Source organism: Oncorhynchus gorbuscha, linkage group LG09 (assembly GCF_021184085.1).
Source record: "Oncorhynchus gorbuscha isolate QuinsamMale2020 ecotype Even-year linkage group LG09, OgorEven_v1.0, whole genome shotgun sequence".
Taxonomy (NCBI): Eukaryota; Metazoa; Chordata; class Actinopteri; order Salmoniformes; family Salmonidae; genus Oncorhynchus; species Oncorhynchus gorbuscha.
Genome location: NC_060181.1, coordinates 72,863,539 through 72,935,627, shown reverse-complemented (window position 1 = coordinate 72,935,627; position 72,089 = coordinate 72,863,539). Strand labels below are relative to the sequence as shown.

Below are 72,089 nucleotides of genomic sequence, written 5' to 3'. Positions count from 1 at the left end.
CAACCTTGACTCTCTTTCCCAGCCCTATCCCAACCTTGACCCTGTCTCTCTCAGCCAGCCCTATTCCAACCTTGACTCTCTCTCCCAGCCCTATCCCAACCTGGACTCTCTCTCCAAGCCCTATTCCAACCTTGACCCTGTCTCTCCCAGCCCTATCCCAACCTTGACTCTCTTTCCCAGCCCTATCCCAACCTTGACCCTGTCTCTCTCAGCCAGCCCTATTCCAACCCTGACTCTCTCTCCCAGCCCTATCCCAACCTGGACTCTCTTTCCCAGCCCTATCCCAACCTTGACCCTGTCTCTCCCAGCCATATCCCAACTGTGACCTTGTCTCTCCCAGCCCTATCCCAACCTTGACTCTCTCTCCCAGCCCTATCCCAACCTTGACCCTGTCTCTCCCAGCCCTATCCCAACCTTGACTCTCTCTCCCAGCCCTATCCCAACCTTGACTCTCTCTCCCAGCCCTATCCCAACCTTGACTCTCTCTCCCAGCCCTATCCCCACCTTGACTCTCTCTCCCAGCCCTATCCCAACCTTGACCCTGTCTCTCCCAGCCCTATCCCAACCTTGACTCTCTCTCCCAGCCCTATCCCAACCTTGACTCTCTCTCCCAGCCCTATCCCAACCTTGACCCTGTCTCTCCCAGCCCTATCCCAACCTTGACCCTCTCTCCCAGCCCTATCCCAACCTTGACTCTCTCTCCCAGCCCTATCCCAACCTTGACTCTCTCTCCCAGCACTATCCCAACCTTGACTCTCTCTCCCAGCCCTATCCCAACCTTGACTCTCTCTCCCAGCACTATCCCAACCTTGACCCTGTCTCTCCCAGCCCTATCCCAACCTTGACCCTGTCTCTCCCAGCCCTATCCCAACCTTGACACTGTCTCTCCCAGCCCTATCCCAACCTGGACTTTCTCTCCCAGCCCTATCCCAACCTTGACTCTCTCTCCCAGCACTATCCCAACCTTGACTCTCTCTCCCAGCCCTATCCCAAACTTGAACCTGTCCAACCCAGCCATGTCTCAGTCCTGACTCTCTCTCTCTCCCACATTCTTCAAACGCTGGGCCTGGGCCAAGCAGTAAGCAGCAGAAGTCAGAGTTCATGCCTGGTGACCCATAGCCCTCAGATAGAGAGCCTCCCCACACCAAGCATCAACACCAGAGGCACTTTGAAGGGCTAAAACCAACAGGGGTCATGGTCTGAGAAAACATAAGATCCACACCTTCTCTAGCCAAACACTACAATGGCATCAAATAGCTTTCCCACACAAGAGGCATCGAAAGTCTGAGCTTGCTACACCACAGGCACGATAAAGACCTTATATCAATAGGGTCACAGTGATAGAAAACATGAGAACCACACCTCACTCCATTCACCTTCTCACTCCATATTTATACCCTGTTGCGACAATTTTTTAAAACCTTTATTTAACTAGGCAAGTCAGTTAAGAATAAATTCTTATTTTCAATGATGGCCTAGGAACAAGTGGGTTAACTGCTTGTTCAGGGGCAGAAAGACAGATTTGTACCTTGTCAGTTTGGGGGTTTGAACTTGCAACCTTCCATTTACTAGTCCAACAATCTAACCACTAGGCTACCCTGCCACCCCATTACTGCCTCTCCACACCACATACACTTTCAAAGGCTGAAACCAATAGGGTTCATTGTCTGAGAAAAACCTTCTCTAGTCATTCACCCTCCCCATTGTGACTACTTCTTCTCTCTCCACAGTGTGCTTCCCTTTACCACCTCAGTCAATTAGACACAATGTATTAATGTAACACTACATACAGATGCAGGATCTCAATTTAATCCCCTTGTTGCAAGAGAACATTTCAGCAGGATATTTAAAACCGGTAGTGTTTTTGAGGTTTAATAAGAAGGTGACAGAAGTTTGGAATTTCCACTTTGACATTTCACAATTGCTTTTCCTTTAAGAAAAATGCATCAACCCCTGCAAAAATGTCCATTAATTACAATCCACATAATAATTCATATGTCCTGTTTCTGCAGGCTTATTTTCCTGCTGTAGAAAACGGGTTCAAATTAAGATCCGACATCTGTATGGAATCAGGTGCCATTTGAGATACACACAGTGTAATAACAACAACAGATCTGATGCCCTGAGCCATACTCTCTCCTGGCAGGAGTGTATCAGGGTCCTGGAAACAACAGAGCACCCCCTGGGTTGTCTCAGTCACCGTAAGGGGTACAGTATGCTAATGTTAGCTACTAAAGAAGAGAAGCACTAATGTTTACACAGTCTAAAGCTGTAAAAGTACAACTAGTGAAGTCTCACAACTATTTACAATCGCTTCATAACCGCAATGTAACTGTTGAAGAAACACACCAGTGAAATGTTTAAGGGAGATCAGTGTTAAGTTTTGCAGGGAGATTTTCATTCATTTTCTGCTCTTTAAATAATTTGTCAATCAATGGGCTTTCCAGTTATTTTACAGGACCCCATGTTACCTTGTGTGGTTGACACGCAAGCAAAATCTATGCAAATGTAGCATCTTTTCCAAGAACATCAGAAGTGTAAATCCCTATTTTTATGCAGTGTAAATCAGTGCAACACTTTATAAGTTCCAGATGTCTCTCTGGACGTCTTGCAGAATCACCCGTGTAGTTACCAACATACTTACTTGATTGTCATTCTTAACTGCAGCCAAGGGTCAAGAGGTTCTTATCACGCACTCACTTTGACCGGAGCAAGGTGAAGTGATGTCACATTCTGTGAATTGGATGTGCTTTTATTTATTTCCTTGGTTGTAAAGATATCAGAGTTCCAGTGATGCCTCTCTCTGTTATTGGATGATTGGATGTTTAAGTGCAACTATAAATAACTTCTAGGCATAGTACCTTTAACCTTTCGATTAAATTAAGTGTTCAGTGCTCCCCTTGTGAAAATGGGGTCCGGTCCAGCAGAAACTGGTTGGTTAAGGACTGGTTGTGGGAGACAAGAGACCTGGGTTCAAACACTATTTGAAATCTTTCAAATACTTTGAGCGTGTGTTCTATCCTGCCTGGAGTGACAAATGGATGGAGTTTGCAGTTTTGGGACTATTCTATTGGTCCATGAAGCCGGGCAAGCTTAATCCCGCACAGATAAAGTAATTGAAATGATATGAAATAGTATTTGAACCCAAGAAGCCAATGAGAAAGTTTGTCTTGCTGGAAGGAGACAGTAGGAATGTAACAGGAAGTCAAGGGGCTCAGAGCCTAAATAAAGGTTCCTTCCTTTTAAAAGCCATGTCATAAACATCTACAACCTCTCTTGATGTTTCCCAAATGTCACCCTTTTCCCTATATAGTGCACTGCTTTTGACCCATAGGACTCAAAAGTAGTCAAAGTAGTGCACTATATGGGAATAGAGTGCCATTTGGTGTGCACACTGACTTTACAGGAAACTCATTTGTCACATCATGTCACAATTTTCTTGCTATTCTTTCCACATATTGTAACAGTACTGATGTTAGTTGTGTGAGATTTGAAAGAATGGGCTACTTACTTGGAGTTTTCACTGATTTCCAGGGAGGGCCCCAGGCCCAAAAGTGTCCTGTAATTTACAGCTCTGGGCTCTGTTTCTCAGATAAGAAGGGGAAGACAAAGTATAGTGCTTACATTTGAGTCTCAAATTAAGCTGTCATTGGTGCACACATATTCACAAAAGTGTAGAAGGCCTGTTAAAAATGCCTCACAAGGCAGGCAGAATATGGCCTCCAGATTGAACATCATCCCTGGGAACCTACAGCAAGATTGAGGCAGTGTTGTGTCAATCAATCAATCAAATGTATTTATATAGCCCTTCTTACATCAGCCGATGTCACAAAGGGCTATACAGAAACCCAGCCGAAAACCCCAAACAGCAAGCAATGCAGATATAGCTGCACAGTGGCTAGGAAAAACTCCCTAGAAAGGCAGTAACCTAGGAAGAAATCTAGAGAGGAACCATGCTCTGAGGGGTGGCCAGTCCTCTTCTGGCTGTGCCGGGTGTAGACTATAACAGTACATGGCCAATATGTTCAAAGTTCATAGATGACCAGCAGGATAATAATCACAGTGGTTGTAGAGGGTGCAACAGCACATCCGGTGAACAGGTCAGGGTTCTTAGATGCAGGCAGAACAGTTGAAACTGGAGCAGCAGCATGACCGGTGGACTAGGGATAGCAAGGAATCATCAGGCCAGGTAGTTCTGAGGCATGGCCCAAGGCTCAGGTCCTCAGGGAGGGGAGGGAGAGAGAATTAGAGGGAGTGTACTTAAATTCACACAGGACACCAGATAAGACAGGAGAAATACTCCAGATATAACAGACTGACCCTAGCCCCCGAGACATAAACCATTGTAGCATAAATACTGACGGCTGAGACAGGAGGGGTAGGGAGACACTGTGGCCTCATCCAACGATACCCCCAGACAGGGCCAACCAGGCAGGATATAGCCCCACCCACTTTGCCAAAGCACAACCCCCACACCACTAGAGGGATATCTTCAACCACCAACTTACTACCTTGAGACAAGACTGAGTATAGCCTAGGAACCCTAGCGGGGCGTCAACCTGGAAAGGTAGATCACGTCAGTGACTCAACCCACTCAAGTGACATACCCCTCTTAGGGACGGCATGGAAGAGCACGAGTAAGCCAGTAAGCCAGCCACAGTAATAGGGTTAGCGGCAGAGAATCCCAGTGGAAAGAGGGAACCGGCCAGGCAGAGACAACAAGGGCAGTTCGTCGCACAAGTACCTTTCCGTTCACCTTAACACCCCTGAGCCAGACTACACTCAATCACAGGACATACTGAAGAGATGAGTCTTCAATAAAGACTTAAAGGTTGAGACCAAGTCTGTGTCTCTCACATAGATAGGGAGACCATTCCATAAAAATTGAGCTCTATAGGAGAAAGCCCTGCCTCCGGCTGTTTGCTTAGAAATTCTAGGAACAATAAGGAGTCTTGCGTCTTGTGACCGTAGCGTACGTGTAGGTATGTATGGCAGGACCAAATCGTAGAGATAGGTAGGAGCAAGCCCATTTAATGCTTTGTAGGTTAGCAGTAAAACCTTAAAATCAGCCCTAGCCTTAATAGGAAGCCAGTTCTAGTCAAGATTATTGCAGCCGTGTTAAGCACTAAATTAAGTTTATTTAGTGCTTTATCCAGGTAGCCGGAAAGTAGACTGCATTGCAGTAGTCTAATCTAGAAGTGACAAAGGCATGGATTAGTGTCACGCCCTGACCGTAGAGAGCATTTTATGTCTCTATTTTGGTTTGATCGGGGTGTGATTTGGGTGGGCATTCTATGTCCTTTGTCTATGTTTTGTATTTCTTTGTTTTGGCTGGCTATGGTTCTCAATCAGGAACAGCTGTCTATCGTTGTCTCTGATCGGGAACCATACTTAGGTAGCTTTTTCCCACATGGGTTTTGTGGGTAGTTATTTTCTGTTTAGTGTTTGCACCTTACGGGACTGTTTCGGTTTCATTTATTCTCTTGTTATTTTGTATTAGTGTCAGTTCAATAAAACATGAACACTTACCACGCTGCGCTTTGGTCCAACTACTCTTCCTCATCCGACGACAAAAGCCATTACTATTAGCTTTTCTGCATCACTTTTCTGCATAATTTTTGGACAGAAAGTTTCAGATTTTTGCAATGTTATGTAGATGGAAAAAAGTTATAGTGTTAGGGTGGCAGCGTAGCCTAGTGGTTAGAGTGTTGGACTAGTAACCGAAAGGTTGCGAGTTCAAACCCCTGAGGTACAAATCTGTTGTTCTGCCCCTGAACAGGCAGTTTCAGGCTTCACCATGTTTAGTTGAAATGTACAGATGTGTATTGTCCACATAGTGGTGAAAGTTAATATTATGTTTCTGAATGACATCACCAAGAGGTAAAATATATAGTGAAAACAATAGTGGTCCTATAATGGAACCTTGAGGAACACCAAAACTTACAATTGATTTGTCAGAGGACAATCCGTCCACAGAGACAAACGGATATCTTTCCGACAGAGCTAAACCAGGCTGTGTAGTCCAATGTTGTTTTCAAATTTCTCTCAAATAACACCCTATTTTCTATATGGTGCAGTACTTTTCACCAGAGACCTATGGGCCCTGGTCAAAAGTATTGCACTGCATAGGGAATAGGGTGCAATTTATTACACAACCGGTGTGTTGTAATGTACCAGTTTACGACGTACCATTGTTTTCAGGCGAGGAGAAGAGATACCCCAGGTGTGATTTGTACAGGACCAATTAGTGAAGGGGGATTCGCTCCCCAACAACCGCACATCCCCCTTCCCTCCCTCATCCCTCCTCTTCTCTCCCTCTATCCCTCCACTCATCCTCCCTCCTCCACACACTCATCCCATCCCCACAGTTGATGAATTACATGCTACACAAGTCCTTTTCTCATACAACTGTTTTGAATTAGGCCTCTTCTCTTTATTTTGGATGAAACTAACTTTCTTTTAGCTTACGCATCTATCTCGCACACAGCCACTCATTAATAAGGAGGTAGAAGTGTGCCCTCGACGTGTGCCCTTGTTCAACTAAACAAACTCATTATACCTGTCATCAACCAGCTTGTACTGTATTGTAAGCGGAGAGGAGAGCACCGCTGTGTGTATGACAGTATGAGGGATCTAACGTCTGGGTTCTCGTGTTTGAGTGGAATGATTTATGAGCTTTGGATACAAACCCACACAGGGGTATTACAGATATTACATTTGGATTATTGTTCTGTTAGTGCACTCAACAATGTCGCGAGAGCACCGTGGTTACTGTACGTGCTTGCATTGTTTTGTTCTGTCCCTGCGGCACACATGTATAAAGAACAGACAGGATAATAAAGGGTTGTTGTCAGCGCAGCAGGTTTCTGCATCTTTCTAGCTCATCGTTGAGACCAAGGGGTCAGGTTTTCAGACCTAATTTCTCTATCCTGGGTAGCATTGGCTTTTCCTGCTCCATTATAGCCTTTAAATCCTATTTCTGTATATCTGCAATTATATGCAGTATGGTACCTTCCTCTTATTACTGGCTTGGTTAATGCAACATAATCCACATCTCAGGTAGACTCTAAAAGTGTTTGTTATTCCAGGCTGTGGCTCATTTGAATGGCATCAATGTTAAGTGAATCTGTCCAGCTGGGGTTGCCTATGGTTCCCCATAGAGCAGGATTATACTCCAACCCAGTCATAAATCCTCTCCCTTGGAATAATATAACCAAAAGGTTTCACCTTAAATATGAGTCTACAAAGGAGAGTTGCCTCTGTCATTTGACTATGGGTTGGTGATTCATAATGATCAGGAAACACCCCCCTATCTAGCCTGTATCAATATGTGCAATTAACGGTACGATCAGAAATATTTACATTTAATTGAGCTTGTCTGGGACAATGGAACCAATAGAATAGTCTCAAAACGGAAAAGCAGAATAAAGCAAATGCTCAAAGTATTTGAACGATTTCGAATAGTATTTGAACCCAGATCTGCTGCTATCTACATACTGATCTGATCTACACAGCTTTCAGCTGTCTGTCCTATGCCTTGCTCTTAATAGGGTTTATGAGACACTTACTATTAAATGAACAGGCAAGCATGCCTCAAGTATTCAAGAGTAGGAAGTTGCTAGTTCTCTTGTGAGATCATGTTGGTATAAACAGTGCGGGGGAGAAATACCTTCAAGTCACGAGGCTATATTGTGAAATCTCAAATTGAACTGAGATCCTGCTAAACATCATGTTAAATTCTCGACTTGACAGTATACAATTATTTTCTGAGGAAACTATGCTTTCTTTCAATAGTCATAGTTATGTACCTCAGTCAGAACAAATCAATTGTATTGAGTGTTTCAAAAAAAACTTTACATCTCATAATCAGCATCCTTTTCCAATTTCCACTTTATCTTCTGTTCTGGCGTTTTCTAGATGTTCAGTGATTCACTCGGTGAGTCATACATGCCTATTGACCCCTTCAATAAATCCCAAACACTCCAGACTGATTATAAAACCCGCAATTTAGTTTCTCAACGATTCCCAATAAAAATGCCGATCATGTCAGTGAACAGTGTCACGTTTAGCTAGTTAACAGAAAACACATGTTGATGAAAAGCTGCTCAGTTAGCGTCATGGAAGGAAGGTTATATCCATTATCCAAAGCTGACTAACTGAAGTTTATATCCAAGGCTTACTAACTGCTTGTTCCCATCAGTTGTATGTCTTTGACTTGAGAAGACAAAAGAGCCAGCGTCTCAAATGGCGCCATAGTCCCTATATAGTGCACTGGGAATAGGGTGCCATTTGGGGTACAACCAGACATGACTGAGTATACTGCCTGCTGCCCAAACCACATTGTACTCTTCAGCACACAAGAAGAAGTGGGAAACAGAACAGTCACACATTGTGACCTTATTTGGGCCTGTGGACAAACCCTATTCCTGTGTTTCCCTGTCTGTGTGAATGAATAAGACGTCTCAGAGTTCCAGAGGCACAACCTCTGCTCAGACACACACACACACACACGTGCAAACACACACACGGACCTACATGGACACACACAGACACACACGGAGACACATGCAGGCACGTACGCACACACACACAAACATACATGGACACACACAGACACACACAGAGACACATGCAGGCACGTACTCGCACACACGAACACACACACACACACACACACACACACACACACACACACACACACACACACACACACACACACACACACACACACACACACACACACACACACACACACACACACACACACACACACACACACACACACACACACACACACACACACGAACACACACACAAAACTCAGCTCTGAGCTCACTGTGGGGGCTAATCAGTGTGGTCACAGAGCTGATCTCACTGAGAATGACTATGACAGACAACTCTCGGGTGACTTTTGCCTGGCAGGCAGCTAGACGCGTGGGTAGGGAGGCTTTCCCTCATATCCAGTACTGCTGGATGGGAAGGACAAGGGGTTTGTATTCAGTATTCAGCTGATCAGGAGCTGGAATGTTGTCTGAGAATAGGAGGTGTTCAGTGGGGTAGAAACCTGAGGACCTCGGGAGTAGCTCAGGGCTGCTAAAGCCCAAACCTGGCCATGTAAAAAAGACTTCTTAACTTTTGTCTCTGTTCTTCTTCAAATATGACATTCATGTCCATGTAAAAACCTGTTCTTTGGAACATTAATCCAACTGTTCTATCTAAACTATCAGACAGTTCCTGGGACAACAGGGTTATGTTTGATGGCCTGTGAAACACCTTGGTTTTAAAGACACGTTACAAGACGTTTATAAACATGGCATCTTATGAGATTTCTGACGTCTTCTTCATGTTCCGCCCACGTTCCTAACTTATCTTCTATAAACTGACAGACAGGGATGCTGGATTCACTCAAGCCCCATACGGGAGGGTTGTATGAATCAAACAAGCCTAAAATAGAGTAGGAGTGATCGTAATCATAACTTTTTAAGGGAAAGAATCAGCCCAAGGTGCTGGAGCTGGCTGGAGATACTGACAGACTCCGCAGTGGAGCGGAGCAGATTAGAGGCCAGGTTAGGGGTCTATATGGGGAATAGGGTGCCATTTGGGACGCATACCCACTTTGTTGCGTCATGTAAGACCTTGTGTTTAGGATATCACCATGGAGAATAAACACACAGGCTAGTCCTGTAAACCCAGAACTGGGTTCAATGGAGATGCAGTGTTTTGTTCAATCAAGTCAATCAAGTCAGTACTGAAGCAATATCACCAAGGAGAGTAAACACAGTTTGCATCCCAAATGGCACCCTATTAACTTTGTAGTGCACTACTTCGTTTTGACCAGAGCACTAAAGGGAATATGTGTAAAAAAAACTACAGCACTCAGATGTCCCTGGTTGCAGCTTTGAGTTTGAAGAAGAACTGAAGAGGGGTACACATGGTCTAGTCCTGAGCCCTGTAGCAGGAGCAGACACCCAGAAGTGGTCCTCTTACTGCATGCAATAAAACATACAAACACAGGGATATTTCTGAAGACTAGTCTCTTGTTTTGAATTCTAAAATAATCACGAGAGTCTCCATCTGCTGACTAGTACACAACAACCATCCCCCACTTTACTGTGTGTGTGTGTGTGTGTGTGTGTGTGTGTGTGTGTGTGTGTGTGTGTGTGTGTGTGTGTGTGTGTGTGTGTGTGTGTGTGTGTGTGTGTGTGTGTGTGTGTGTGTGTGTGTGTGTGTGTGTGTGTGTGTGTGTGTGTGTGTGTGTGTGTGTGTGTGTGTGTGTGTGTGTGTGTGAAGATCAGATGAGACATTTCAAATTCTCTGACTACTTACAAGGAGTCATTGTTTGAGTTACCCCTCAAATCCACTATAACTAATACAAAACATACACTTGTCGACATGGAATACAGGAGGCTTGAACCACACATAGTTTATTTAACATAGTCACTGTATTGTCTTTCACATGCACCTCTGTGCTGGCTGAGACTGCCGTCAGCTGTACTTGTCATTTTTGTTCAAACAGGATAGACAGATTTGCAGGTGGGCTGTTTGTGTGTGTATTCTTTGATTAGCACCCCACCCATTTCCTCCTCTCACAGGGTTACAGTGTGAATGTAATCTGAAAGTACCGTAACTTTCCTTTCTGTAGCACTGACTGTGGCACTATTGACACCCAAACATATAGAACACTTCATGTAAATATCCCAAGCTGTATACAGGAAATGGTGGAAGAGGATGTCGTCAAGATCAAAACTGACCAAGGATAAAAATCCTAAAAATCTTAATCCAGACAGGTTCATAGTACTCTGGGTTGCTGCAGTTCACTCAAATGATCTAAATTCAACCCATTTAACCTCATCTAAAATCACCCAAAATAGGTCAGTCATCATAGCCTATCAGAGCCCTTGCTGATAAGCTGAATGCCCATACAGCTTCTTGAATCTTGAGCAGCACCAAGAGGTGAAAATGAAGAAACGGTGGACCTCAAAAAGAGGAACTACGTAACGTACTCTCCCCTCTTCTCCACAGTGACATGGTAAGGGGACAATGATCCAGGCGGCAGCAGTAGCAGCAGCAGCAGCTGTGGTTTGTGAGAGGAGAGCATCTCATGTTGGAGACTGATTGGCTGGCTGGCTAGTTGGCTGACTGCTAAGCTGCAATCACAACAGAATCCCAGAGGACATACTTAGCCACTCTTCTCAGATCCACCATGAAGACAAAGCAACTTCAATCTCTGTGTCGCTAGCTGGATGCAGCACAGCCAGAAATTAAAGTGTGGCTACAGCACCATCTGTTGGTCACATACACTAGCACGCATACAGTACTATGCCCTGAGTTGAATACTAGAGGTGAAAGTAAAAACTTCCATTTGGAGATTAGGTTTGCTAGATTGAATTTAATGGAGATAGAGATTCTTCCAAGGAATAGTGGCTGAGTGAATGTGATACGATATAGTACGTGCTTGGAAAGTGTGTCCTTGAGTGATAACTTCGACACTACATTCTTTACAAAGAAGAAAAAGACATCTCAAAAAGAGGACCCATGCAATTTTCCATCAAATTAAAATTGGATTCGTTTTTGTGATTTCATTATGACCATGCCGGCCGAGTGAAAAGTGTTTCAGCTGAAAGGAGAGGTTAAACTGCCTGCCATTGAAAACACATCTCAACCATCTACACCACCCGATGTCACAGGAAGGCCATAAAGATCATCAAGGACAACAACCACCCGAGCCACTGCCTGTTCACCCCGCTATCATCCAGAAGGTGAGGTCAGTAGAGGTGCATCAAAGCTGGGACCGAGAGACTGAAAAACATCTTCTATCTCAAGGCCATCAACTGTTAAACAGCCACCACTAACATTGAGTGGCTGCTGCCAACACACTGACTCAACTCCAGCCACTTTAATAATGGGAATTGATGGGAAATGATGTAAAATATATCACTAGCCACTGTAAACAATGCTACCTAATATGTTTACATACCCTACATTATTCATCTCATATGTATACGTATATACTGTACTCTATATCATCTACTCCATCCTTATGTAATACATGTATCAGTAGCCACTTTAACTATGCCACTTTGTTTACATACTCATCTCATATGTATATACTGCACTCAATACCATCTGCTGTATCTTGCCTATGCCACTCTGTACCATCACTCATTCATATATCTTTATGTACATATTCTTTATCCCCTTACACTTGTGTCTATAAGGTAGTAGTTTTGGAATTGTTTGCTAGATTACTGCATTGTCGGAACTAGAAGCACAAGCATTTCGCTACACTCGCACTAACATCTGCTAAGGCCCGTTCCTGTAGGTTCATGCTCTACAACATCCGCAGAGTACGACCCTGCCTCACACAGGAAGCGGCGCAGGTCCTAATCCAGGCACTTGTCATCTCCCGTCTGGATTACTGCAACTCGCTGTTGGCTGGGCTCCCTGCCTGTGCCATTAAACCCCTTCAACTCATCCAGAACGCCGCAGCCCGTCTGGTGTTCAACCTTCCCAAGTTCTCTCACGTCACCCCGCTCCTCCGTTCTCTCCACTGGCTTCCAGTTGAAGCTCGCATCCGCTACAAGAACATGGTGCTTGCCTACGGAGCTGTGAGGGGAACGGCACCTCAGTACCTCCAGGCTCTGATCAGGCCCTACACCCAAACAAGGGCACTGCGTTCATCCACCTCTGGCCTGCTCGCCTCCCTACCACTGAGGAAGTACAGCTCCCGCTCAGCCCAGTCAAAACTGTTCGCTGCCCTGGCCCCCCAATGGTGGAACAAACTCCCTCACGACGCCAGGACAGCGGAGTCAATCACCACCTTCCGGAGACACCTGAAACCCCACCTCTTTAAGGAATACCTAGGATAGGTTAAGTAATCCCTCTCACCCCACCCCCCTAAGTTTTAGATGCACTATTGTTAAGTGACTGTCCCACTGGATGTCATAAGGTGAATGCACCAATTTGTAAGTCGCTCTGGATAAGAGCGTCTGCTAAATGACTTAAATGTAAATGTAAATGTGTATGTGACAAATTAAATTTGATTTGATTTGACATAGTCCTTGAGAAACAACCGAGAAGGCTTGAGCACACACACACACACACACCATCAGAGGGCTTCTATTGTGGCTTAGGCTTATGGCATTTAGGAGAGCTGTGATCGCAGCACAGAGAGCACAGCAGACCACGGATCACAATTAACTCATTGTGTCTGCCACATGTAATGGCTCTAAACCCACGGGAGAGGAGAGTGGGGTCAGGTGTGATCATGCTGACAGAGTGGGGCCGGGTGTGATCCTGCTGACAGAGAGGGGTCGGGTGTATTCATGCTGACAGAGAGGGGTCGGGTGTATTCATGCTGACAGAGTGGGGTCAGGTGTGATCCTGCTGACAGAGTGGGGTCGGGTGTGATCCTGCTGACAGAGAGGTGTCGGGTGTGATCATGCTGACAGAGAGGGGTCGGGTGTATTCATGCTGACAGAGTGGGGTCGGGTGTGAACATGCTGGCAGAGAGGTGTCGGGTGTGATCATGCTGGCAGAGAGGGGTCGGGTGTGATCCTGCTGACAGAGAGGTGTCGGGTGTGATCATGCTGGCAGAGAGGGGTCGGGTGTATTCATGCTGACAGAGTGGGGTCGGGTGTATTCATGCTGACAGAGAGGGGTCGGTGTGATTATGCTGACAGAGAGGGGTCGGGTGTGATCATGCTGACAGAGAGGGGTCGGGTGTATTCATGCTGACAGAGAGGGGCCGGGTGTGATCATGCTGACAGAGAGGTGTCGGGTGTGATCTTGCTGACAGAGAGGGGTCGGGTGTATTCATGCTGACAGAGAGGGGTCGGGTGTGATCATGCTGACAGAGAGGGGTCGGGTGTGATCATGCTGACAGAGAGGGGTCGGGTGTGATCATGCTGACAGAGAGGGGTCGGGTGTGATCATGCTGACAGAGAGGGGTCGGGTGTGATCATGCTGACAGAGAGGGGTCGGGTGTGATCTTGCTGACAGAGAGGGGTCGGGTGTATTCATGCTGACAGAGAGGGGTCGGGTGTGATCATGCTGACAGAGAGGGGTCGGGTGTGATCATGCTGACAGAAAGGGGTCGGGTGTGATCATGCTGACAGAAAGGGGTCGGGGGTGATCTTGCTGACAGAGAGGTGTCGGGTGTATTCATGCTGACAGAGAGGTGTCGGGTGTGATCATGCTGACAGAGAGGGGTCGGGTGTGATCATGCTGACAGAGAGGGGTCGAGTGTGATCATGATGACAGAGAGGGGTCGGGTGTGATCATGCTGATAGAGAGGGGTTGGGTGTGATCATGCTGACAGAGAGGGGTCGGGTGTGATCATGCTGACAGAGAGGGGTCGGGTGTGATCATGCTGACAGAGAGGGGTCGGGTGTGATCTTGCTGACAGAGAGGTGTCGGGTGTATTCATGCTGACAGAGAGGTGTCGGGTGTGATCATGCTGACAGAGAGGGGTCGGGTGTGATCATGCTGACAGAGAGGGGTCGGGTGTGATCATGCTGATAGAGAGGGGTCGGGTGTGATCATGCTGACAGAGAGGGGTCGGGTGTGATCATGCTGACAGAGAGGTGTCTGCTCTACTGTATCCCTTCCCACTGGGCTCCATCACCACAAGAAAGGAGGGAAGGTGCCCCTGCCCACTGGAGTCAATTCTCAACACACCTATATCTATCTAAATATGCTCCATTTAATGTAAATTATCATTTGAAATGGTTCTAATGTGTCAATTAATCGAATAAATACCGCACAAAACATGAAACTTATCTCTAATATTAATGCCTTAACACATAAAACAACTAGGTGAGATGTCCATCATGATCCCTTACGGATACAGTCAGTAATACAATTGTCTGGATTTCAGCACTAGATTGGAACAGTTTGTCCAGCTCTCATATATCACGCTGACAGACCATCCAGTATTTCCCACGTCTACATTAATCACTGTTCTGCCTATTAGCTCTGAAGGGTATAAAAGGCCTAAAAGGCAAAAGGCCTCCCTCACTCTCCGCTGAATACATACAGACATGCACGCTCGCTTGTAGGCATGCACACACACAAAGAGAGAAACACACACACACACAGGAGAGGAATACCACACACTCACACACAGAGGTGGGAAAGGCCACACTCTCCATTGAATTCCTCTGAGAGAGCAGGACTGATGCCTCACTGCCGAGCCTTACGGCATGCCCTGCCCTCTGCTGCCTACCAGCCATATAGATTATTTCAGTCTGTGTGTGTATTCATGTGTGTGTAACTAATATACACTGAGTGTACAAAACATTAGGAACACCTTCTGAATATTGAGTTGCACCCGCTTTTGCCCTCAGAACAGCCTCAATTAGTCAGGGCATGGACTCCACAAGGTGTCGAAAGCATTTCACAGGGATGATGGCTCATTTTGGCTCCAATTCTTCCCAGAGTTGTGTCAAGTTGGATGTCCTTTGGGTGGTGGACCATTCTTGATACACAAGGGAAACTGTGGAGTGTGAAAAGCCCAGCAGAGTTGCAGTTCTTAACACACTTAAACTTTGCAAATAGAATGATTTACTCTCTTCTCAGGATTCACATTTATGTTCCTATCTCCCTACACAGCGTAATTCATTGTTATACACAATGTGAAAACTGATTAAGATTTTCAACTAGCCATTAATCTGATAAGCATATTTTCCCATAGAAAGTCAGATAAATCATACAGACAATTTGAGCAATTATCTACAAAATATAAAAACATTTTGTGTCATATTTGATACAGTAGACAATCACACAGCAAGAAATCAGTAAGTTTCTCAGAGCATCATATCAACACCTCTTCATTAAACCAGCAACATACCATAGATATATGATCATACAGGGTACTCAATATAGGACAAGACCATTATATGATACAGTATTATAATACAGTATTGGTCTCTCCCAGATACAGTGCCTTTGAAAAGTATTTAAACCCCTTGACTTTTTCCACATTGTTAGGTTACAGCCTTATTCTGTAATAAGGCTGTAATTCTTCCATTTAAGAATGGTGGAGGCCACTGTGTTCTTGGGGACCTTCATTGCTGCAGAAATGTTTTGGTACCCTTCCCCAGATCTATGCCTCGACACAATCCATGGCTTGGTTTTTGCTCTGACGTGCACTGTCAACTTTGGGACCTTATATAGACAGGTGTATGCCTTTCCAAATCATGTCCAATCAATTGAATTTACCACAGGTGGACTCCAATCAAGTTGTAGAAACATCTCAAAGACGATCAATGGAAACAGGATGCACCTGAGCTCAATTTCGAGTCTCATAGCAAACAGTCTGAATACTTATATAAATAAGGTATTTCTGTTTTTTCATATTTCACTTTGTCATTATGGGGTATTGTGTGTAGATTGCTGAGGATGTTTTTTTATTCATCAATATTAGAATAAGGCTGTAATGTAACAAAATGAGGAGAAAGTCAAGGGGTCTGAATACTTTCCAAAGGAACTGTATGTGTGTAGTTCAAAGAAACAACCACAAGGGGGAGGTCTAACTTTGAGTGGGGGTAAAGCACCGCCATGGGGTGAAGCTGCCTCTCGATACAAATCTAGGATCAGCTTGCCCTACCCACATCCTAACCTCAACCATTGAGGCAAAACACACAACTGACCCCAGACCAGCATCTAGGGTTAACTTGGCCTTACTCCTACAGCACCCATAAAAGGAATTCTTCCATCCATCTCCAGAATATCAATATGACACATTATACTCAAGACCAGAGGACATCGACCTCTCACTGCACTGTTGAGGTTAGACAATTTGGAAAATTTGCCTGAACACTGACAGCAGCTACTCTTCAAAGACCGTCTCTCAAACCACACATCAAACAAGTCTGAGATCGAGAGAGAATACAGAAAAAACCACATAAATAAACCAGAAACCTGTGTCTTTGTGTATAGAGTGAAGAGACTGATAGCTAATATACAGATAACAGTATATCTACAGTTTACATACGAAATCTACTATAGCTACTAACGTCTACTTCAATAGCATTTATCAGTTTCTCTCTCTTTCCAGCCCCAAATGTATTTCTTTTTTATCCTCATAGGATTGAACTTCAAGAGAGAGCTGCATCTGTTCCCCACCGATGTGAATCTGCTATTTTAGCTGCACTTTAAGTCTAGGTCGATTTGAGCACTGTCTTTTCCTACACACACCAGTCCTGGTAGGGTAAAAGGAGTAGAATCACTATGGCATTATACACCCCAAGAGATAACAGGATGGCAGTTTGCATATCAGTAGTTCTGAGTGACTACTGTATCTCTATGCAACATAATGACAATGTCCTGTTCATTTCCCGGGGGACGGGTCCTCTCATTATGCATACTGGGCCTGAACAAATTGAGCTTTTGTCTGCATCCCAAATGGCACCCTTTTCCCTTATGTGGTTCACTTATTTTCTTTTACCAGGGCACATAGGGCTTTGTCAAAAGAAGTGTGCTATATAGGGAATATGGTGCCATTCTGGATGTACCCCAGGTTATTGAATGCCAGCTGCCAAGTCGATCATCCAATAGTTTACACTGTACAACTCAACCCTTGGGACAAGTTTATTGTGTTTTGGGGATGTTACAGTGGTGGCTCATCTTTTGCTGCACTACAAAAAGGTTGAAATGAAATCTTGTTTTCATTACAAATTGACAAAGGTAAAACAGTCACAACAGTATAATGTAACTACATAAGTGGAAATGGGTGTCTGGCGTTCATATAAATGACATCATCTTCTCTAATAATCTACAACAGCTAGTTGTTTTTCTTCTTTAACTTCATACAGATAATGGAGAAGGCTAAAATGCACCATAATATTTGGTTGAGGAATAGTTTCCTTTATTACATCACAAAATACATTTGATTTTTTAATATCCCAAAGAAGCAAGACTTGCAAGTAGAGGCATTTAAACATAGCTAAAATCTACAGCTACAAAATTCTACTCCAATATACATTTACCTGTTGTTGGGCATTGTCTTCCGACAGATGGCGTCATTCTAACGCCCTGTGTTGCCATGAACTATCAGTAGTGCAGACGGAGACGCAGCTGCGCTATCTGACGTGAGACAATGCCTGTTGGGGTCTGCTTATCTCTCGGTCTCTCTTCAGACCCAGTCCTCATAGCAGGGTCAAATGCGGAGGAGTAGAATCAGTAATCAGACAGATACACAGAAGTCCATATTGTAAAGGCTATAAAGATTTGTTGCACAATGTGACGTCGCCTCCGGGACCTTCACACTGCAGGCAGAGGGGCTGGGGGGACGGGGGGTCAGACAGGACGGGGTCGGGAGTCGTGACCTCTATGTGGCGTATCTCTTGGTCCACTGTCGGGCTATCCTGTCATGCTCGGCTCTGTTGGTCAGGTACTGAGTGGCAATGCTACCAACCAGAGGGTCCGCTGAGGAGAGGAGAAGACAGGAAGAGAGATGAGCAATGCATTAGTAAGAGGGCTGCCTAAGTCTAACATTTAATTTTATTGAACATTTATTGCTACAGGTTTTAAAGCAAAGGCTGCCGCATGCAAGTATAAGCAGTGGCGGTTCTGGCTTGTATGGCTCCCTGGGCGGACCCCCCCCCCCCATAAAGTATATACAAAAATAAGACTCATTAAGATCAACAGAAAGTAATAAAGACAAATAGAAACAGATGTGTGTTGATTTGGCACTCGAGCATCAATACATTATCCATCAATACATTATCCATCAATACATTATCCATCAATACATTATCCATCCCTCAACACTGTCAACCAAGAGTCAAAACCAAACCAATTCACCTTGGTGATGTGCAGACTGGTTTTATATTCTTCTTAACAATTTCGCGCAAACCAGAAAAGAATGCAACAATATGTCTGTGAAACTATATAGTCACAGTATTATGAATGAATTGTGGTTTATTTGGTAGCATTTCGAAATTGTGACATATTTTTCTAATTGCATTAGTAAATGCAAACTACAATCAGGGGGCCCACTCCGACAAGGTTAATTGACCCACAATCCCACATGGTGACGTGATGTGCAAATGAGCGATAGAAAACCTATTGTGAAAATGTCGCCATTCCAATATTTTTTGTGTGGGTGCCCGGTGCCACCCCCGGCAAGATGCCACTCAGGGCGGCTGCCCATGACTCCTATACCTAAACCCGCCACTGGGGAGAAGTGTTGCTTGAACAATCTTACTTCTACTTTCCAAAGTGAGGCAGGATTTATTTCTATAAAAGAAACCAACTTGCTCAACTTGGGCTCCCTTCAATGTGCAAATATGCAGGTCCTTAGGATCAATATAACAAGGCCTAGAAAACAACAAACTTCATTTTATTAGCATTTAGGACTGATTTAAGATCAGTAAGCGATTTTTGAACTGATTCAAACCATGCTGAAGGTCACGTAAGGCCTGCTGTACTGAGAGGGCACAGGAGTAAACAACTGTATCATCTGTGTAAAGATATCAATGTTACAGGTTTTAACAGACAGACCAATATTATTTATACAAATAATGAAGAGAACATGGCCCAAAATTGTCCTCTGCGGCACACCTTTCGTAATATTGAGGAAACTTGATTTGATACTGTCAGTAAGCAGACATTGGGTCCTGTCTGTTGGACAGTTCTTGAACCAATTGCAAGATGTCTGATCTAGGCCTATTTCAGACAACCTTTGAACAAGTAAGCAATGGTCAACCATATCAAATGCCTTCAACAGGTCAATAAATAAGGTAGCACAATGGTTTTTATGGTCTAAACCAGGTATTCCCAAACACGTGCAAAGCCGCCGGGGGTACGCCAAACAAAAATGTGATTCACATTTAAAAAAACATCTTTTTACATCTTTTTTTTCTTCACATTTTCAAACAGTCCATTTATATTTTCCAATATACACTTGGGTGAGGTTTTTTTCTCGCTTGAGTACCCTTGTTTCACTGCCAAAAATAAAAATAAACAATTTAGTGTTCAGCGAAATAACAACACTATGTCAAATACAGTTAGCCTAGTCAAATAACTAACATCCAGTCACATTAACCGTTACTCTCTCATGGGAATTTCACTAACGGTCCGTATGTAGCCAAACGTAGCTGCTGCTCATGTTGGTATCTGTACTGATGTCGCAAAAGCCATGACAGGGAGACATAGTGGAGTGGTAACGCGCGTGCAAGCAGTTGCTCCCGGCAACACTTGTTACACTGCAGCATCCACCGAGAGGCTCTTGCTGCCAAGGGAATGTCTGACAGCTTGAAAGACATTTTGGACACTACAGTGAAAATGGTTAACTTTGTTAAAGCAAGGCCCCTGAACTCCCATGTATTTTCTGCATTATGCAATTATATGGGAAGTGACCATGTTAACACTTTTACAACATACAGAAGTACGCTGGTTAACGAGGGGCAAAGTCTTGACACGCTTTTTTGAATTGAGAGACGAGCTTAAAGTTTTCTTTACTGACCATAATTTTCACTTGTCTGACCGCTTGCATGAAGGACGAGTTTCTCACACAACTGGCCTATCTAGGTGATGTTTTTATTCGCCTGAATGATCTGAATCTAGGATTACAGGGACTCTCCCCAACTATATTCAATGTGGGGGACAAAATTGAGGCTATGATTAAGAAGTTGGAGCTATTCTACGTCTGCATTAACAAGGACAACACACAGGTCTTTCCATCATTGTATAATTTTTTGTGTGCAAATGAACTCAACCTTACGGACAATGTCAAATGTGATATAGTGAAGCACCTGAGTGAGTTGGGTGCGCAACTACGCAGGTACTTTCCCGAAACGGATGACACAAACAACTGGATTCATTATCCCTTCCATGCCCTGCCTCCAGTCTTACTGATATCTGAACAAGAGAGCCTCATCGAAATTGCAACAAGTGGTTCTGAGATAATGTTATTTAATCAGAAGCCACTGCCAGATTTCTGGATAGGGCGGTGCTCAGAGTTTCTTGCCTTAGCAAATCGTGCTGTCAAGACACTGATGCCCTTTGCAACCATGTACCTATTTAAGAGTGGATTCTCTGCCCTCACTAGTATGACAACTAAATACAGGCACAGACTGTGTGTGGAAAATTATTTAAAACGGAGACTCTCTCCAATACAACCCAACATTGCAGAGTTATGTGCATCCTTTCAAGCACACCCTTCTCATTTTTGATGAACAAATAAGGTTTTATATGCAAGATCGCTAAATAAAGAGCAAAATTATTGATTATTATTATATTACTATTTGTGCCCTGGACCTATAAGAGCTCTTTGTCACTTCCCATGAGCCGAGTTGTGACAAAAACTCACACTCATTCTTCTGTTTAATAAATGTATCATACAGTGTGTGTGGCAGGCTTACAATGATGGCAAAAACAACATTTGACAGTGCGCTGACCCTGGTGCTGGAGGGGGTACACAGCTGGAGGTTGAATGTTTGAAGGGGTAAGGGACTATAAAAAGTTTGGGAACCACTGTTCTAAACAACACAGCACATCATCTTAGACAAGTATAGCCACTGAAACAGTGCTATGTCCCGGTCTTAAACCAGACTGGTGCAGTGCTATGTCCTGGTCTAAATCCAGACTGGTGCAATGCTATGTCCTGGTCTAAATCCAGACTAGTGCAGTGCTATGTCCTGGTCTAAATCCAGACTAGTGCAGTGCTATGTCCAGGTCTAAATCCAGACTAGTGCAGTGCTATGTCCAGGTCTAAATCCAGACTAGTGCAGTGCTATGTCCTGGTCTTAAACCAGACTGGCGCAGTGCTATGTCCTGGTCTAAATCCAGACTGGTGCAGTGCTATGTCCTGGTCTAAATCCAGACTAGTGCAGTGCTATGTCCAGGTCTAAATCCAGACTGGTGCAGTGCTATGTCCAGGTCTTAAACCTGACTAGTGCAGTGCTATGTCCTGGTCTTAAACCAGACTAGTGCAGTGCTATGTCCAGGTCTTAATCCAGACTGGTGCAGTGCTATGTCCAGGTCTAAAACCAGACTAGTGCAGTGCTATGTCCAGGTCTAAATCCAGACTGGTGCAGTGCTATGTCCAGGTCTTAAACCTGACTAGTGCAGTGCTATGTCCAGGTCTTAAACCTGACTAGTGCAGTGCTATGTCCAGGTCTTAAACCAGACTGGTGCAGTGCTATGTCCAGGTCTTAAACCAGACTGGTGCAGTGCTATGTCCAGGTCTTAAACCAGACTGGTGCAGTGCTATGTCCAGGTCTTAAACCAGACTGGTGCAGTGCTATGTCCTGGTCTAAATCCAGACTGGTGCAGTGCTATGTCCAGGTCTTAAACCAGACTGGTGCAGTGCTATGTCCTGGTCTAAATCCAGACTGGTGCAGTGCTATGTCCTGGTCTAAATCCAGACTAGTGCAGTGCTATGTCCAGGTCTAAATCCAGACTAGTGCAGTGCTATGTCCAGGTCTTAAACCAGACTGGTGCAGTGCTATGTCCAGGTCTTAAACCAGACTGGTGCAGTGCTATGTCCAGGTCTTAAACCAGACTGGTGCAGTGCTATGTCCTGGTCTAAATCCAGACTAGTGCAGTGCTATGTCCAGGTCTTAAACCAGACTGGTGCAGTGCTATGTCCAGGTCTTAAACCAGACTGGTGCAGTGCTATGTCCTGGTCTAAATCCAGACTGGTGCAGTGCTATGTCCAGGTCTTAAACCAGACTGGTGCAGTGCTATGTCCTGGTCTTAAACCTGACTAGTGCAGTGCTATGTCCAGGTCTTAAACCAGACTGGTGCAGTGCTATGTCCAGGTCTTAAACCTGATTGGTGCAGTGCTATGTCCAGGTCTTAAACCTGATTGGTGCAGCGCTATGTCCAGGTCTAAATCCAGACTAGTGCAGTGCTATGTCCAGGTCTTAAACCAGACTGGTGCAGTGCTATGTCCAGGTCTTAAACCTGATTGGTGCAGCGCTATGTCCAGGTCTAAATCCAGACTAGTGCAGTGCTATGTCCAGGTCTAAATCCAGACTGGTGCAGTGCTATGTCCAGGTCTAAATCCAGACTAGTGCAGTGCTATGTCCAGGTCTTAAACCAGACTAGTGCAGAGCTATGTCCAGGTCTTAAACCTGATTGGTGCAGTGCTATGTCCAGGTCTTAAACCAGACTGATGCAGTGCTATGTCCAGGTCTAAAACCAGACTGGTGCAGTGCTATGTCCTGGTCTAAAACCAGACCAGTGCAGTGCTATGTCCAGGTCTTAAACCAGACTGGTGCAGTGATATGTCCTGGTCTAAAACCAGACTAGTGCAGTGCTATGTCCAGGTCTTAAACCAGACTGGTGCAGTACTATGTCCTGGTCTTAAACCAGACTAGTGCAGTGCTATGTCCAGGTCTTAATCCAGACTGGTGCAGTGCTATGTCCTGGTCTTAATCCAGACTGGTGCAGTGCTATGTCCTGGTCTTAATCCAGACTGGTGCAGTGCTATGTCCAGGTCTAAATCCAGACTGGTGCAGTGCTATGTCCAGGTCTAAATCCAGACTGGTGCAGTGCTATGTCCAGGTCTTAAACCAGACTGGTGCAGTGATGTGTCCAGGTTTAAAACCAGACTGGTGCAGTGCTATGTCCAGGTCTAAATCCAGACTGGTGCAGTGCTATGTCCTGGTCTTAAACCAGACTGGTGCAGTGCTATGTCCAGTAAACCAGACCAGGTCTTAAAACCAGACTAGTGCAGTGCTATGTCCTGGTCTAAAACCAGACTGGTGCAGTGCTATGTCCAGGTCTAAAACCTGAATGGTGCAGTGCTATGTTCAGGTCTTAAACCTGACTAGTGCAGTGCTATGTCCAGGTCTTAAGCCAGACTAGTGCAGTGCTATGTCCTGGTCTAAAACCAGACTGGTGCAGTGCTATGTCCAGGTCTAAAACCAGAATGGTGCAGTGCTATGTCCAGGTCTTAAACCTGATTGGTGCAGTGCTATGTCCTGGTCTAAAACCAGACTGGTGCAGTGCTATGTCCAGGTCTTAAGCCAGACTAGTGCAGTGCTATGTCCTGGTCTAAAACCAGACTGGTGCAGTGCTATGTCCAGGTCTAAAACCTGATTGGTGCTCATTAAGAATAGAATGAGAAGTTTAAAAAGTTCTAAGCTGAAAATGAGCCAGGGACTCTAAAACTTTGTAACCTGGACTCCATCACTTCCTTGATTACCTGCCCTATATATGTCATTCCCTTTGGTTCCTTCCCCAGGCATCATTGGTTGTGTTTCTGTTTCTGTGTCATGTCTGTGTGTTGTTCGTGGTTTCTTGTTTTGTATTATGTTACGTTTATTTATTAAAACACTCACTCCCTGAACTTGCTTCCCGACTCTCAGCGCACTCGTTACAGGTAAGAGGGTGACCTTAGATAACCAAGTCTCTCAAGGCAGGCAAACAGGATTACTTAGTTAGAAAATGTTTAGAAACGACTTCATTCAAGTAGAAATTAAAGCATGCATCAAGGTAGAATAATGTTTTCTGGCTGTCCACGTCTGACACAGCACAAACATTCTAAAACTCAATTGCAGTGTAATGTATTTGGTTTGACTCCCTGCCATAGAGAACCCGTGTCACTCACCAGGGTTACAGTCTAACGTGTACAGTATATCTACTGTAAGTCTGATTGGTTGACCGTTGCGTCACTCACCAGGGTTGCAGTCTGTGAGCAGGGAGCAGATGGACAGCAGCACCTTGGAGATGGTGAGGGCGGGGCTCCAGTTGTCTTTCAGGATATCCAGGCAGATCACCCCCTGGCTGTTGATATTACAGTGGTAGATCCTAGTGCGGAACGTCACCTAGGAAACAACACAAAGTAGATCAAGATCACAGACAGATCATCCCGACTGTTGATTCTATGGTCGTAGAACCTAGTGTGGGACGTAACTTAAGAGACCACAGGAAGTAGATCCTGGCTAGGAAACAACCCAGACAGACAGCTCAGTACTCCCTGATTGGTGTTTTACTGTTGTAAATCCTCGAATGGAAATTGACCTGTGTAAAAGGAAGAAATCATGAAACACATTCAGGCTTTATCAGCCAGCCAGGCAGATAAAATAAGCTACAGTGTTAACAATGGGGTCAACGATAAAGCATGCAAGGATTACGGTTACTGTAATTCACCAGCAAAACCTTTAACTGTTTCCAGTCGACAAGAAGCATTGTGTCAAAGGAGCTAGAACATTGCCAATCCACACCTCCCAGTCTGCAGATTTTTTTATTTAACCTTCATTTAACTAGGCAAGTCAGTTAAGAACAAATTCTTATTTACAATGACGCTGGGCCAATTGTGCGCCGCCCTATGGGACTTCCAATCACAGCCGGTTGTGATACAGATACTATACTCACCTAAACCTCACAAAGCTAAACCACACATTCTTAACCTTTCACCATGTCCCAACATTTGCCCTTATAAACAGAAAAACATAATTAAGACACCATAGATGAGAGACAGGGAGACCACAGGCCAGGAGCAAATGGTGCGTGAACATCTATTAACCTTTCCATACAATCTCAAGTAGGGCCATGGCCGGTGACATATGCTTAAACTTGGACTCTTAACATCCCATTGAAGCCTTCTCCCTCTGAGCAGACCTTCTGCGTCCCAAATAAAATAACACCCTATATAGTGCCCTACTTGTCAATAGTAGTGCGTTATATAGGGAATAGGGTGCTATTTTGGACAAAGTCCTTAATGCAAGGAAAACCAATTAGACAAGGCACGGAGGATGATCTTAATGATACCACTGGCTGTGGTTATGCCTTTGACATGAGCGAGCAAGAGCGAGAGAGAAAGCGAGAGGGAGAGAGAGTGTGTGAGAGTGTGAGAGAGAGAGAGTGTGAGAGAGAGAGAGAGTGAGTGAGAGAGTGAGTGAGTGAGTGAGTGAGTGAGTGAGTGAGTGAGTGAGAGTGAGAGAATATACGAGGTCTGAAGTCATCTGCCTTTGGCCTAAAGAGCAGGAACCCAGGAAGAAATTGTTGGAGATACAGCCATTGTCATCCTACAAGAAACCTGGTATAAAGGAGACGGGCTCACTGATTGCCCTCTAGGTTACAGAGAACTGGTAGTCCCATCCACCAAACTACCAGGTGTGAAACAGGGAAGAGACTCAGGGGGTATGCTAACTTGGTATAGAGCAGACCTAACCCACTCTATTAAATTAGTCAAAACAGGAACATTTTACATATGGCTTGAAATTAATATAGAAATGATCTCAACAGAGAAAAATGTCCTCATGTGTGCTACATATATCCCCCAATAGAATACCCATACTTTAATAATAACAGCTTCTCCATCCTAGAGGGGGAGATAAACAATTGCCTGGCCCAGGGACATGTACTAGTCTGTGGCGACATAAATGCCAGAACTGGACAAGAACCTGACACCCTCAGCACACAGGGGAACAAACACTTAGTTGGAGGTGACAGCATTCCCTCACCCATATGCCCCCCTAGACACAACTACGACAACATAAACAACAACAATGGGTCACAACTCCTGCAGCTCTGTCGGACGCTGGGTATGTACATAGTCAATGGTAGGCTTCAAGGGGACTCCTACGGTAGGTACACCTATAACTCATCTCTTGGCAATAGTAATGTAGACTACTTTATCGCTTAGAGCGTTCACAGTCAGACCACAGATTACAGCAAAATCACACTCTACTGAAAAAAAGATATGCTCAATCATGAGGCTTCAAAGCCAAAGGAACTGAATAATATTAAGAAATGGTATAGATGGAAGGAAAGTAGTGCTGAAATCTACCAAATCACTATTAGGCAACAACAAATTAGACAGTTTCCTAGACAAAATGTTTCACTGTAATAGTGAAGGTGTAAACTAAACAGTATATTTGATCTTTCAGCTTCCTATCAAATCTACAAATGTCAAGCAGACAACCTAAGAAAACGAACAACAATGACAAATGGCTTGATGAAGAATGCAAAAAGCTAAGTAATTTTTTTAGAAACCCATCCAACCACAAAACATAGAGACCAAGAAATCCTGAGCCAGAATCACTAAAACAATACAGAAATACATGGAAAAGAAAGAACAGCAAGTCAGAAATCAGCTCAATGTAATTGAAGAATCCATAGAATCTAACCACCTCTGGGAAAATTGGAAAACTCTAAACAAAGAACAACACGAAGAGTTATCTATCCAAAACAGAGATATATGGATAAACCACTTCTCCAATCTTTTTGGCTCTAAAACAAAGAACAAACAGCAAAAACATAGACATGATCAAATACAAATCTTAGAATCAATTATTAAAGACTACCAGAACCCACTGGAGTCTCCAATTACATGGAAGTAAAACTACAGGACAAAATACAAACCCTGATTGATGGTATCCTTGAATGAAATAATAAAATATACAGACCACAAATGCCTATTGGCCATACTTAAACTCTTTAGCATCTTAAGGTATAGGGGGCAGCATTTTCACTTTTGGATAAATAGCGTGCCCAATATCAACTTCCTACTACTCATGCAAGGAATGTCATGTATTGTATTGTCATGTCTTGTCCCTGTGCTTTCTCTTCTCTTCGTTTCCCCCTGCTGGTCTTATTAGGTTTCTTTCTCTCTCTCTATTCCTCTCTCTCTCTATCGTTCCGTTCCTGCTCCCAGCTGTTCCTCATTCTCCTAACGACCTCGTTTACTCTTTCACACCTGTCCCCTATTTTGCCCTCTGATTAAGTCTCTATTTCTCTCTCTGTTTCTGCTTTTGTCCTTGTCGGATTCTTGTTTGCTGTTTGCTTTGCTTTTGTTCCGTCCAGTTGTATTCTGCCTCGTCACCAGATACTACGTGTGAGCAGGTGTCTCTATCCTCTACGGCCCGCGCCTACCCGAAGGGACCTGCAGTCTGTTGCCGCTAGCCCTGCAACTCTCCTCAACAACTAGAAGGGGGACTCTCCTGTTAAACTAGAGGATTTGTGTTTTCCCTGTTTGGACTTCCCCTGTAATGATTGAGGATTTATGTTTTCCCTGTTTGGACATTAAAAGACTCTGTTTCCGTTATATCGCTTTTGGGTCCTCACTCACCTGCATAACAAGGAATATAATATATGCATATTATTAGTAGATTTGGATAGAAAACACTCTGAAGTTTCTAAAACTGTTTGAAAACACTCTGAAGTTTCTAAATCATGTCTGTGAGTACAACAGAACGAATGTAGCAGGCAAAACCCAGAGGACTAACCGTTCAGAATTGTTTTTTTGTCTGTCTGTTCACTGAATTTTCATTGGCAAATGATATTTCTTAGGAACCTGTTTTCAGTGAGTTCTCATTGGGAAACAGTATTTCTTAGGAACTTGTTTTCCGTTCCTACCGCTTCCACTGGATGTCACCAGTCTTTGGAATTTGAGGTTATTCATTTGTGCAATGAAGAAGTAGGCCATCTAGAAACTGGGTAACACTGTTGAGAGTGCACAAGACGTGAAAAGTAGCTTGGTTTGTTGTCTTCCTGTATTGAACACCCGTCTACAATTTGAACGATTATTAACGTTTAAAAATACCTAAAGTTGTATTACAAAAGTAGTTTGAAATATTTTGGCAAAGTTTATAGGAAACTTTTGAAATAATTTGTAGTGACATTGTGTTTTTTGGAAGCTGTTTTTATCTGGATCAAACGCGTCAAATAAATGGACATTTGGATATATATGGATGGAATTAATCGAACAAAAGGACCAATTGTAATGTTTATGGGACATATTGGAGAGCCAATAAAAGAAGCTTGTCAAAGGTAATGCATGTTTTATATTTTATTTCTGTGATTTGTGTAGCGCCTGCAGGGTTGAAATATTCTACCCTCTTTGTTTACTATTGTGCTATCATCAGATTATAGCTTCTTATGCTTTTGCCAAAAACCTTTTTAAAATCTGACATGTTGGCTGGATTCACAACGAGTGTAGCTTTAATTGAGTATCTTACATGTGTGATTTAATGAAAGTTTGATTTTTATAAAGTTTTTTTAAATTTGCCGCACTGCATTTTCCCTGGATTTTTGCTCAAGTGGGACGCAACCGTCCCCTATCCTAAAGAGGTTAACATCATCCTCAGCTCTGGCATATTACGCCAAATTTTGGAACCAAGGATTGATCACATCAATCCACAAAAGTGGAGACAAATTTGACCCCACTACCGGATGTGCGTCAACAGTAACCTTGGGAAAATCCTCTGCATTATAATTAACAGCAGACTCATACATAGCCTCAGCGAAAACAATGTATTGAGCAAATGTCAAATTGGCTTTTTCCCAAATTACCGTGACAGACCACATATTCACCATGCACACCCTAATTGACAAACAAAGAAACAAACCAAAACAAAGACAAAGTCTTCTCATGCTTTGTTGATTTCAAAAAATCTTTTGACTCAATTTGGCATGAAGGCCTGCTATACAAATGGATGGAAATTGGTGTTGGGGGAAAAACATTATAAAATCCATGTACACAAACAACAAGTGTGCGGTTCAAATTGGCAAAAACACACACCAATTTCTTTCCACAGGGCCGGAGACTAGGATGCAGCTTAAGCCCCACCCTCTTCAACATAATTCACAAATTGTCGAGGGCTGCAGCACCCGGCCTCACCCTACTAGAATCTGAAGTCAAATGTCTACTGTTTGCTAATGATCTGGTGCTTCTGTCCCCAACAGTAGCACCTAGATATTCTGCACAGATTCTGTCAGACCTGGGCCCTGACAATAAATCTCAGTAAGACAAAAATAATGGTGTTCCAAAAAAGGTCCAGTTGCCAGGACCACGACTACAAATTCCATCTACACCGTTGCCCTAGAGTGCACAAAGAAAACGATAGATACCTCGGCCTAAACATCAGCGCCACAGGCAAATTCCACAAAGCTATCAACGATCTGAGAGACCAGGCAAGAAGGGCATTTCTTGCCATCAAAAGGGACATACAATTTGACACTGCAATTAGGATCTGGCTAAAAATACTTGAGTGATAGAACCCATTGCCCTTCACAGTTGCGAGGTCTGGGTTTCGCTCACCAACCAAGAATTCACAAAATGGGACAAACACCCAATTGAGACTCTGCATGCAGAATTCTGCAAAAAATATCCTCAGTGTATGACGTAAAACACCAAATAATGCATGCAGAGCAGAATTAGGCTGATACCCGCAAATTCTAGAAAAGAGCCGTTAAATTCCACAACCGCCCTAAAAGGAAGCGCTTCCCAAACCTACATCACCTACAGAAAAATGTACCTGGAGAAGAGCATCCTAAGCAAGCTGGTCCTGTGGCTCTGAGACCAAATCAAATCATGAGAAAACAAAAAAATAATTACTTGACACATTGAAAATGATTTACAAAGAAACTGAGCAAACTAGAATGCTATTTGTCCCTAAACAGAGAGTACACAGTGGCAGAATACCTAACTACTGTGACTGACCAAAAATTAAGGAAATCTTTGACTATGTGTGCGGTCTGGTCAGCGTGTGAGTCAGTCGGGTATCCCTTCACCTCCCTTTGTTATAATATCTTAGGTCTGACAGATGCTTACTAGACAACCATAATGCATTGTATGATGTCAACAAACATGGCACCACACATAGCTGGCTTAGCATTATCTCATCATAATCAGTACAACCTTCAAAAAAGTATTTTACACACATCATATGTGTCCATTACAATATAAGAAAGAATAGGAATACATGGTTTGTCACCAGTACTTGAAAATAAAACAGGAAATACATTATGCTCCATATATACATACGGTGTGCTACAGTAGAAACAACAACAAGATATACAGAAAATAAGGAACTTACTTTGATAGTCCAAAGTTATTATTTGTAAGAAAAACATCAATGAAGGCCAGGGGGAAAGGGTTTGCGCAAGGCCTGTTCTGACTAGAGATGCACAATGTCTTCCGGCGCCGACAGAGATCGCTTCGCGTTCCTAGGAAACTATGCAGTATTTTTTATTTTTTTTACGTGTTATTTCTTACATTGGTACACAAGGTAATCTTAGGTTTTATTACATAGTCAGGAGGAACTACTGAATATAAGAGCAACGTCAACTCACCATCATTACGACCAGGAATATGACTTTCCCGAAGCGGATCCTGTGTTTTGCCTTACACCCAGGACAATGGATCGGATCCCAGCCAGCAAGCCTAAACAACGTCGCCGTAAAAGGGGCAAACGAAGCGGTCTTCTGGTCAGGCTCCGGAGACGGGCACATCGCGCACCACTCCCTAGCATACCACTCGCCAATGTCCAGTCTCTTGACAACAAGGTTGATGAAATCCGAGCAAGGGTAGCATTCCAGAGAGACATCAGAGACTGTAACGTTCTTTGCTTCACGGAAACATGGCTCACTCGAGAGACGCTATCGGAGTCGGTGCAGCCAGCTGGCTTCTTCACACATCGCGCCAACAGAAACAAGCATCTTTCTGGTAAGAAGAGGGGCGGGGGGTATGCCTTATGATTAACGAGACGTGGTGTGATCATAACAACATACAGGAACTCAAGTGCTTCTATTTACATGACTGAGAATTCCTCACAATCAAATGTCGACCGCATTATCTTCCAAGGGAATTCTCTTCGATGATAATCACAGCCGTATATATTCCCCCCCAAGTAGACACATTGGTTGCCCTGAACAAACTTGATTTGACTCTATGTAAACTGGAAACCACATATCCTGAGGCTGCATTCATTGTAGCTGGGGATTTTAACAAGGCTAATCTGAAAACAAGACTCCCTAAATTCTATCAGCATATCGATTGTGGGGCTGGTAAAATCCTGGATCATTGTTATTCTACCTCCCCCGCCCTCCTTTCGGAAAAGCTGACCACGACTCAATTTTGTTGCTTCCAGCCTACAGACAGTAACTAAAACAAGAAGCTCCCGCACTCAGGTCTGTTCAATGCTGGTCCGACCAATCTGATTCCACGCTTCAAGACTGCTTTGATCACGTGGATTAAGATATGTTCCGCATTGCGTCCAACAACAACATTGACGAATATGCTGATTCGGTGAGCGAGTTCATTAGAAAGTGTTTCGGCGATGTCCTACCCACAGCAACTATTAAAACAGTCCCAAACCAGAAACAGTGGATTGATGGCAGCATTCGCACGAAACTGAAAGTGCGAACCACTGCTTTTAACCAGGGCAAGGTGACTGGAAAAATGACCTAATATAAACAGTGTAACTATTTCCTCCGCAAGGCAATCAAACAAGCTAAGCGTCAGTATAGAGACAAAGTAGAATCGCAATTCTACGGCTCAGACACAAGAGGTATGTGGCAGGGTCTACAGTCAATCACGGACTACAAAAAGAAAACCAGTCCCGTCGCGGACCAGGATGTCTTGCTCCCAGACAGACAAAATAACTTCTTTGCTCGCTTTGAGGACAATACAGTGCCACTGACATGGCCCGCTACAAAAACCTGCGGACTCCCCTTCACTGCAGCGACGTGAATGAAACATTTAAAAGGTGTTAACCCTCGCAAGGCTGCAGGCCCAGACGGCATCCACAGCCGCGTCCTCAGAGCATGCGCAGACCAGCTGGCTGGGGTGTTTACGGACATATTCAATCAATCCTTATCCCAGACTGCTGTTCCCACATGCTTCAAGAGGGCCACCATTGTTCCTGTTCCCAAGAAAGCTAAGGTAACTGAGCAAAACGACTACCGCCCCGTAGCACTCACTTCCATCATCATGAAGTGCTTTGCGAGACTAGTCAAGGACCACATCACCTCCACCCTACCTGACACCCTAGACCCACTTCAATTTGCTTACCGCCCCAATAGGTCCACAGACTACGCAATCACAACCACACTGCACACTGTCCTAACCCATCTGAACAAAAGGAATACCTATTTGAGAATGCTGTTCATCGACTAAAGCTCAGCATTTAACACCATAGTACCCTCCAAACTGGTCATCAAGCTCGAGACCCTGGGTCTCGACCCCGCCCTGTGCAACTGGGTACTGGACTTCCTGGTGGGACACCCTCAGGTGGTGAGGGTAGGTAACAACATCTCCACCCAGCTGATCCTCAACACTGGGGCCCCACAAGGGTGCGTTCTGAACCCTCTCCTGTACTCCCTGTTCACCCACAACTGCGTGGCCATGCACACCTCCAACTCAATCATCAAGTTTGCGGTCGACACTACAGTGGTAGGCTTGATTACCAACAACGACGAGACGGCCTACAGAGAGGTGGTGAGGGCCCTCGCAGTGTGGTGCCAGGAAAATAACCTCACACTCAACATCAACAAAACAAAGGAGATGATCGTGGACTTCAGGAAACAGCAGAGGGAGCCCCCCTATCCACATCGACAGGACAGTAGTGGAGAGGGTAGTAAGTTTTAAGTTCCTCGGCGTACACATCACGGACAAACTGAATTGGTCCACCCACACAGACAGCGTTGTGAAGAAGGCACAGCAGCGCCTCTTCAACCTCAGGAGGCTGAAGAAATTCAGCTTGTCACCAAAAGCACTCACAAACTTCTACAAATGCACAATCGAGAGCATCCTGTCGGGCTATATCACCGCCTGGTACGGCAACTGCTCCGCCCACAACCGTAAGGCTCTCCAGAGGGTAGTGAGGTCTGCACAACGCATCACCGGGGGAACACTACCTGCCCTCCAGGACACCTACACCACCCGATGTCACAGGAAGGCCATAAAGATCATCAAGGACAACAACCACCCGAGCTACTGCCTGTTCACCCCGCTATCATCCAGAAGGCGAGGTCAGTACAGGTGCATCAAAGCAGGGACCGCGAAACTGAAAAACAGCTTCTATCTCAAGGACATCAGACTGTTAAACAGCCACCACTAACATTGAGTGGCTGCTGCCAACATACTGACTCAACTCCAGCTCACTTTAATAATGGAAATTGATGGAAAAAATGTATCACTAGCCACTTTAAACAATGCCACTTAATATAATGTTTGCATACCCTACATTACTCATCTCATATGTATATGTATATACTGTACTCTATATCTACTGCATCTTGCCATCTTTATGTAATACATGTATCACTAGCCACTTTAAACAATGCCACTTAATATAATGTTCACATACCCTACATTACTCGTGTCATATCTATATACTGCACTCGATACCATCTACTGCATCTTGCCTATGCCGTTCTGTACCATCACTCATTCATATATCTTTATGTACATGTTCTTTATCCCTTTACACTTGTGCGTATAAGGTAGTAGTTGTGGAATTGTTAGGTTAGATTACTCGTTGGTTATTACTGCATTGTCGGAACTAGAAGCACAAGCATTTCGCTACACTAGCATTAACATCTGCTAACCATGTGTATGTGACAAATAGAGAAGTTTGTCTGACTCAGTAGAGCCTCAAAAATAAATTGTCCACAACAGTGAAATGGGCTACATTGTATGTGAATTAATTAGGAGGCAGAACACATCTTAATTCAAACTGTTAGAAAATAATTTAAAATTGACAAATTGAAACATAATTAGCAGGCAGCATGCCTTGGTTTGAGGACAGCGCTGGTTAACTGTCCTGTTGCGTAACAATCACATTTTGGAAAATTGAGTGCATTCTGACATTACGCGCGTAAAATAACTCATGCTGGGGTGACCGTTAGAGATATTTGGAACTCAAGTGTGAAAAGGTTAATGAGAATATATGCTGTAAACTCAGTAAATGGCTCTAAAAAAGAGGAGCCCCTGCAATGCCTATAACACACAGAGTCTACATCCCAAACGGCACCCTATTCCCTAAATAGTACACTACATTTGACCTGAGCTCTATGGGCTCTGGTCAAAAGTAGTGAACTATGTAGGAAATAGGGTGCCATTTGGGGGACCCATTCAAGCTTTGCTGGCCTTCTCCCTTAGTATCACACAGCCACAAAGCCACGTCTGACCGAGACAGAAACCACCACTGCTGCCTGTCTCTCTCTCAATAACAGCATTGTGTTAAATGGTTCAGGGTTATTCTGGTCCCCTGGTCTCCACAGTCATATGACAGTAGCGCAGAGTACTGTAGTGTTATTGCTACTGTGTCGTGCATAATAGCCTCAAGGAGATGATGGCCGGGCGCCGCCACAGTTAGTCAACAAACACAAGACAAGACATCATGTTTATCAGCTTCAAGGTTTCAACTGATGACCTCAGCAAACTGCTCTACCTCCATGAATAACGATAGAGGACTAGCTGCAGACAGAGGCTGCGTACCAAATTACACCCTATTCCCTACTTAGTGCACTACTTTTGAAAAGAGCCATGTGGGCCATGTTACTGAGCTGTTAACCGTTAATACTCCGACCTCTAAACCTATAAAGCAAGTGATTAAAGCATTCAGTACCTTTGGTGGCTTGAAAGGGTAGTCGGATGAGAAGGTGATATCTAAGAAGAAGACCCCTCCCTCGTACACCGAGCCTGGTGGTCCCAGGATGGTGGATCTCCATTCATAGATGTTGTCTCCCTTGGGTCCCGCACTGCAAACAAACAAAGACAACAGAACAGAGGGAGTGAAACACCGCTCAACACAGAATAACAGCACTCCCTCAAATCACTTGGAGAAATGATCCTTTCTGTTTTATTCATCTTTGTTCAATTGTATTCTTCATACTATAAAATAATGCCACAGAATTCTAAGCAAATCCTGTCTGCTAAATGAACTAGTGCAGCCCACAATCATTCGGCATTGCCAGAACAGGGCTTAACATAAGGATGACTTAGAGTATACCATTCTGTCCTTCTGAAATAGACAACATTTTCTTCCTATGTTTCTTCAGGCCTGTCTAAAATAAATAATGTATTTATTGTGAAGGTGTAGGCTATATTACATGGATTTATTAGACAAAGTGTTGATGTTCCAAAGGTCAGCATCATTGGCTTGTAGGCTATGCATGGAAGCCAGAAGATGCTAAATGTGTTTATGTTAATGAACAGGCAAGTACCGTGAGACTGTGAGTTATTTGCTTGACAATCACCGGCTTACAAAATGTCATGACCACCACAGCCCTAGTGGATGCTGCTTTGAGCTGACAGACACTTATCTACACTGTCCTCACTCCTCACCCTCAGCTCCATTACCAGGTGATAAAAAGACCACACACAAGCACGCTCTCACGTACACATGCACACACACACACACTCAACCAACATGTCTGTCAGTAGCCTTGAGATATATAGATATACAATTGAAGTCGGAAGTTTAAAAACGCTTAGGTTGGAGTCATTAAAACTAGTTTTTCAACCACTGCACAAATTTCATGTTAACAAACTATAGTTTTGGCAAGTCGGTTAGGACATCTACTTTGTGCATGACACAAGTCATTTCTCCAACAATTGTTTACAGACAGATTATTTCACTTATAATTCACTGTATCACATTTCCAGTGTGTCAGAAGATTACATACACTAAGTTGACTGTGCCTTTAAAAAGCTTAGAAAATTACAGATAATGGTGTCATGGCTTTAGAAGCTTCTGATAGGCTAAGGAAAAAAAGTAGAAATAAATAATTCTTTCTACTATTATTCTGACATTTCACAATCTTAAAATGAAGTGGTGATCCTAACTGACCTAAAACAGGGATTTTTTTTAAATATACAGTTGGAGTCAGAAGTTTACATACACCTTAGCCAAATACATTTAAACTCAGTTTTCCACAATTCCTGACATTTAATCCGAGTAAAAAATCCCTGTTTTAGGTCAGTTAGGATCCCCACATTATTTTAAGAATGTGAAATGTCAGAATAATAGTAGAGAAAATGATTTATTTCAGCTTTTATTTCTTTCATCACATTCCCAGTGGGTCAGAAGTTTACATACACTCAATTAGTACTTGGTAGCATTGTCTTCTAATTGTTTAACTCGGGTCAAACATTTTGGGTAGCCTTCCACAAGCTTCCCACAATAAGTTGGGTGAATTTTGGCCCATTCCTCCTGACAGAGCTGGTGTAACTGAGTCAGGTTTGTAGGCCTCCTTGCTCGCACACACATTTTCAGTTCTGCCAACAAATGTTCTATAGGATTACGGTCAGGGTTTTGTGATGGTCATGCCAATACCTTGACTCTGTTGTCCCTAAGCCCTTTTGCCACAACTTTGGAAGTATGCTTGGGGTCATTGTCCATTTGGAAGACCCACTTGCGACCAAGCATTTTCTTCCTGCATGATGTCTTGAGATGTTGCTTCAATATATCCACAATTTTCCTCCCTCATGATGCCATCTATTTTGTGAAGTGCACCAGTTCCTCCTGCAGCAAAGCACCCCCACAACATGATGCTGCCACCCCTGTGCTTCACGGTTGGGATGGTGTTCTTCGGCTTGCAAGCCTCCCCCTTTTTCCTCCAAACATAATGATGGTCATTATGGCCAAACAGTTCTATTTTTGTTTCATCAGACCAGAGGACATTTCTCCAAAAATTACGATCATTGTCTCCATGTGCAGTTGCAAACTGTAGTCTGGCTTTTTATGGCGGTTTTAGAGCAGTGGCTTCTTCCTTGATGAGTGTCCTTTCAGGTGATGTCGATATAGGACTCGTTTTACTATTGGATATCGATACTTTCGTATCTGTTTCCTCCAGCAACTTCACAAGGTCCTTTACTGTTGTTCTGGGATTGATTTTCACTTTTCGCACCAAAGTACATTCATTTATAGGAGACAGAACGCCTCCTTCCTGAGTGGTATGACGGCTGCGTGGTCCCAAGGTGTTTATACTTGCGTACTATTGTTTGTACAGATAAGCGTGGTACCTTCAAGCGTTTGGAAACTGCTCCCAAGGATGAACCAGACGAGGAGGTCTACAGTTTTCTGGGGTCTTGGCTGATTTCTTTTGATATTCCCATGATGTCAAGCAAAGAGGCAGTGAGTTTGAAGGTAGACCTTGAAATACATCCACAGGTACGCCTCCAATTGACTCAAATGATGTCAATTAGCCTTACAGAAGCTTCTAAAGCCATGACAACATTTTCTGGAATTTTCCAAACCTTTTAAAGGCACAGTCAACTTAGTGTATGTAATCTTCTGACACACTGGAAATGTGATACAGTGAATTATAAGTGAAATAATCTGTCTGTAAACAATTGTTGGAAAAATGTCTTGTGTCATGCACAAAGTAGATGTCCTAACCGACTTGCCTAAACTATAGTTTTTTATAATTTTTAAATATTTTTTAACAGAGTGGATCAGCTTAATATTGAGGAAAGATTGTTACTTCCATCAATGTAATTGTCTGCATCATTTCCAATCCCCCATATATTTTTTGGGTAAATATATGAATACATATACATATACATATGCATACATATACACATATATACATACACATACCTATATAGACATACATACTTTTTAAAGAATATACCTTTATTATTCCCCGCAAACCCTACCACCCTTCCCCCAATTGGAGTAAACTAATAAACACTTAGGCTTCTACCTTCAGTTTAAACATCTTATACACATTTTACAGACACAATCTATTTTACAATAGTTAAATTTTGTTTGTTTTTAGTCCTTCCTCTATTTCTTTTTATTTGTAACTGTGCTATTTCACAGAATTTCTGAACCTATATACATTTTACAGAGCCCGTATGTTTTACATTGGTTATCTTATTAGTCCCACCCTTCAGCTCCATTCAACCCCTCCCATCCATCTCTCAACATCATCCAGTCCCACCCTTCAGCTCCATTCAACCCCTCCCATCCATCTCTCAACACCATCCAGTCCCACCCTTCAGCTCCATTCAACCCCTCCCATCCATCTCTCAACACCATCCAGTCCCACCCTTCAGCTCCATTCAACCCCTCCCATCCATCTCTCAACACCATCCAGTCCCACCCTTCAGCTCCATTCAACCCCTCCCATCCGTCTCTCAACACCATCCAGTCCCACCCTTCAGCTCCATTCAACCCCTCCCATCCATCTCTCAACACCATCCAGTCCCACCCTTCAGCTCCATTCAACCCCTCCCCATCCATCTCTCAACACCATCCAGTCCCACCCTTCAGCTCCATTCAACCCCTCCCCATCCATCTCTCAACACCATCCAGTCCCACCCTTCAGCTCCATTCAACCCCTCCCCATCCATCTCTCAACACCATCCAGTCCCACCCTTCAGCTCCATTCAACCCCTCCCATCCATCTCTCAACACCATCCAGTCCCACCCTTCAGCTCCATTCAACCCCTCCCCATCCATCTCTCAACACCATCCAGTCCCACCCTTCAGCTCCATTCAACCCCTCCCATCCATCTCTCAACACCATCCAGTCCCACCTTCAGCTCCATTCAACCCCTCCCATCCATCTCTCAACATCATCCAGTCCCACCCTTCAGCTCCATTCAACCCCTCCCATCCATCTCTCAACACCATCCAGTCCCACCCTTCAGCTCCATTCAACCCCTCCCATCCATCTCTCAACACCATCCAGTCCCACCCTTCAGCTCCATTCAACCCCTCCCATCCATCTCTCAACACCATCCAGTCCCACCCTTCAGCTCCATTCAACCCCTCCCATCCATCTCTCAACACCATCCAGTCCCACCCTTCAGCTCCATTCAACCCCTCCCATCCATCTCTCAACACCATCCAGTCCCACCCTTCAGCTCCATTCAACCCCTCCCATCCATCTCTCAACACCATCCAGTCCCACCCTTCAGCTCCATTCAACCCCTCCCATCCGTCTCTCAACACCATCCAGTCCCACCCTTCAGCTCCATTCAACCCCTCCCATCCATCTCTCAACATCATCCAGTCCCACCCTTCAGCTCCATTCAACCCCTCCCATCCATCTCTCAACACCATCCAGTCCCACCCTTCAGCTCCATTCAACCCCTCCCATCCATCTCTCAACACCATCCAGTCCCACCCTTCAGCTCCATTCAACCCCTCCCATCCGTCTCTCAACACCATCCAGTCCCACCCTTCAGCTCCATTCAACCCCTCCCCATCCATCTCTCAACATCATCCATTTTGGATTTCTATTTGACATATACTTTTATTTATTATCTATTTCACTTGCTTTGGCAAGGTAAACATATGCCAATAAAGCCACTTGAATTGAATTGAGAGAGATCTCTACAGGTATTCGAAGTAGAAAAAGGCCATATGTGTGTTATTGAATTTTGTGTTTGGCTAAGCAGGAGGAACAGGGTCAAAGGTGGGGGGATAACAGACCCCGTATTATTATTTAATGGGATGGTCTCTGATGGTCTCTGAATTTGAGTTCTATAAAATGATAAAAAGTGTGGAGATGTCTCAGTAGATATGGATTGCGGGGGGGTGCACGTCTGTACAGATGGGAAAGATGGGTAAGATATATGGTTGTAAAAGTGGTGAGGTTTTGGTTATTGTGATGGGTGGTGTTGTTTTATATCGTGCGGTAGAGGGCGGTGAGGTTTTAATGAAAAGAGGTTGTATCATTAAAGAAAGACAAAGTCTCTCTCTCTCTCTCTCATATATATATATATATATATATATATATATATATATATATATATATATATATATATATATAATGACTGGACTGGTCATACAGTTTCATGGTTAGTGATTTTTGATGCATCAATATATTTCATGCATAAAGGCTCTCCAACCCTGTTTTTATGATTCATACATACTTTCCTAACTCTAAAATGTGCCTAAATAATCTACAAAATCAGATTTTTTTAAATCTACCAGATGGTACTGAAACAGAGACGAGTATCCATGTATTTAGATGGCTTTCTTTCAGTGAAACCTTCAGTATTCTGATTAAAGGTACATGTACTGAAAACCTTATTGAAAATCTGTTGGCCAGCAAGTTGGAGGGTTTTCAGCGGTTGAAATAAATGTATTCAGCCTGCAAAGTCCGTTATGCACCATCATAAGGTACATCTGAGTACTAACTGCTGAGAATTGCGTAGGAAAGGTGTCAATTCTGAATTGGGTCTTAGGGGAATTCTTCAAGCATAGTCATTCTTACAAAACATGGTGCCACATCTCTGTTATTACCTCTAACACTTTGCTCTACAACCCAGATCCTTCCAGTTACAAACATGGTGAATGAGCAACACTGTCTGGTGCTATTCTGAAACACAAAGCAGGAAGTGGTTTCTGAGGTGGCTGTCTCTCTGCAGTGACAGAGTATTTAGTGCAGAGAGAGAAAAATAAGCATTGTATGTGGTGTATTGTAGTAGAGCTTAAAGTTATGCTGAGAGCATCATGCCAGCCCAGATCAACACGATACAGTACAATCACACACTAGTCAACAAACACAACACAGTTTCATGCTTTTAAGCAAACATTAACCCGTTTTAAAAAGCCCTGGGAGAGTAATACATTCATGATTATGTTTTGTCATACAACCACTACTACAAGGTAAACCAACACACAATCAAATCACACCATTACATTTACATTTTAGCTAACGCTCTTATCCAGAGCGACTTACAGGAGCAATTAAGACAAAGTGCCTCGCTCAAGGGCACACCGACAGATTTCCGCCTAGCCGGCTCCAGGATTCAAATCAGCAACCTTTTGGTTACTGGCCCAACGCTTTTAACCACTAGGCAACCAGGACATTGAAGACTAGGATAGCAGTGCTTCTATAATATATGTCCCAGGGGAGGATAGAGGAGGTGGGAGCGGAGGAGGAGCGGAGGAGACCAACTGAGAGATGAATCATCCCTGACGAGGTATTGCCTTTTGTGTGTGTGTGTGTGTGTGTGTTTGTGTGTGTGTGTGTGTGCATGCATGTGTGTAGCTGGGCTACAAAGCTGCTCTTTCTCTCTCTCTCTGGCAAGACCTGTTGCTAAGGGATATGCCAAGACATTTAATTGTGGATTATGACAAGGCAGACAGTCATGAAAGAGAGCAGCCCTATTCATCTCCTCTGACTATGATACAACGGGAGAGAGAGAGAGACAGTGATACTACAAAGTGGAGAGACGCAGCACTTCAAAACACTGTTCTGTTTGAGGCCTGACATGGATGTTTACACAAATGAAACGCTTCCAGTGGTGTTGTGTTTATAAAGTCCTAATTAAACTCTGATTTCAACAAAGAAGGTGGAGGACAACCCACAACGTATCCTGTAACAGCTCTTCTCTCCTCTCCACCATCTATGAAGATGTACATTTATGTTAGGAGGAACATTTCTACTTGTTACAACTCGCATGAAAACATTTTAAAATCAGTAAGCTTTTCTGTTTCTGACAGATGCCAAGTCCTTTTTAAAACCTGGCCCTGCTCTTCATCCAAAATAGACACAATAACATGAACAGAAAAGTTTACACAGAGTACTGTATCTGTTGTGAATGAGATGCTTTTCTGTAAGACAAGGTCATTTCTGACTCATGAGATATTGCTAGAATAACATGTCTCATGCACTCTTAACAGGAAAACAGCACAGAGAAGATACAGCTCATGAACACAGGGAGGGGGGGTGAGTTTCCAAACCAGTGTTTGCAAACAACAGGAATGACAGATAAACAGAAGCTCTGTTTGTTGGGCACAGCACAGAGCGCATGTCATACAAGACAAACCACTGCTGATTAAAATACAAACAACCCCACCACCACATCCCAAGTCTATTGATGGGTACACTGTGATGAGACAGACGCGGCCCACAGGCCTGCATCCCTACTGGGGGTCTGTGATTAGAGTCAGCTAGCTCAGCATCTCCTGGGCCAGGGGCAGAGAGGGAGGAGGCTGTGTCCCAAATGGGCCCAGGTCAAAAGTTGTGCACTACATAGGGAATAGGGTGCTATTTGGGACGCATGAGAAGAGAAATGCTAATCTAGGAAACAGGCAGGCTTTGCTGACAAAAACAAGTGCCTGATGTGGAGAGCAGCTTGTTGACAGGCCACTTTGATGACAGGATGAGGACTCTTTTGTCTGGTTCAAAGGGACCGAGGCAGTAAAAAAACAGTTAACCAAATTGGACTGGCGCGTTGTGTAGCTGGTCTTCCCTTTGTCTGTGTTTGTGTATGTATGTATGTATGTGTGTGTGTGTGTGTGTGTGTGTGTGTGTGTGTGTGTGTGTGTGTGTGTGTGTGTGTGTGTGTGTGTGTGTGTGTGTGTGTGTGTGTGTGTGTGTGTGTGTGTGTGTGTGTGTGTGTGTGTGTGTGTGTGTGTGTGTGTGTGTGTGTGTGTGTCTAGTAGAAGGACAGGTGGCTTAAGGGTCTGTAGGGTCTGGTGTCTTATGTTCTGGAGATGTAGTGAGACGAGACTCCCTCCAGAACCCTTGGCTTCCTATTCTCTCCACTACCCGACCTGCGGCTAGCGTGAAAGTAAGTGGTGTGGCTTTGTGCTCTGTGTTACAGTGATGAGCTAGTGACCGGAGACTAGGTCTGTGACCGGAGACTAGGTCTGTGTCCCAAATGGCACCCTATTCCCTATGTAGTGCACTACTTTTATATTCCCTATATAGTGCACTACTTTCAATCCAAGCACTGTGGGGCCTCGTCAAAAGTAGTGCATTATATAGGAAATAGGGAGCCATTTGGGACTCAAAGCAGGTGGATTCGTCAGGCAGACATAGCGTGCACTCTCTGACAGCCTGAGCCTTAACAGAGCACAGCAACACAGTCAGTAGAAGTATAAAGCAGATCTGAGCCCATACTCATAAAGTGTCTCAGAGTATGAATGCTGATCTAGGATCAGGTCCTCCATGTCTATTTAATCATATTTATTATGATCTGAAAGACAAAACTAATCCTGGATCAGCCCCCCATTCTGAGATGCTGTGTGAATACGGACCATGATTACAGAAGAAAAATACCAGTGAGTGAAACATTCTACCACAAATCAACAACAGAACATTACCAAGTGCTGTGTGGCCTGACCTCTAAACCCAAACTAATAGGCTAACAAGGTTGGGCTTCCATGGAAACAGCCGAGAGGGGGGAGAGTGATTATAAAAGGAACACAATGTTTTGCCTTGATAGTCCCTTTAAATGAAAATGAGACACGCCACAAGGCGAAGGTTTGAAAATCAGCTGTGATCAAAGTGATGAGCGTTTTATCCTTCCTATCCCTCACATAGTGGCATTGTGACATGAAGGGGAACTGTGGTGGTGTGTGTGTGTGTGTGTGTGCGCGTGCGGTCTAGGCCAAACAGCCGCACGCACGCACACACACACACACACAAACTTCTATTCCGTGTTTTATCAGAGTAATGGGCTCTGAGCAGAGGAGGGGGGAGGGAATCATACTGGGACAGCCAGCTCACTCAGGAGACCCTGTAAAGGGGGTAGGGAGGGAGGAGGGAGAGGAGCAGCCAGGAACAGCCAGCTAAAAGCCTACTCCTGAGACACTGGATTCAGACAGAGCAAGGGGCCAGCAGCCTACCAAATTACATTAGGGATATACTCCCTTGAGATTAAAGGCCGAGGGAGCACAAGCATGATAGAGATAAAGAATCATTATCTATATTTACCATGTCTGGGGGAACTAATGCAGGACCGGCTTCACATACCATCCAAGGCAATTGTAAGAATATATCTTTAAGAAAGACCCAGGCTTTCATATCACATTCCCCAAACAGCAATCAGGATTCACTCATTTATATTATGCAGGTTAGATAATCTCTTTTTGTATGCCTTTAAAACAGGATGTCATCCAGTAACACTAACAAGAAAGATAGAGGTTGGTGAGCTACTGCAAGTGACTGACCCAGGCTAGGTCCTCATACCACACCCTTCCCCTGAAGTGTGCAGTTGCACACTCTCTCCCCATCATCGATTTAAAAGCATAGGATTGGTGTAAGTATTGGCTGGAATGAGTTTCCACCATTTGTAAGTCAATGAGAGGAAGTGTGTAGGTGCCCACTTTAGAAGACATGTGGATAATAGGGATCCAGCTTGTAGTCCTGTCCAGTGTCCAGTCACAATCAGGCTCAGACTACAGGACATTCGCCAGAAGGTCAGACTGTAATCTAAAACACCCTCGTTCCCCTGTGGGACAAGCTAAGTGTAATTCATTCACAAACAATTAATTAGAGGCAAAGCAAGGCCTCACACAGGTGACGCTAATATTTTGAATGAATCACTCAGAACAGAAGCAACAAACACAACATTACACACTTCAATAACTCATCAAGTGTGTGATAAGTAATGGGGGAGGTGGAGAAATGAACTATAGAGAGGTGTGGGAAGGGCAGAGGGCGGTTTAATGGGGCACAGGGGCAAACAGGGTGTGTGTGTGTTTCTGCTGGGTCATTTTGTGCCACAGCAAACCCCAGTGGGACTCTGATTGCAGCCAGCCAGCCTGGGCAGGTCCAGCCAGATAAATACTATTACTGTCATCTCAGGAGTAAATGTGTGTTTGAAAGGCAGCCAGCACAGAGAATGTAGAAAGACTACAGAGAGGAAGGAAGAACCGGGACTGGAGTAGACAGCAGTTTTGCCCCTCGGAAGGGACTGGAGTGGACAGCAGTTTTACCCCTCGGAAGGGACTGGAGTGGACAGCAGTTTTACCTTAGGACGGGACCGGAGTGGACAGCAGTTTTACCCCTCGGAAGGGACTGGAGTGGACAGCAGTTTTACCCCTCGGAAGGGACTGGAGTGGACAGCAGTTTTACCTTAGGAAGGCACCGGAGTGGACAGCAGTTTTACCTTAAGAAGTGACTGGAGTGGACAGCAGTTTTACCTTAAGAAGAAAGTGGACAACAGTTTAACCTTAATAACCTCTTTGGGCTAGGGGCAGTATTTTGAGATCCGGATGAAAAGCGTGCCCAAAGTAAACTGTCTGTTACTCAGGCCCAGAAACTACGATATGCATATAATTGGTAGATTTGGATAGAAAACACTCTAAAGCTTATAAAACTGTTAGGACAGCAATTGTACCTTAAGAAGGGAGTGGACAGCAGTTTTACCTTAAGAAGGGAGTGGACAGTAGTTTTACCTTAAGAAGGGAGTGGGCAGCAGTTTTACCTTAAGAAGGGAGTGGGCAGCAGTTTTACCTTAACCTGTTACTCCTACCCCCTACTTTTTCGAACATTCTGTTAAAAATCGCGCAACATTTCAGCGCCCTGCTGCTCATGCCAGGAATATAGTATATGCATATGATTAGTATGTGTGGATAGAAAACACTCAGACATTTATAAAACTGGTTAAATCACGGCTGTGACTATAACAGAACGTGCGTTGCATCGAAAAGCGCAGGAAAATCTGATCACTGAAAATGGAAATATATATCCATCCGCCACTTCAACCCATTGATAAAGGCGAACCACAATAAATGGGGCTGAGGTTGCAATACCTACAGCTTCCACACGATGTCAACAGTCTTGTCATTTGCCTAGGCTTTGTTTCTTGGTCAAACGAAGAAGAGACAAGCCATTTCTTCAGGTCTCCGACCGGATATTTTGGTTGAGATTTACCCGGACATTATTTCCAGATGGACAGCTAAAGAATATACATCGCCTCGTGATCAATTTGGTCGCTTATTAACGTGTACTAATACCTAAAGGTGCATTACAAAAGTATTTCAAAGTGTTTTGTGAAAGTTTATCGTCGACTTTTTTAATTTAAAAAAATGACGTTACAAGACGCTATTTTTTTCGTTTATCACACAGTCTTCATAGATCGATATCTAGGCTATATATGGACCGATTTAATTTTTAAAAAAGTCCCAATAGTGATTATGGGACATCTAGGAGTGCCAACAAAGAAGATGGTCAAAGGTAATGAATGTTTTATATTTTATTTGTGCGGTTTGTGTAGCGACGACTATGCTAATTATTTTGTTTACGTCCCCTGCGGGTCTTTTGGGGTGTTACATGCTATCAGATAATAGCTTCTCATGCTTTCGCCGAAAAGCATTTTAAAAATCCGACTTGTTGCCTGGATTCACAACGAGTGTAGCTTTAATTCAATACCCATGTGTATTTTAATGAACATTTGAGTTTTAACTACTACTATTAGCATTTACGTAGTGCATTTGCATTTCCAGAGCTCTAGATGGGACGCCTGCGTGTCAGGTAGGAGCAAGAGGTTAAGAAGGGAGTGGGCAGCAGTTTTACCTTAAGAAAGGAGTGGACAGCAGTTTTACATTATAAAGGGACTGGAGTGGACAACAGTTTTACCTTAAGGAGGAAGTGGACAACAGTTTAACCTTAATAACCTCTTTGGGCTAGGGGGCAGTATTTTGAGATCCGGATGAAAAGCGTGCCCAAAGTAAACTGTCTGTTACTCAGGCCCAGATACTACAATATGCATATAATTGGTAGATTTGGGTAGAAAACACTCTAAGATTTATAAAACTGTTAGGACAGCAGTTTTACCTTAAGAAGGAAGTGGACAGCAGTTTTACCTTAAGAAGGGAGTGGACAGCAGTTTTACCTTAAGAAGGGAGTGGACAGTAGTTTACCTTAAGAAGGGAGTGGACAGTAGTTTACCTTAAGAATGGAGAGGACAGCAGTTTTACCTTAAGAAGGGAGTGGACAGTAGTTTTACCTTAAGAAGGGAGTGGACAGCAGTTTTACCTTAAGAATGTTAAGAAGGGAGTGGACAGCAGTTTTACCTTAAGAATGGAGTGGACAGCAGTTTTACCTTAAGAATGGAGTGGACAGCAGTTTTACCTTAAGAATGTTAAGAAGGGAGTGGACAGCAGTTTTACCTTAAGAATGTTAAGAAGGGAGTGGACAGCAGTTTTACCTTAAGAATGGACTGGACAGCAGTTTTACCTTAAGAATGGACTGGACAGCAATTTTACCTTAAGAATGGACTGGACAGCAGTTTTACCTTAAGAATGGAGTGGACAGCAGTTTTACCTTAAGAAGGGAGTGGACAGCAGTTTTACCTTAAGAATGTTAAGAAGGGAGTGGACAGCAGTTTTACCTTAAGAATTAAGAAGGGAGTGGACAGCAGTTTTACCTTAAGAAGGGAGTGGACAGTAGTTTACCTTAAGAAGGGAGAGGACAGCAGTTTTACCTTAAGAAGGGAGAGGACAGTAGTTTACCTTAAGAAGGGAGAGGACAGCAGTTTTACCTTAAGAAGGGAGAGGACAGTAGTTTACCTTAAGAAGGGAGTGGACAGCAGTTTTACCTTAAGAATGTTAAGAAGGGAGTGGACAGCAGTTTTACCTTAAGAATTAAGAAGGGAGTGGACAGCAGTTTTACCTTAAGAAGGGAGTGGACAGTAGTTTACCTTAAGAAGGGAGAGGACAGCAGTTTTACCTTAAGAAGGGAGTGGACAGTAGTTTACCTTAAGAAGGGAGAGGACAGCAGTTTTACCTTAAGAATTAAGAAGGGAGTGGACAGCAGTTTTACCTTAAGAATTAAGAAGGGAGTGGACAGCAGTTTTACCTTAAGAAGGGAGTGGACAGTAGTTTACCTTAAGAAGGGAGAGGACAGCAGTTTTACCTTAAGGACAAGTTTTTAAGAAGGGAGTGGACAGCAGTTTTACTTAAGAAGGAGAGGACAGCAGTTTTACCTTAAGAAGGGAGAGGACTTAGTAGTTTAATTAAGAAGGAGTGGACAGCAGTTTACCTTAAGAAGGGAGGTGGACAGTAGTTTACCTTAAGAAAGAAGGGAGAGGACAGCAGTTTACCTTAAGAAGGGAGTGGACAGTAGTTTACCTTAAGAAGGGAGAGGACAGCAGTTTTACCTTAAGAAGGGAGTGGACAGCAGTTTACCTTAAGAAGGGAGAGGACAGCAGTTTTACCTTAAGAAGGGAGTAGACAGCAGTTTACCTTAAGAAGGGAGTGGACAGCAGTTTTACCTTAAGAATTAAGAAGGGAGTGGACAGCAGTTTTACCTTAATAAGGAACTGGTGGTACTGACAGATAATAATAAACTAACAACACATGCCACAGCTTCTATTGAAATATGACTATGCGATCCCTGAGGGGATTGAACACATAAAGCCACACAAAGCACGGCAGGTAAAGAGTGCAGATTGACATTTATTGTCATGAGTCTCATCCTGGGGGCATAACTCTTAGATAGGCCAACTGCAAAGTCAAAATTGGCTATATTGTAAAAATTCCTGAAAAATAAAATGTGCCTTTTGGTCTACATTTAAGTTCGGGTCAGGCATTAGGGTTAGCAGTGTGGCTAAGGTTAGGGTTAGCAGTGTGGCTAAGGTTAGGGTTAGCAGTGTGGCTAAGGTTAGGGTTAGCAGTGTGGCTAAGGTTAGGGTTAGCAGTGTGGCTAAGGTTAGGGTTAGCAGTGTGGCTAAGGTTAGGGTTAGCAGTGTGGCTAAGGTTAGGGTTAGCAGTGTGGCTAAGGTTAGGGTTAGCAGTGTGGCTAAGGTTAGGGTTAGCAGTGTGGCTAAGGTTAGGGTTAGGTTTAAAATCAGATTTGAGGAATGTGTCTGTGCCAACTAGTGATCACTCTGCAGAGGTGCTTCCAGAACAAGAAAAACCTGCGTGCTATGACAGGATAGAACAACCTTTTCACTGTCCTGGGGGTGAGGGGGTGAGGGAGATAGGGGGGAGTGAAACGGGGAAGGGGGATTGAAGGGGTGAGAAGGGGGATAGAGGGGGTGACTCTTTGGCCTATGTCTATGTGGCAGTGGGGACTGTCTTACACTGTGTGACCCCACAGTAATGCAGGGTAGAATGTCCAAGACACCTACCACAGCTGACACAGACCAGGCAGTAACTGACGGACTGCCAGCAGCAGGCGATAACCAACTAACTCTGGTTCATATCAGATCTGTGCATCAAACCTTAATGACACGTTCCAGCCTAAAGGGTTCCAAAAGGGTACTTCAGATGTCCCCATAGGAGAACCCTTCTTGGTTTAAGGTAGAACCATTTTGGGTTCCAAGTAGAACCCTCTTTGGAAAGGGTTCTTTCTACATGGATCCCAAAAGGGCTCTACCTGGAACCAAAAAGGTTCTAAGGGTTCTCCTATGGGGACAGCCAAAGACAGCACATTTTCTTCTAAGAGTGTAGAGCTTTCTTTAAACGTTTATTCAGGGTAGATCAGATTGATGAACAGGGCAGAGAAATCAGCATTATATTTCTTCATAGCCCATTCTACATGCACTGCTTGCTTTAAGTGTAATAATGGCAAGATACATAGAATACAGCTGAGGGGTACAGTGTGTGTAGAGTTTCTCTGGTTGAGCCTGTTCTATAGTGATACACACTAACCATGCTTCTTTCCTGATCTGTTTCTGAACTAGACTATATGCAGAGAGGAATCACCAATTACTGAACGAATCTACCAATTATATACACATGAGATTGTTTGAATAAATGAATGGAACACAGATAAATAAGATGGAGAAGGTCTTTTCATAATTTGTCTAAATTATTCTTCAACAGTATCCCTCTAGAAACCAGATGATGAAAAGGATGAATTCCAGACGCTGTCTTCTAACAGGAGTAGAGGTAGGGGCGGCCAGACGGTGAAATGTATCCTGCCATGCAGAATAAACTATCAATACACAATGCAAGCTAACAAGAAGAACGGCTCCAATGTATACACAATTGTATCTTGTATCTAACTATTTTCAATGATTATGTATCCTTATATACATAATACATATATAACAAGGGAAGTCACGTTGAGATTGACATGTCTTTTTCAAGTGAGCCCTGACTGGATATGCAGTGCAGATGCAGAAGTCCTCTGCTACAATGTGTTCACTCTCACTAGAAATTCCATGGCTATTAGCACTTTGTCCTTTCAAAGAAGAAGTGAGCAGAGTGCACAGGAAGACCGGCACGGGGAAAGAATTGCATGCCAAGGTACATTACAAACAGAGCAGACTAGACTATACAGTTGATGTGCTTTATAGTAGCTTTATTTTGTTTAGTCATGTCGTCATTTAGATGATTTTCCTTTTCTAAAGGAGTATACATCCCCATATATGTCCTTTGCTCATAAACATGTGTGTTCATGTCTGGTCAGACAGATCTGCATGGTGGCGTTGGTGTTTCATCAATAGCAGTGCTTCTCTGCATTACTATCCAATAGCCTCGGCATAAACATTAAAACCATCATCGATCAGGTTACTGAATATGAATAGACTAGAATAGGTTCCTAGAGGGAACATCACTACACTGGGTAGACCAGCAACACAGAGGTAATGTTTTAATTCATCTGTTTAAGAATGGCATTCAGGTCCATTAAGTCTGTAATTCTTAGCATCAAATTGCAGGAGAGCTTGCCCTTGGATTAGTGTGTGTGTGTGTGTGTGTGTGTGTGTGTGTGTGTGTGTGTGTGTGTGTGTGTGTGTGTGTGTGTGTGTGTGTGTGTGTGTGTGTGTGTGTGTGTGTGTGTGTGTGTGTGTGTGTGTGTGTGTGTGTGTGTGTGTGTGTGTGTGTGTGTGTGTGTGTGTGTGTGTGTGTGTGTGTGTTACTGTGTCAATTTGGAGTACACAAGGGCCTAAGGTGAAAGAACAAGGAAAATATTTGATAGTTGATACTGCAACCAAAACCAACAGCAATGAACTAGGTTATCTAAACCAACTGAAATTAGAGCTGAGTTGTGGGCCAAGGCACTATCAAGGCAGTGAGCCGAAATGTGACGCATTACCATCAAACCACTGTAATGTCCTAGGCAGCCTCTAGGTAAATGCACTGGCCACTGGGGATGTGTGTCCCAGGCAGCCTCCAGGTAAATGTGTGCACTGTATAGGGAACAGCATGCTATTTGGAACACAACCAGAGACTGACTGTCCAATTGACTGAAAGGTGATTCATGAGCCACGCATGCACACACCATGACAGCAGTGCTGATCAAGGATCAGGTCGCCCTTGTCCTTTTAATCATATTTGTTATAATCTAAAAGGAAAAACTGATCCTATATCAGCACTCCTACTCAAAGTGCACAGCACAGAGTGAAGGATAAGACCGAGAAAGGTCCTGCATTGTCAATTACCATTATCAAAGGTTGTCTCCGGAATGCCCTAGTTGTGCCAGGGCAGGATATCGATCCCGTTTCAATTCAGAAGACACACGGTGTGGGCTGGAGCTCACCACTACAGCATCAACACAACAGGCAGAGGAGGAGCACATATACACCCACATCATGCTGATCTGTGGTCCATGGTCCACGACCACATGTTCACAGGGACACAGTGATCCAATCTACATCTCAGTGAGGCAGTTTTGCATGTCGAAGGTTAACTTAACCTATGCATACATGCAACATCAGCATCTTAGAAAACAGGGGTGTATTCACTAGGAACCAAACAGAACCAAACAGAACCAAACAGAAGCAAACGGAACGATTTAGGGAGGCACCTACCTGAATTTTTCCAATAGAAACTCTTGTTTCGTTTTACATTTGGAGTAAACCGTTTCTGTTGCGAAATGTTTGGGGCTAATTACACCCCAGAATATTTGTCCAAAGACGTTTCTTATAAATGTCTCTTGACTAAAGGTAGCAGCCTCTACATCAACCCCTATGACACCACAGTAACTGATTCTATTCTAAAACCACAAACCTGGAGTCAAAAGAATTCATGTCGGAGGTTAGTGTTAAGTTGAGTTTATTAGGATCCACATTTGCTGTCACACATGCAGCAGCTACTCTTACTGGGGTCCACTTAAACATAAAATACATGACAGTGAAATATTGGTGTAACGTGAATCATCTCTATATAAGAGAGCGGCTTTCAAAGAGGCAGTGGACACAGTGAGGTTTGTTTAGCAGGAAATAATTCATGGTTGCAGCCCAATAGAGGGGTGAAGGGGCTAGTCTGAAGAATGCCAGTACCCCCCTTTAAGTCCTGGGTCTAGGGAGCAGAACAAAGACCATATGTCATAGTGCTGCTTCATGAATATGTTCTAGAAGGATATTCCCGGGCTGGGGTCAAAGTCATTAGAGCTAATACACTTAATGACAGCATGAAACCCAGTTTCAGAGGCCTAACTCAAACTCTGTCTGTAATTTCTCCTTGGTTGAAGACATTTAAAATGCAACAACAACCAAAATGATGAAAATACAACTGTCAGTATCGTTGCAATAGTGGTTTGGATATAGAACATTTACACACCCCAGTAAGCAAAGTATTGTAAGTTTATCAAATCGCATGACTGGAATTGAATTTCAGAAGACTCAAAAGGGCATTCAAGAATCTAAAACAGAAAAATTTTTTCACCCTCTAAAAGACTTGTTTAACAGCAAACAGTAAGACGTGTTTAACAGCTAAAAAGTATGAAGCAAAATTACTCAGCTCTAATTAAACTGAATCTGCAGCCTCCCATCTGCTTTTCAAAAACATATCCATGTCAACTCTGTTATAGACACATATCTATGTCAACTCCGTTATAAACACATACTGTATCTATGCCAACTCTGTTATAAACACATAACTGTCAACTCCGTCATAAATGCGTAATTGTGTCAACTCCGTTATAAAGGCATTTCTATGTCAACCTCGTTACAACAGATGGAATCTAAATGGACAGAGATCAACAGCATGTAGGATGGAATCAAAGACAGTCTGCAGAAATGCATTATTGAAAACATGACTGGGCAAAAAACACAGCTACAAATCAATTATTTAACACGTCAAAAACCATCAAACCAGACCATCCTCTTCGTCTCTGCTTTGAAGCCAGGCATTGAAATAATATGAATGTCCTAATAAAACACTTTAATATGACAAGTAATACAACAAGTTAAAATAAATATCTTGCAACAGTTTTATGTGACAGCAGAACACATAACTGACAGCCTTCAGCCTCATCCTAAAAAAGAGCATAAACAGAATACAAATGAATATGAAAACTTTGCAGTACCTGCAGTTAGGTGGTGGATCCAGAGTAATCTCAGCAAGCTCCTTCTGGATTCTGTGGGAAATAAATGATACATGTATTGAAACTATGAGAAGAGGGCTGTGAGAGTAGAGACTCAACAGCACTAGACTAGAGCAGTCCTTTAGGGATGAACAATACACATAAACAATCATCAAGGATAAAAACACAGCAAAGTCAACAGACTTGTTTCTATTGTGGACCTCGCTGTCAGAGAGAGAGAGAGAAATGAGAGGAGAAGAGAAGAGATTTTACAGCACTAAACTAGAGTAGCCATGTAGACTAGGGACTTACACTGCCCTCTACCAATGTAGCTCTAACTGCATGGCTCTCTCTCTCTCTATATCTCTCCCTCTCTATATATCTCTCTCTCTCCCTCTCTATATCTCTCTCTCCCTCTCTATATATCTCTCCCTCTCTCTCTATATATCTCTCCCTCTCTCTCTATATATATATATATCTCCCTCTCTCTCTCTCGCTCTCTCTCTCTCTATATATCTCTCCCTCTCTCTATATATATATCTCTCCCTCTCTATATATCTCTCCCTCTCTCTCTACATATCTCTCCCTCTCTCTCTATATATCTCTCCCTCTCTCTCTCTATATCTCTCTCCTATATATATATATATCTCCCCCTCCTCTCTCTCTATATATATATATATATATATATATATATATATATATATATATATATATCCCTCTCTCTCTCTCTCTCTCTCTCTCTCTCTCTCTCTCTCTCTCTCTCTCTCTCTCTCTCTCTCTCTCTCTCTCTCTGCTCAGCACAGCTAACATGGCTGCTTCCTCTTTGTTCTCCCAGGCAGAACCCGAAGCCCAAAACAGCAAAACTTTCTCTCCTTCGTTTCTTCCCATCCATTCACCCCAAAACAACACTCTCACCCCCAGCACAAAGCTAGCTCCCCTCACCTCCAACCCCGCCACTCATCCACCCGTTCCAGTCACATTAAGCACAAAAGATTTTATTTTAAAGCTTATATGCAAATGAGGCAAAGAGGGAGAGGGAGGGGGGAGGACCTCGGGTATATTTGACAAGGGCTTTAAACCAGAGAGCGCTGCGTAGGGGGCTGTTACTAAAGCATTATTAACAGTTCGTAAGGGAGAAAAAGGGGAGGATTTTGACATACTTGCCTTTAAATACATTTCTATTCTGGTCTACCGTTAGTATTCGATACATATAAGGGGCAATCTGCAGATGCTACATCCATTTTAGGACTTATAAATGAATGATATGTACCCACTGATTCTTGAAGAATACAACTCCATTGTTTGTAAACAACTTAAATGCAAACAAACCCTATATAGCCTTAAAACATGGTTGAAACTATCATTTCAATATCATGGACGGTCAGTCCGTGTGCATCCATAGCGCTGTCCATGAATTTGGAAGTGATTGCATTTCTCCAGCCCCATTCCTCAGCTTTTGAATGAAACAGGGGCGGGGTTAAGGCTTGGTTATTGTGTTTTTTTTATTTATTTTACCTTTATTTAACTAGGCAAGTCAGTTAAGAACAAATTCTTATTTTCAATGACCCAATGGCCTAGGAACAATGGGTTAACTGCCTTGTTCAGGGGCAGAAGGACAGATTTGTACCTTGTCAGCTCAGGGATCCTTTAAGTTACGAGTCCAACGCTCTAAACCTCTAGGCTACCTGCCGTCCCTACACTCTAACCACTAGGCTACCTGCCGCCCCTACACTCTAACCACTAGGCTACCTGCCGCCCCTACACTCTAACCACTAGGCTACCTGCCGCCCCTACACTCTAACCACTAGGCTACCTGCCGCCGTTGCAACTGCTGATTGACACTTTAAGGGCTATTTTGTAGATCATTCTGTTTATTTTTGAAGTTCAGATAATCTTGAAAACTGCTAAACATTTATGTATGTTAAAGTGACTATCTTCCTCTCACACAACATTAAATGTTGTGACATGATGAGGAGAATAGGTCACTATCAATACTTCACGAAACCTTGATCAAACAACTTAATAATAAAGCCTTTACTACATATGATAATGTAGTACAATGGCTGTAGTTTTTAATAATCGTATTTGGCACATGAATAATAGATTCAAAGAAATGGCTCCTATCATAATAGGATTTGTGACTCAAAGGATTAAAGCATTATAAATTAACCATAATTCTTATATTAGGCTACTCAGTTTAGCAGGATGTCGGCGACAGTAATTATGAATTATTCCAAATTGGAAGAAGACAGTGATAATGAAGACATTACCTTTTAGCACTAGTGGACAACTTGGCGGTAGTCTTGCTGGATAATTTGGTAGGTTTCTTCTGTTGCTGAGGAGGTGTGGCGGGCTGCTGTTTTCTCTCGGGCTCCGGTACTGCCGGGTCTCTCTGGTCCGCATCAGAACTACCACTGCTGGTGCTTGGACTCTCATCATCTGACCGCCCTTGTCTTTCACTGGACATGTTGATTCCCCCTATGAAGAATGAACAGAAAAGATATGCACTGTTTCAATAACTGGGATACCTACATCATAACTTTGGATAATAACTTGGTCATAGGCTACAGCTAATCGATAGCTGCATTGAATCTACGCATGATGTTATTGCAGCTGAGATTATTGATATCCAGCCGAGAGAGATAGGTGTTGCTCATCATCAGACATGTAGGTTACCTCCTCAACTTTACATAACTCACTGGACTGGTAGACCCCTTTGTGGGTTGGTCTGTGCTTTGTAACCTACATAAGTAGGCCTATTCAGGCCTATGTCCTGTCTGTCAATTTGATGGTTAGATGTTGAGCATTACTGAGTATTCATCAAAAGTTATTTATAAACAAAAGCTAAAACTATTTATACATAATATCCATTAGAGTACTTTATTTAAATCACTGTAATTTTGATGGACAAACGATGTTCTTTATGATTCCATAATCCATAATGGTCACACCACACGTCTATATCAAGGTATATGGTTAGATAAGGGTCACCAAATCATTCCATTAGCTCGATCCAATTGGCTTTTAATAATCCCCTTATAGACCCATAACACGCGTGCAAATATTGTTACATTATCGCAGTGTATTTGAAGCCCTGTGGTCGGTAATAAAAGAAGGCTCGGATTCAATCCTTGTGACTAATGACCAGGGTACTATACCTTCGTTTGGGGGTGAGTTCCCGAATGATTTACCTGTCAATAGCCAAGCAATAGAAAACAATGATACAAAACACTTCTAGCCTACAACATAGCCACCATCACACAAATATTGGTTTGGAGAATACGAATGAAGAGCTGCAAGGAAAGCATAATTGCACCTATTTGCAGCAAGGGGGCTCGCAGACAGGCAGGCGAGCTAAATAAAACATAGCGTGTTTCTCTCACTTTAGGAGACCATTATTATACGTCTATCCCCGACGAATAGGAGCATATCGACTATAAGTCAATTGACGCATTCTAAGGAACAGTACATGTTTCAAATCCGACCTTAGAGTCCCTTGTAGATCGGCAAGGTTTGTTATGGTAGGAGACTCCAGTATCAGCATGGTGTACCAAGTCAACTGATGCATGAAGTCAGTTCTGAGCAAGCTCCCTCTAACACGACAGCGCTGAAAAAAAACAAGAAAGGACGATCTTTCTCCGCCTAAACTAGACTCTCCCGGGTCCTTGGAGCTTGTTCTTTACCTTTAGCGTGGTCTCGTCCTGATTTAGGCTGGGTAGGAGTGTTTAAAATCCGGTGGAATTGTAGCCGGGAAGACGACGAGCTCCGGCCAAGCTGTGAACATTGGAGAATCGGAAAGAGAGGAGGTGCTGCATTACTGGCTTAGAAGAGACAGGTGGCGCTGGATAGCGAGTGAGTCAATCGTTGCTTTGGGTCCATTGAGATTGAGACAGGGAGATCTGTTTCACTCTCACTTCCAAACGATGGAGCAAACAGCAGGAAATGCACTGTCTGTCACTACTTGCAGTCCTCTGATATTCATTCGAGTGAAGGAGCATATGTAGGACTATTATTTTGTTGTTTTTGGGGCTTCAAAACAGCGGAGGGGAATACAGAATACAGGTTTGAACAACGCTTGTTATGTGTCACTACAGTTGGATACAATGTTGCCTTGTGGAAGTTTTCTGTGATGATTGCCTTGACTGCAGCTGTGCACGGAACGAGAACGGATCCATTGTATATAGACAAAGCTATAATGTATCCCGTTGGGAACAAGTTGAAGATTGCCAAATACTTCTGAATTTATAACATATATATTACCTTCTGCATTTGTTTTTCTATAACGGAAAAGGTATATATTTTACATTATATGTTAATCATTCATATCCTATAATATCTTCATTGAACGAATTTGAAAGGTTTATCATAATTGGATAATTGAATTGAACTGATCTTATTTGAATAGGCTTACAGTAGGTGCAGTTCTATTGATTGCTTCTCACAGCACTTTATTGGTGCTGTATTCATTCATTCATCCATCCATGAATTATTTGATTCATTAATTCAAAGGCAAATAAAGCACCTGTGTTAACTGTGTGATATAGTAAACTATTGCTGGGTCTTGAATGGGTACTGTCTCCAAGGCCAGGTTACCCAGGTGTAGTATGAGATACGTAAAGGTTGACGGGGGAAGCATGAAATAATGATTCTGGCTGACACCTAACTTGAAGTCCTCCTGGCTGTCACGTGAGTCGAGACGGCCAGGCTATGAAAGAATATCCAACGACCTCAAACATTTGCTTATGAATTGGCCTACCTCTCTGCACTACACACATTCAAAGGAATGCCATGACAGCTTGACAGGGTGTTAACATGAAGAACACAGGAGTCAGAAATAAGTCATAAACTGTTGTGGCAGGTTGGAATGTACAGATGTCAGCCACTTACTCAGAGGGAAAAGAGTTGAATCTGTTGCTACTTCAGCAGCTTCCACAGGATACATGTGCAAACAGGAGGATTATCTGCAACGTCTGACACCCAGCAGATAACCACATAGTTGATTGATCGAGGGGGGGGGGACATTATCAGTAAATTATTTGCCAAGTTCTTGTCACACCACTGTGATAAAAAGATTGTAGAAATGCCACTATTGATTAGTGTAGGATTCAGAATCGGCTACAATACGTTTTGATGGCTCCTTCACAGAATCTAGAGGTGAAATCAGAAAGGAAGATTGTTTAGTTTGGCTGTGTGGCTAGCTCCCTGGAGGAGAGGAGAGGAGAGGAGGGGAGGGGAGGGGAGAGGAGAGGAGAGGAGAGGAGAGGAGAGGAGAGGAGAGGAGAGGAGAGGAGAGGAGAGGAGAGGAGAGGAGAGGAGAGGAGAGGAGAGGAGAGGAGAGGAGAGGAGAGGAGAGGAGAGGAGAGGAGAGGAGAGGAGAGGGCAAGTGCCTGACGTCTGGGCCTTATCGTCTCTGACAGCTCACTGACAGCAGGGAAAGGAAAGGAAAACAGAGTTTTCCAATAGATGTGATGAAAAGGAATTACAAGGCTGTACTCAGCCATGATATGAATCAAATGTACAGTAGGGAGAGAATAGATACATCTCTGGAGGGCATATATCAACAGAGTGAAAAATGGGTTGGTATTCATTATTGTGTAGAATATAAAAGCAAAAGGAAGTAGGGCAGTAAGTCCTTGGTTTATTGTATCTTTGTTGTAATCGCTTCCCTTCCCCTTAGCGAGAGGAATATGTGCAAGTCAATTATTCATGAATAATACCTCAAGGTAAATAAAGGTAGGAATGTCTTTGAAGGAATCAGTTGGTCAACTGATACAATTATCTGCAATGTTATCATTCGTGTTTTGTCTACATCCAACTTCCAGTTGATTTAACTCTTTTTAGCTTAACTGAAGCGGTCAAGCTCCTTTTTCAAAAGTATGCAAAGTAATGGAACATAATGCACCTGCCTTTTACTGAAAGCTGCAGGATGTCCTTCATCACTCATCCATGATGAGTGTAGTAACACTTTATTGCCACCTGAAAAAGCCCTTATGATAAGAGAAAAAACACTGTACCGCTATATATTTCTGATCATAATCAGCCAACTGCATTTTTCAAACCATAAAATGCTTTACTCAAGTGTTTTAAGGCCTTTGGTGTGAACGATAGGAAGATGGACTAAAGTAACTCATAGAAACTAATATGAGAGCTACTCTAAAGACAATGGGTTTGCATTTACAAGAGAGCCAGTAATTAATTCGCCCACATACACACACACACACACACACACACACACACACACACACACACACACACACACACACACACACACACACACACACACACACACACACACACACACACACACACACACACACACACACACACACACACACACACACACACACACACACACACACACACACACACACACACACACACAGAGAGAGAGTTACAAAGCCACTATACATAAAAGTAATGTACCTTGTGGCTCTTTTAAATGGGAGTACATTTAGGAATTGCCAGGACCCTAAAACGATTGTCCTGCCTTAATATTAATAATGGGTTCTTAATTAGACTCAGTACACAGAAAGCAGAGGAAATGGACATTAATATTTCATCACACAGATGTCTGTCTGTCTGTCTCTTTTTCCTTCCACCCCAGGGAAACAGCTACAGTAGACAGGGCAGAGATTCACAACAAGCACTTCAAGTGCAGACCGACTGTGTATGGACTGGAACATTACTCTTAAAAATGTCCCCTTCCAGTGCTGTCTGTGTGTATTTGTGGTGGTAGTGGTTTGTCCAAAGGTAGGACCTGATGTTTGTTTGTTTTTTATTCCTGATATTTACTAAGAGTGTTTGTGTATCGGGGATGTCTATATTTGAAGTTAGTTTATTGGGTCAATTAAGCTTTCCCCCTCTCTTATACTGTACTTTTAATGTTGATATGGAAGTACTTGCCATGAGTGAGCTGACTATGTGTGTGTAGACGATACGAGTCCATAAGGTCCGATAATCAGAGAGGAGGAAGTGTATATTCCATCTTTGTGAAGGTGCCCTCTGTGTAGTTCTGAGTGTAGATAAAGCCACTAGTGCCTCAGTCTGGTCTACACTCTTAGAAAAAAAAGTGCTATCTACATGGAACCGAAAATAGTTCTACTCGGAAACAAAAAGGGTTCTACCTGGAACCAAAAAGGATTCTCCTATGGGGACAGCTGAAGAACCCTTGTTTCTAAGAGTGTAAAGAGTGTAGTGGAAGTGCTGCAGACTCCAAACCACATATCCCCCATGGTGATGGGGGTTTGATCCCCCTTTCTGATGACTCTGTCAAAGCTCCTCTATCTCTGTAACTTCCAATTGTCCTTTCTTAAAATAATTAAAAAGTGAAAGGGCATTAGAAATCTGATGTCCTTTTTTTCCTCTGGAAAGTGCCTTCTCCTGCTCCTCCTAGGACTATAGGCTGAAACAGCATGTTGGGACATCCAGACTCCCAGACATAACACACCACTGTGCTCATTGACACTGAGTCACTGGCACCATGCAGCCAAAGACAACTCCCCCAGAAGAACATTGTGTAATCTGATGTTGTTTTTTCTCTCTGGTGTGGTTTTGGATGAATTCATTTTTTCCTCACACAAGTATTTAAGTCCTGGTGAGACATGGAAGACAGACACCTCGCTAACTTAGTTGTGGGTTGTCCCTTCTCCAGAAACAAATGTGTCCAAAATGGCACCCTATTTCCAATAGTGAACTTTTGCCATTTGGGACACATGAAACGGAGTGCTGTAGAGGATTGCCACCGAGTGTTCTGATATTGGGTAGAGCTGCAGAGCTATTTGTTTTCACTGTCGTTTCAATTTTATCAGGTTGACTCTTGTGCGAAGTTGTAGACTGGAGATGATAATATTGCCTTAAGAGTATGTTGAAATTATTCCATGATGTGGTGTGTTAATACCGCCGATGTCTTTGTAGATAATTGCCATATGGTTCTAATCAAGTTAAATGCAGTGTTTTGAAAGAAAAGGCTAATTGTTTATTTGCTGCATCTGTCAATTTGATACCGGATCCGATTTCCTTTTATCTAATATGGTGGTGGTCATTTCTTTGCTTATTGACCAATTCTAACATTGTTTGGTTGGAATTGCTTCTCACATGTTGTCTGTAGCTGTAGCTCTGCCGCACAATTACACATAACCTGCTGACTATTTCTTTTGTCTAGACATTGCTCTCTCTGATGGATTTTATACAACGATAACAAATATTTACATTGTTGTAATCCAATAGTTTTGTAGGGGAGGACATTGTATGAATAACTCCTTCTGACTGTGTATGTTTAATGATTGGTTTGTAGATTTAGCTTATCTGGAGACGTGCGAAAGGGAGGGCTTAGCGAGGACATTTGCATCCAAAATGGTACCCTATTCCCTGTATAGTCCACTACTTTTGACCGGGCTCATCGGGGCTCTGGTCAAAAGTTTTTTATTTTTTATTTTTTATTTCACCTTTATTTAACCAGGTAGGCTAGTTGAGAAAAAGTTCTCATTTGCAACTGCGACCTGGCCAAGATAAAGCATAGCAGTGTGAACAGACAACACAGAGTTACACATGGAATAAACAATTAACAAGTCAATAACACAGTAGAAAAAAATGGGCAGTCTATATACAATGTGTGCAAAAGGCATGAGGAGGTAGGTAGTGGACTATTTAGGGAATAGAGTGCCATTTGGGACGCACATTGTGAATATAAGCCCTCTTTGATTACAATATTCTACTGAAGTGACATGAGCCTTCTGTTTTCATCACACAGTGTTCACAGTTCACGCTTTGGCTGCCCCATCGCATGTGTGTGTGTGTGTGTGTGTTTGTGACTGCGAGTGTGTGCGTCCATGTGTGCGCACGTGTGTTTGTATGTGAGGGGGGCCGGGGAGGGGCGCAGTGTGTGGTAATTAGAGTACCAATGAATAGAGCTGCTGATGGGGGGGAGAATCTGTGAATTATTACCCTTTATTCATTCTGAGGTATATTGCAGGTGTATTACAACTTGGAGGTGAGGAATCACCATAGACATTCTGATTAATCTGTATGAAATGCCACCTAAAGACAGAGGCATGTGGGGGATGACTTGGGGAAGGTGATGCATAGTAACCAGGTCCCATCTGTTTGTACTCTCACCAACTCGTATATAGTCGTTATCATGCCAATAACCACAGGAGTACCATATACAACACAAACAGATCTGGGAATAGGCTATGTTCACAGCACTTCTGGGCTGGCTTTGTCTTGACCGCTGAGGATTTATTAAACAAGATTTTATTTTAGCTCCGATATGTTCTCTGTTGACCTGGATTAATATAAAGTATATAGCCTCTGAATAGCCCCTTCTCAAGACTCCTCTCTCGCTTTTTCCCTCTCTCTTTCCATCCCCCCTCAGGCCCCCTCCCTCCCGTAATGTAGCCCAATGTCCTCTGATTACCACTGTGCAGTTTGCATGGCGTTGAAATTGAAATGTGCTGTACTAATATCCACCATTAATTATTGCCAGGGAAAAGAGAGGAATTCCAGTTATTCCTCTCTCTCTCTCGTTCTGTCTCCTCTCATGCTCTCTCTCTTTCACTCTCCTCCTTATTCTTCTCTTTTCGATTCTATGCTAGGAAGCAGGATTTAGCCATCATTATTACCCATCTGGATTCATATTCACCACCCACTCAGCAACATTTCAAACCAGTCTGACCCAATGTTAATCTGAAATGGTTAACATGAACAGAATCCATCCCTAGACCTCAACACAAAACGGTGTAATGAAATGTATTTGCCTTAACGTCTATCTCACAGCCATAAGTAAAAGGTGCTATAAAATACATATTGACTGTGGCAGTTTAGATTGAGAATTGTCTCTCACGACTCTCTGATGACTTGAGCAGAGTTTTAAATACACCTCTCAAGGCCACACAGATAGAGGCACTCTACTCTTTATAAATGCGTGCACACTCTCACACCACACACACACACACACACACACACACACACACACACACACACACACACACACACACACACACACACACACACACACACACACACACACACACACACACACACACACACACACACACACACACACAAAAAGCTCTTTATGGGCAAACTGCCACATTCAAATTCCATCAGATGAAGAGCATCTAGCATCCCTCCCTCATAGGACTGTCTGTTACCATGTCTGGTCAATAGTTCAGCTGAGGGATGATCTATTTTACTGTTGAGGTGATTCCTTCCTGGTTTGACCAGGCCAGCTGCATTTTGGCAGAAAGTTAGACTCAGGCCATACCCAGTGGGCAAAACTGGTTGAAATTATTTAAACAACCAGATTACAACCAAACGTGTGACAATACATTCAGTTTGTAAACTGGTTGTAATGTAATGATGTCAATACACAGTTTGTAAACTGGTTGTAATAGATTACAACCAAGCGTGTGACAATACATTCAGTTTGTAAACTGGTTGTAATGTCAACAACCAGATTACAACCAACCGTGTGACAATACATTCAGTTTGTAAACTGGTTGTAATGATGTCAACAACTAGATTACAACCAACCGTGTGACAATACATTCAGTTTGTAAACTGGTTGTAATGTCAACAACCAGATTACAACCAACCGTGTGACAATACATTCAGTTTATAAACTGGTTGTAATGTCAACAACTAGATGACAACCAACCGTGTGACAATACATTCAGTTTGTAAACTGGTTGTAATGATGTCAACAACCAGATTACAACCAACCTGTCACACCTTGGTCATTGTATTTTGTGTTTTTGTTATATGTTTGGGTAGGCCAGGGTGTGACATGGGTTTATATTTGTTGTATTCGTATTGGGGTTTGTATTATTTGGGATTGCGGCTGATTAGGGGTGTGTCTATTTAGGCTTGGCTGCCTGGGGCGATTCTCAATCAGAGTCAGGTGCTTGTCGTTGTCTCTGATTGAGAACCGTATTTAGACAGCCTGACTTTCGCGTTGTATTTTGTGGGTGTTTGTACCTGTCTCTGTGTAGTAGTCACCAGATAGGCTGTAATTAGTTTCACGTTTCGTTTGTTGTTTTCGTTTATCAGTTATTTCATGTACCACGATACTTTCATTAAAAGTCATGAGTAACCTACACGCTGCATTTCGGTCTGACTCTCTTCTTACAACAGACGAACTTCGTTACAGAAACACCCACCACTCACAGACCGAGCAGCGTGTGAACTGGCAGGATCTAAAGGAGGACGTTATGGACAGCAGAAGCATGGATTATATGACGTGGGAAGAAATCGACAGGTGGGCGGCCGACCCAGAGCGAGTGCAGGAGCCCCCCTGGGATTCCCTATAGCAATGCGAAGAGGGCTATAGACGTATGGAGTCAAAGAAAAAGACACGCCGGAAAAAAACGGAGAGGCGCTGGTTTAAACAGGCAGCGACAGCTGGAGCAGCAAAGGGAGGATGAATTATTTGGAGAATGGACATGGGAAGACGTGTTGGATGGTAAAGGTTGTTACACTTGGGAGGAGATATTGGCCGGAAGAGATCGCCTCCCATGGGAACAGGTGGAGGCACTAAGGAGAGTAGAGGCAGCGGGAGATAGGAGCGGATGATACGAGGGAACACGGTTGGCAAGGAAACCGGAAAAGCAGCCCAAAAAAATATTGGGGGGGGGCTAGAAGGGAGAATAGTTATGCCAGGTAGGAGACCTGCGCATACTCCCTGTGCTCACCGTTGGGCTAGAGAGCGGGCAGGCACCGTGTTATGCTATAGAGCGCACAGTGTTTTCAGTGCGGGAGCATAGCCCGGTGCGGCAAATACCAGCTCTTCCTATTGGCCGGGCTAGAGTGGGCATCGAGCCAGGTAAGCTTGGGCAGGCTCGGTGCTCAAGAGCTCCAGTGCGCCTGCACGGTCCGGTCTATCCAGAGCCACCTCTACACACCAGTCCTCCGGTAGCAGCTCCCCGCACCAGGCTTCCTGTGCGTGTCCTCACGCCAGTACCACCAGTTCCAGCACCACGCACCAGGCCTCCAGTGCGCCTCGCCTGTTCAGCGCAGCCAGCGCTTTTCTCCTCTCCTGCGCTGCCGGAGTCTCCCGCCTGTTTAGCGCAGCCAGAGCCTTTCTCCTCTCCTGCGGTATCGGAGTCTCCCGCCTGTTTAGCGCAGCCAGAGCCTTTCTCCTCTCCTGCGCTGTTGGAGTCTCCCGCCTGTTTAGCACAGCCAGAGCCTTTCTCCTCTCCTGCGCTGCCGGAGTCTCCAGTCTGCCCAGCGCCGCCATTGCTCCCAGTCGGCTCAGCGCCCCCAGTCTCCCAGTCTGCCCAGTGCTCCCAGTCTGCCCAGCTCCGCCAGTGCTCCCAGTCTGCCCAGCTCCGCCAGTGCTCCCAGTCTGCCCAGCCCGGCCAGTGCTCCCAGTCTGCTCAGCGCGGCCAGTGCTCCCAGTCTGCCCAGCGCCGCCAGTGCTCCCAGTCTGCCCAGTGCTCCCAGTCTGCCCAGCGCCGTCAGTGCTCCCAGTCTGCCCAGTGCTCCCAGTCTGCCCAGCTCCGCCAGTGCTCCCAGTCTGCCCAGCGCCGCCAGTCGGCCCAGCGTCGCCAGTCTGCCAGGATCCGCCAGAAGTGCCAGTCTGCCAAGATCCGCCAGAAGTGCCAGTCTGCCAAGATCTTCTAGATCGGCCAGACAACCTGAATCATCCAGTTCCACCAGCCAGCCAGGATTTACCGGAACCTACTACCTGCCTGAGCTTCCTCTCAGTACTGAGCTTCCTCTCAGTACTGGGCTGCCTCTCAGTACCGGGCTTCCCCTCAGTACCGGGCTTCCCCTCAGTACCGGGCTTCCCCTCAGTACCGGGCTTCCCCTCTGTACCGGGCTTCCCCTCAGTACCAGGCTGCTTCTGTCCCGAGCTGCCCCTCTGTCCTGAGATGCCCCTCTGTCCTGAGACGCCCCTCTGTCCTGAGCTGCCCCTCAGTCCCGAGCTGCCCCTCAGTCCCGAGCTGCCCCTCTGTCCCGGGCTGTCCCTCTGTCCTGAGATGCCCCTCTGTCCCGAGCTGCCCCGCTGTCCCGAGCTGCCCCGCTGTCCCGAGCTGCCCCACTGTCCTGAGCTGCCCCTCTGTCCCGAGCTGCCCCTCTGTCCCGAGCTGCCCCTCAGTTATGTGGGGATCAGGGTGAGGACTATTAGGCCATGGTCGGCGGAGAAGGTGGATTATCCCAGGACGCGAAGGGGAGGAACTAGGACATTTATGGAGTGGGGTCCACGTCCCGAGCCAGAAGCACCACCATGGACAGACGCCCACCCGGACCCTCCCTATGCTCTTGAGGTGCGTCCCGGAGTCCGCACCTTAGGGGGGGGGGGATTCTGTCACGCCTTGGTCATTGTATTTTGTGTTTTTGTTATATGTTTGGGTAGGCCAGGGTGTGACATGGGTTTATATTTGTTGTATTCGTATTGGGGTTTGTATTATTTGGGATTGCGGCTGATTAGGGGTGTGTCTATTTAGGCTTGGCTGCCTGGGGCGATTCTCAATCAGAGTCAGGTGCTTGTCGTTGTCTCTGATTGAGAACCGTATTTAGACAGCCTGACTTTCGCGTTGTATTTTGTGGGTGTTTGTACCTGTCTCTGTGTAGTAGTCACCAGATAGGCTGTAATTAGTTTCACGTTTCGTTTGTTGTTTTCGTTTATCAGTTATTTCATGTACCACGATACTTTCATTAAAAGTCATGAGTAACCTACATGCTGCATTTCGGTCTGACTCTCTTCTTACAACAGACAAACGTCGTTACACAACCATGTGACAATACATTCAGTTTGTAAACTGGTTGTAATGATGTCAACAACATTGTGACAATACATTCAGTTTGTAAACTGGTTGTAATGATGTCAACAACAGATTACAGCCAATTACATTCAGTTTGTAAACCAACCGTGTGACAATACATTCAGTTTGTAAAGTTTGTAAACTGGTTGTAATGTGAACAACCAGATTACAACCAACCGTGTGACAATACATTCAGTTTGTAAACTGGTTGTAATGATGTCAACAACCAGATTACAACCAACCGTGTGACAATACATTCAGTTTGTAAACTGGTTGTAATGATGTCAACAACTAGATGACAACCAACCGTGAGACAATACATTCAGTTTGTAAACTGGTTGTAATGATGTCAACAACCAGATTACAACCAACCGTGTGACAATACATTCAGTTTGTAAACTGGTTGTAATGATGTCAACAACTAGATTACAACCAACCGTGTGACAATACATTCAGTTTGTAAACTGGTTGTAATGATGTCAACAACTAGATTACAACCAACCGTGTGACAATACATTCAGTTTGTAAACTGGTTGTAATGATGTCAACAACTAGATTACAACCAACCGTGTGACAATACATTCAGTTTGTAAACTGGTTGTAATGATGTCAACAACTAGATTACAACCAACCGTGTGACAATACATTCAGTTTGTAAACTGGTTGTAATGATGTCAACAACTAGATTACAACCAACCGTGTGACAATACATTCAGTTTGTAAACTGGTTGTAATGATGTCAACAACTAGATTACAACCAACCGTGTGACAATACATTCAGTTTGTAAACTGGTTGTAATGATGTCAACAACTAGATTACAACCAACCGTGTGACAATACATTCTTAGTTTCTGAATGGCACAACAAAGGAATTAAGTGTGATTTCACTGTCATTCCTTACAATAGAGTCTGATAGAGGAAGATTATAACATATTACTGTAGGAGAAGAGTTTGGCTCATTACTTAGTAAGAGCATGAGAGAGACAGAGGGAGAAAGAAAAACCTTGACTATGTACTCACACTCAGGGAGCATAGCCTTGCTATTGAGAGAGTCAGGCATAAGCAGACCTGGCTCTCCAGAAAAGACAGGCTATTTGCCCACTGCCCACAAAAATTGGTAGAATCCAAGCTGCCCTCTTGACCTCCTGCCAAATGTACGACCATATAAGAAACACATATTTACCTTAAATTACACAAACCCACAAAGAATTCAAACACAAATCAAATTTTTACAAACTCCTGTATCTGTTAGGAGAAATACTGCAGTGTGCAATCCCTGCAGCAAAATGTGATCTGCTGTCATGCCACAAGAAATGGTCAATCAGTGGGTCATACCTATATTTATCTGCCTATTCATTTCCCCCCGTCATTTCGTACATTCTACTATTTGCACATTGTCACAACACAGTTCAAATGTTATACAAAAAAATATACTGCAAATAATGTATTTTAAACCTTATTCTTCTCTTGAAACTTGTTGTGTGTGTAATGTTTACTGGTAATGTCCAATTGTTTTTGTTTTATTTAATTGACTACATTGTTTTGTTGACAACAAATGTAAATGAAATACATTTTTATTCCCACTTTGTAACACAATACATGTGAAGACATTCAAAGAGTGTGAATACTTTGCAAGTATACAGTGTAGGCCGTCACGTCGTTGTTGGTAATCAAGTCTACCACTGTAGTGTCGTCTGCAGGGTCTGCAGGGACTCGAGCTTGAAGACGAGTTTGGAGGGTACTATGGTGTTAAATGCTGAGCTGTAGTCGATGAACAGCATTCTCACATAGGTATTCCTCTTGTCCAGATGGGTTAGAGCAGTGTGCAGTGTGGAGTGTGGTTGCGATTACGTCGTCTGTGGACCTATTGTGGAGGTAAGCAAATTGGAGTGGGTCTAGGGTGTCAGGTAGGGTGGATGTGATATGGTCCTTGACTAATCTCTCAAAGCACTTCATGATGACGAAAGTGAGTGCTATGGGGTGGTAGTTGTTTAGCTCAGTTACCTTTGCTTTTTTGGGAACAGGAACCATGCTGGCCCTCTTGAAGCATGTGGGAATAGCAGACTGGGATAAGGATTGATTGAATATGTCCGTAAACACACCAGCCAGCTGGTCTGCGCATGCTCTGATGATGCGGCTGGGGATGCCGTCTGGGCCTGCAGCCTTGCGAGGGTTAACACGTTTAAATCTATTACTCACCTTGGCTGCATGAAGGAGAGACCGCAGGTTTTGGTAGTGGGCCGTGTCAGTGGCACTGTATTGTCCTCAAAGCGAAGTTGTTTAGTTTGTCTGGGAGCAAGACATCCTGGTCCGTGACGGAGCTGGTTTTTTTTGTAGTCCGTGATTGACTATAAACCCTGCCGCATACCTCTTGTGTCTGAGCCGTTGAATTGCAACTCTATACTGACGCTTAGCTTGTTTGATTGCCTTGCGGAGAGAATAGCTACACTGTTTGTATTCGGTCACGTTTCCGGTCACCTTGCCCTGATTAAAAGCAGTGGTTCATGCTTTATCTGTCCATAGGACCACTTTAAGCCATACACTTCACAAAGCTGGGCTTTACGGAAGTGTGGCCAGAAAAAAAGCCATTGCTTAAAAAAAAATAAGCAAACATGTTTGGTGTTTGCCAAAAGGCAAGTGGGAGACTCCCCAAACATATGGAAGAAGACTACTCTGGTCAGATGAGACAAAAATTGACCTTTTTGGGGGGTGAATAGTTATGCACGCTCCAGTTTTCTGTTAATTTGTCGTATTTCTTGTTTGTTTCACCCCCAAAAATATTTTGCATCTTCAAAGTGGTAGGCATGTTGTGTAAATCAAATGATACAAACCCCTCAAAAATCTATTTTAATTCCAGGTTGTAAGGCAACAAAATAAGAAAAATTCCAATGAGGGTGAATACACAAGCCAATGTATTTATAGTGTACTTGACGACTCACAAGCAGAGTTTTATAAAAACCCAAACCAATTCTTCAACTTAAAAACAACTCCAAGTGTATTTTGAATGGATATACTAAATTAGAATTAAAGCGATTGAAATTAAAATACAGTTTTAACGAGTGTAAGTTTAATGATAGTGACTGAAAAACAATTATTTTAAAGTACACTTTTTAAAAATAGGTGTATTAAAATGTGATTATAGCATATTTATAGTATACTAAAAGACTGAAAAAACAATTAACACACTTTTAATAAGCGTGTTGAAGTGTAATGATATTATATTTATAGTATAATTACGATATACTAGAAAAGTACATCTCGTATTTGAAGTATAATATTAAAAAATGTTTGTACATTTAAGTAGACTATTTTTTTTCTCTTGGGGTATTCGGCCCATGTGACATAACTTTTGATTTGATTTAAACATGTTTCACATGTCAATAAAGCCCCTTTGAATTTAATTGAGAGAGAGGGGAAAAATAGAGAATGAGAGAGAGACACACAGAGCAAGAGCGGGAGAGAGAGGAGAGAGAGACATATAGACAAAGTGTGAGAGAGGAGAGGAGAGACAGAGACCTTGATCACAGATTTACACACAATATCATCTGTCTCTAACTTTAGGGGATGTTCCAAACGTCTGCTCTCTGAAACTATTATTCTTGAGTTGATTATCCCAGTAATAACTGTATTTGTCTCTTCTCATTTGTGTCACAATGGGTTTGGAGTATCACAATTAATATATAGAGAGGGGGAATGAAAAGGAGGGAAACTGATTGGAAAGGGAGGCCTCTGCCTCTTTCTCGCTCTCTCTCTTATTCCCTTTGTTGTTTTTTGAGCATCTAGGGATATTACTTCCAGTCTTCTGTGTTAGCCCAGGGCAGAGATAAAGGATTACAGAACATAAAAAGGGGCCGTCTCAAATGGCACCCTATTCCCTTTATATTGCAGTATATTAGAATAGGGCCCTTAAGGCTCTGTACAAATGCAGTGCACTATATAGGGACTAGAGTGGCATTTGGGACGAGTGGCATTTGGGACGCACTAAGACAGCAGTTGATGTTATGTTTCTTCGCTGCATCCGTTTGGATTATTTTGCCCTCTTTCTGAGTCTAGGGTGTTTCTATGCAGGCTCAATTAGGATACAGTAATGTATTTTATATTGTGGTTTTACTATAAAAGATGGTTGGAACAATGGAAAGCAGGGATGGATGTATACAGTGCTAGCTGGGAGAACAATGATTTACACTGTTTCCTGTTAGTTTTTCTATATAATTTATATAAACCTGTTCATCTTCAGAAGGGATGATTTTAGTTTTGTTCATCTTCAAAAGAGATGACTATTGTTACCTGTCTGTTTTACACTTTGAGGAACTGCAGTCTCTCAATCTCTCTCAAGCCAGTTTATCATATTCTTAAATTTATACGTAGATCAGTACTCACTGTGCTTCAAGCGTCAAGTACTACTCAAGGAATCCCTCTCTCCATCTTCTCCTTCTAATCTCTTCCTCCAGTCCCCTCTTCATTCCTCTCTTCACAGCTATCATCCTCACGCTGGTCTCTTTGTACTTTTATAGGACATCTTGTCTTTATTGTTGATGCCTGCAATTCTCCACCTCTCCTTCACACAGGTTACGTCCTGTATGGCATCCTATATAGTGCACTACTTTTGACCAGTGTAGTGCACTATATAGGGAATAGGGGGCCATTTGGGATGCAAGCAAAGTCAGCTGGATGGTT

The 72,089-nt window shown here is 43.6% G+C and overlaps 1 protein-coding gene across 2 annotated transcripts; it reads right to left on the bottom strand.

Annotated features, from left to right (window-relative positions):
• Nucleotides 1-17,506: 17,506 nt before the first annotated feature.
• LOC124044031 (ubiquitin-conjugating enzyme E2 E3-like) lies at nt 17,507-57,486 on the bottom strand. 2 transcript variants are annotated; one of them, XM_046363344.1, is made up of 6 exons: nt 57,132-57,295; nt 55,917-56,124; nt 53,650-53,700; nt 35,316-35,448; nt 24,635-24,782; nt 17,507-18,429 (listed from the first exon to the last, which is right to left on the bottom strand). In XM_046363344.1, the coding sequence occupies exons 2-6, from the start codon at nt 56,111-56,113 to the stop codon at nt 18,332-18,334; spliced, it is 627 nt and encodes a 208-aa protein (XP_046219300.1). In that variant the 5' UTR covers nt 56,114-56,124; nt 57,132-57,295; the 3' UTR covers nt 17,507-18,331. The 2 variants fall into 2 exon arrangements, with proteins under 2 accessions (XP_046219300.1, XP_046219299.1); XM_046363343.1 differs by lacking the exon at nt 57,132-57,295 and adding an exon at nt 57,330-57,486 and having other exon boundaries at nt 17,517-18,429.
• Between the last annotated feature and the right edge of the window lie 14,603 nt (nt 57,487-72,089).

Bases quoted from the DNA above. Each gene is read 5' to 3' on its own strand.
- LOC124044031 (XM_046363343.1), bottom strand. From the start codon at position 56,113: ATGTCCAGTGAAAGACAAGGGCGGTCAGATGATGAGAGTCCAAGCACC. The intron at 35,449-53,649 runs GTACTGCAAAGT...GTTTGTTTGCAG, and splicing joins GATCCACCACCTAACTGCAG to TGCGGGACCCAAGGGAGACA. The intron at 18,430-24,634 runs GTGAGTGACGCA...TCCTCTCCTCAG, and splicing joins GCTCACAGACTGCAACCCTG to CGGACCCTCTGGTTGGTAGC.